The 72,089-nt window shown below is 36.4% G+C and overlaps 5 protein-coding genes across 6 annotated transcripts; 3 read left to right on the forward strand and 2 right to left on the reverse strand.

The window, feature by feature from the left end:
* The first annotated feature begins 12,546 nt into the window (after positions 1-12,546).
* LOC122297212 lies at positions 12,547-13,682 on the forward strand. Its single transcript, XM_043107193.1, has 2 exons — positions 12,547-12,845; positions 12,983-13,682. Exons 1-2 carry the CDS (start codon positions 12,675-12,677, stop codon positions 13,439-13,441), a joined length of 630 nt encoding a protein of 209 aa, XP_042963127.1. The 5' UTR covers positions 12,547-12,674; the 3' UTR covers positions 13,442-13,682.
* A 622-nt stretch (positions 13,683-14,304) lies between these two features.
* On the reverse strand, positions 14,305-17,298 carry LOC122297211 (succinate dehydrogenase subunit 5, mitochondrial-like). The gene is made up of 4 exons (XM_043107192.1): positions 17,075-17,298; positions 15,696-16,006; positions 15,423-15,608; positions 14,305-14,631 (listed from the first exon to the last, which is right to left on the reverse strand). Exons 1-4 carry the CDS (start codon positions 17,241-17,243, stop codon positions 14,575-14,577), a joined length of 723 nt encoding a protein of 240 aa, XP_042963126.1. The 5' UTR covers positions 17,244-17,298; the 3' UTR covers positions 14,305-14,574.
* An 11,443-nt stretch (positions 17,299-28,741) lies between these two features.
* Positions 28,742-29,896, forward strand: LOC122295648 (probable carboxylesterase 2). Its single transcript, XM_043104738.1, has one exon. The coding sequence runs from the start codon at positions 28,858-28,860 to the stop codon at positions 29,839-29,841; it is 984 nt and encodes a 327-aa protein (XP_042960672.1). The 5' UTR covers positions 28,742-28,857; the 3' UTR covers positions 29,842-29,896.
* A 1,925-nt stretch (positions 29,897-31,821) lies between these two features.
* LOC122297789 (co-chaperone protein p23-2) lies at positions 31,822-39,006 on the reverse strand. 2 transcript variants are annotated; one of them, XM_043107982.1, is made up of 7 exons: positions 38,868-39,006; positions 35,860-35,979; positions 35,014-35,197; positions 33,216-33,375; positions 32,817-32,848; positions 32,674-32,719; positions 31,822-32,210 (listed from the first exon to the last, which is right to left on the reverse strand). In XM_043107982.1, the coding sequence occupies exons 2-7, from the start codon at positions 35,898-35,900 to the stop codon at positions 32,158-32,160; spliced, it is 516 nt and encodes a 171-aa protein (XP_042963916.1). In that variant the 5' UTR covers positions 35,901-35,979; positions 38,868-39,006; the 3' UTR covers positions 31,822-32,157. The 2 variants fall into 2 exon arrangements, with proteins under 2 accessions (XP_042963916.1, XP_042963915.1); XM_043107981.1 differs by having other exon boundaries at positions 32,674-32,722.
* A 6,188-nt stretch (positions 39,007-45,194) lies between these two features.
* On the forward strand, positions 45,195-46,653 carry LOC122295416 (probable carboxylesterase 2). The gene has a single exon (XM_043104425.1). It carries the CDS (start codon positions 45,458-45,460, stop codon positions 46,436-46,438), a length of 981 nt encoding a protein of 326 aa, XP_042960359.1. The 5' UTR covers positions 45,195-45,457; the 3' UTR covers positions 46,439-46,653.
* The last annotated feature ends 25,436 nt before the right edge of the window (positions 46,654-72,089 follow it).

The following is a 72,089-nucleotide window of genomic DNA, read 5'->3' on the forward strand; positions in this document are numbered from 1 at the left end:
TAAAAAACACTAAATACAACATTTGCTAATTCTCCAATACCAAATAAGAGACAAGCTGCTCGAATACCAGTTCAATCCCACAAAATAAATACACCTAAACAACAAAATAATACCACAAAATAATACACATGTACAACTCCAATACCTAAACATAGAACTAGTAAGATGAAAGCTAAATTACTTATATAACACTAGGTAACATGCATGTACAATGGCAAAACAACAATAAATCCGAAGTAGGGAAGCTAAACGCCTTATTTTAGCTTCTTCTGCTGCATGCACCAACTCCTTTTGCATAACCTCCTCGCTTTTATTGGATAGTACCATCTCCACCCTCTCGAGGCGATCCACTATCTTACGCAGCTCCATCTCTCTCTTTTCGAGAAGCTCAAGTATTTTCTCAACCTCTTTCTCTTTCTTTAACAACTCGTTGGCCCTTTCTCAAACTTGTAGCTCAGTCACTTCATTACCATCCAACCACTTGAAAAACTTATAATATGGTAAGCCCTAATAAGTCAAAAAAAATATGAGCAATTTATGAACAGTTCATCATAAAGGAAATTATATATTAATAAATTATGTTAGGCATCTGATTAGTGTAGTTACCTGGATATTATATTTTGAACACCCTAAGAAAGGTCGTCTGGGATTTTTTGCAGTGGTTGACCATTTCAAAGTGGCTTCAAGCTCGTAAAAGCACAATGTTTGACCCAAAGTACGTTTGGGAAAAGATGAAGAAGATATTGATTGTTGAACCCAAGATTTCAAGTTTTGTGTAATTATATATTTACACATGGATTTTGATGATAACAAATGAATTCAAAGAATAAAGAAGTCTCAAGCTCAAGTTGTCTACACAATGGAGTCAAGCACATCAAGGAAACAAGCATGAGCAAGAAGGGAACAAGTTCACATTAAAATTATAGAGTAATGTTGTAAATCTCTTCAAAATTCGAAATTAGGATTAATGCTCAAAATTAATATTTTATCATAAAGCATTAAAATACATTTTCCACATGTGCATGAATATTTTTGAAAATTAACTTTGAAAATATTAAAGATGATTGATTGTCATCTTTTGCATGTGCATGCCTTGATTAAAGGGTTGAACTTTGAAAATATTAAAGATGATTGATTGTCATCTTTCACATGTGCATGTTTTATTTGAATATTTTCAAAAGTGATTGATGCTTTTTTAGACTTATACAAAAAGTAAAAGATTAGGTTTGAATTTTTTGAAAATGAAAGTATGCTCATTTTGTCATATGCCAAAAGTAAAAGATTAGGTTTGATTTTTTTTTAAAAAGTGAATGATGTTGTCTTTGACAATTGAAAAAGAAGAACCTTTTATTTGAATTCTTTGAAAAAGTGAATGATGTTGTCTTTGACATGTGAATCTTTTTAAATTTGAATATGAAGTCTCATATGCCTATAAATAGATCATTTGAGAGCTTCACATTCACAACACCAAGAGCATACAACATTCATTCAAAGCTTTCATTCTCTCTTCTCTAAACATTGAGCCTTAATCCTTGTTCATTTTGAGAGATATAGTTTGCGCTGTATTGTTCTTATTTCACTCGTTGAGGAGTGTTTTCTGATAACCTACCCACTATCAGCTTTTGTATCAGAAAAAGGGTGTGTATAACCCTTGTGTGTGTAGAAAGTATTCTACACGGGGAATAGTTGAATCACCACGTGTAAGGTGATTGCAAGTGTAGAGGGTGTTCTACACGGATCCTTTGTAGCGGTGTTGTTCAAAGGTGTAATAGGTTTCTATCTCCACCTGAAGGAGGTTGAATAGTAAATTTGGGAATCCTCAAGGGGTAGCTTGAGGCGAGGACGTAGGCAGTGGGGCCGAACCTCGTTAACATACTGAGTTTGCTTCTCTCTTACCCTTACTCTTTATATTTATTGTTATTTCATATTTTGTTTATATTTTATATTATATATTTGATTTATAATTGTTATTTTTTTTTAATACAACTCAATTCACCTCCCTTCTTGTGTTAATCATCTGGGCAACAATTGGTATCAGAGCTAAGAGCTCTATTATAAGATTAACTATCTTTTGAGTTAAGATCTTATGGCTAACATTGCAGCTTCATTTGGTGAAGGTCAATCTAGTAGTCGGCCTCCACTCTTTTGTGGAGATAATTACTCATTCTGGAAAGTTAAAATGAGAATATTTCTTCAAGCTCAAGGTAGAGAAATATGGAAATGTATTGTAAATGGACCTTATATTCCAACAAAAGTGGTTGGTGGAGTAAAGGTCAAAAAGGAAGAAGAAGAGTTTGATCGTGAAGACGATAGACTTTATACTTTAAATTTAACTGCTATGAATTTATTATATAATGCTCTTAATGGAAATGAGTTTAATAGAATAATGAATTGCGCTACGGCAAAGGAAATTTGGGATAACTTGGAAGTAACTTATGAAGGAACTTCGCAAGTCAAGGAATCAAAAATTTATATTCTTACTCATGAATATGAAATGTTTAAGATGAATGATGATGAATCTATTTCTAGTATGCACACTTGTTTTACTAACATCATAAATAGCTTGACAGCTCTTGGCAAAGTTTATTCCAAGGTGGAGATAGTAAGAAAAATTCTCAACTCTTTACCAAAACGTTGGGAATCAAAAGTTACAGCGATTCTTGAAGCTAGAGACCTCAAGAAGCTCGAAGTCAATGAACTCATCGGGTCACTTATCACCCATAAGTACACATTGAAAAGAGGAGAATAAAAAGGAAAGCCAAAGAAGAGCTTAGCACTTAAAGCTGTTCCTCATGAAAGTGAAAGTGATGAAGATGAGAAAAATGACGATAAAGATGAAGAAGTTGCGATGATAACAAGAAGAATTCAGAGGTTCTTGAAGAAAAATAGAACTTCTCCGAGGAAATCTTTCAAAAAGTTTTCCAAGAAAGATTCAGGTAAAAACGACACTTTAATTTGTTATAAATGCAATAAACCTGGTCATATCAAGCCAGATTGTCCTCTGCTAAAGAAAGATCGAAATAAGGGCAAGAAAGCAATGAAAGCTACATGGGATGATGATTCAAGTAGCTCAAATAGTGAAGCAAGCAATGAAGAATCAGCGAATCTTTGTCTTATGGCTAAAGATGACATTGAGGTAACAAATCTTGATAATATTGAAAATCCTTCATATGAAGAATTGCAAAATGTTTTAGAAGAGATTTATGAGGAATTTGAAAAATTGGGTATCAAGTATACTGCTTTGAAAAAGAAAAATTCTTCTTTAACAAACGAAATTGAAATTTTAAGAAAAGAAAGTATCATTTTGAAAGATGAAAATCTTGAATTGAATAAGAAGAAAACCGATTTAGAAAATATTGTTGAAAACTTTACGAATGGAAAAAGAAATTTTGAAAAACTTCTTGGTAGTCAAAGATGTGTTTTTGACAAGGCAGGTTTGGGATATATGCCAAAACAAAAATACAAACCTTATAAAAATTTCTTTGATAATCATTCTACCTCAAAGACTAATCTTCAAAATTCTTTTCATAAAAATAATTTTGTCAAAAAAGGATATTATTATAATCATTCAAGTTTTTCATATATGTCACATGCTATTTGTAATTTTTGTAATAGAAATGGTCATAATTATCATACTTGTCCTATTAGAAGAAATCATACAATGACTATTAGGGTCATATGGGTACCTAAAAATCTTGTTTCTTCTAATACTAATAAATAAAGGACCCAAAGAACTTGGGTACCAAGAAAAATCATTTTAATTGTTTTTATAGGTATGCATGAAGTCATCCACAAGCAAAAATAAGTGGTTTTTAGATAGTGGATGTTCAAGACACATGACGGGAGACAAGACTAAGTTCTTTGATCTTAGATCTAAAGAAGAAGGACACGTGACATTTGGAGACAACTCGAAAGGGAAGATCGTGGGAATAGGTAAAATTGGTAATGAATCTTCTCTCATAATTGAAGATGTTCTACTTGTTGAAGGTTTAAAACATAATCTTTTGAGCATAAGTCAATTATGTGGTAAAGGATTTACAGTTACTTTTAAAATGGATAAATGCATTATTTTGAATGATCATGATTGTAATATTTGTTTTATTGCTTTTAGAAACAATAATGTTTATACAATTGATTTTGAAGAAATTACCTCACAAGATGCTATTTGCTTGTTAGCTCAAAATGAAACTAGTTGGTTATGGCATAGAAGATTAGGTCATGCCAACATGGAACTTATTTCCAAACTTTCAAAAAATGATCTTGTGAGAGGTTTACCAAAAACATATTTTCTTAAAGACAAAATTTGCGATGCATGTCAATTTGGTAAACAAACAAAAACTTCTTTTAAAACTAAGAAACATATTTCCACTACTAGACCATTGCAACTGATACACATGGATCTTTTTGGACCAAATAGAGTTGCAAGTCTAGGAGGAAAATATTATGCATTTGTTATTGTTGATGATTTCTCTAGATATACTTGGGTCATCTTTCTTGCTCATAAAGATGAGGCACATAATGCCTTTACCAAGTTATGCAAGAGAATTCAAAATGAAAAGGGCTATACTATTTCAAGTATCCGAAGTGATAGGGGAAAAGAGTTTGTTAATAAAAATATTGAAACATTTTGTGATGAAAACGGTTTTATTCATAATTTTTCTACTCCTCGAACTCCTCAACAAAATGGGGTAGTAGAGAGGAAAAATAGATCTCTTCAAGAGATGGCAAGAACAATGCTCAATGAGAACAACTTGCCTAGTTATTTTTGGGCCGAAGCGGTAAGTACTGCATGTTATGTTATAAATAGAGTTATGTTAAGGTCTAAATTAGATACAACCCCCTATGAGCTTTGGAATGAGAAAAAGCCCAACATTGGTTACTTTCATGTATTTGGATGCAAATGTTTTATTTTGAATGACAGAGATAATTTAGGCAAGTTTGATGCAAAATCTGATGAAGGTATTTTTCTCGGGTATTCTACTAATAGTAAAGCTTATAGAGTATTCAACAAAAAGACTTTAACTGTACAAGAATCTATGCATGTAGTATTTGATGAATCTAATTCTCCACTCTCCAAGAAATCTATTGATGAAGAAACAGAAGGTATAAATAACACAGAAAGTCTCAATCTCAACAAAGAGAAAGCAATAGAGGAAGTTCAACATGGAGCCATCAGGAAAGATCATCAAAATTTAATACAAGATGCAACCAAACAGTGAAAATTTGTGAAAGATCATCCAGTGGAACAAATTTTGGGAGAACCTTCACAAGGTGTAAGTACTCGATCATCTCTTAGAAATATTTGTAATCATACTGCTTTTCTATCTCAAATTGAACCCAAAAATATTGATGACGCACTTCTTGATGAATCTTGGATTCTAGCTATGTAAGAAGAGTTGAATCAATTTGAAAGAAATGATGTTTGGACACTTGTTCCTAGACCCAAAAATTATACTATTATTGGAACAAAATGGGTTTTTAGAAACAAGAAAGATGAGTCTGGAGTCATTACTAGAAATAAGGCTCGACTTGTAGCCCAAGGTTTTAATCAAGAAGAAGGAATCGATTATGATGAGACATATACACCTGTCGCAAGATTAGAAGCTATTCGAATGCTACTTGCATATGCTTGTTATAAAGATTTCAAACTTTTTCAAATGGATGTTAAAAGTGCTTTCTTAAATGGTTTTATAAATGAAGAGGTATATGTTGAGCAACCTCCAGGTTTTGAAAATCATATTTCCCCAAATCATGTTTTCAAACTCACAAAAGCACTATATGGACTTAAACAAGCTCCTAGAGCTTGGTACGAGAGACTCGGTGGTTTCTTGATTGAAAAAGGTTTTTCAAGAGGAAAAATCGACACAACTCTTTTCATTAAATATGAAAATGATGATATTCTTTTGATTCAGATTTATGTTGATGATATAATATTCGGTACTACTAATGAAAATATGTGTCAAGTTTTTGCTAAGACTATGCAGGAAGAATTTGAGATGAGCATGATGGGTGAACTTACATTCTTCCTCGGATTGCAAATTAAGCAAGCAAAAAGTGGGACATTCATCAATCAATCAAAATATATTAAGGAATTACTGAAGAAGTTTGGGATGGAAAATGCTAAGGAAATTGGAACACCAATGAGCCCATCAACTAAACTTGATAAAGATGAATCCGGTAAGCCAGTTGACTCGAAGATATATCGAGGTATGATTGGTAGCTTATTATATTTAACAGCCAGTAGACCAGATATTATGTTTAGTGTGTGCTTATGTGCACGTTTTCAATCATCTCCAAAAGAATCACATTTAATTGCAGTTAAGCGCATTCTTAGATATCTTAGTGGTACAATTAACTTAGGGTTATGGTACCCTAAGCACACATCTTTCGATCTAATCAGCTACACAGATGCAGATTATGCCGGCTGTAAAATAGATCGAAAAAGCACTAGTGGAGCATGCCATTTCTTAGGTCATGCATTAGTTTCCTGGTTTAGTAAAAAATAAAATTCTGTTGCACTATCTACTGCTGAGGCAGAATATGTTGCTGTGGGTAGTTGTTGTGCTCAAGTTCTTTACATGAAGCAACAACTTGAAGATTTTAAACTCATGTATAATCACATTCCAATCAAATGTGATAATACAAGTGCTATAAATCTTTCAAAGAACCCAATACAACATTCTAGAACTAAGCATATTGAAATAAGGTATCATTTTCTTCGAGATCATGTGCAAAAAGGTGATATAATGTTAGAGTTCACAAACACACACGATCAGTTAGCAGATATTTTCACAAAACCTTTACCAGAAGATAGATTATGTATGATCAGAAGAGAAATAGGTATGATATGAATATCTCTTAAAAGATAGACCAGAGTTAATAAAAATAGAGATAGATTTTTTTTTAATACTTTTACATAAATTTGAGATTCTTAGCCTCATGTTTGAGACGCTCATTCTCTTCATACAATATCATGTCATTCTTATTCATGGGAACCGGCAAGCGGAATGAAGAATCTAATAAAGATTTCAACTGTTTATTCTTCTGCCGAATGATTCCTTCCCTTGTGTGAGACTCTTGAACAATTTATTGAAGTACAACAATTTGTTCTTTGAGCTTTTCAACTTCGTGATTTTTGGCTTGTAGCCGCTGAGAAAAAGCCACAATAGAGGAAGAGTAGCGAGTCCCAAGACTCACCAAGTCATAAATAGCATCAGAATCTGACTTATTAGTCAGATTATTATTTTCTTGCTGCAACATGGCACCAATGGTAGCTGCAGAAAGAACAGGAGGTTGAGATGCAGAATGCCTCATGGATGGATCTAGAGAAATGTTAGAAGAATGAACCATTGAGAAAAGAATAGAAGGCTTAAAACGAGAATGCTGAAGGAATGCAGATGAGTTATAGAGATGAGATGAAAACTTGATGCGGATTGGATGAACTTCAGGACTGATTTTATAGAGATAGCATAAAGAATAAGACAAACTATTTTCTCTTCAAATCTTATTTAGTCAAAAGAAATACAAGATATGCTGGACACACATTGTCAAAAGTTTTCTTACTAAGCCAGCGAGATTAACAGTAGATTGTCCCTATTTTTCTAGTAAACGATGAACCTCTGCTGTTATCTGCCGATGTTGACCTTGTATCTGAACCATTTCTCGTTCCAGCTCCTCTATTCGTGGTTGCAGATCATGAGCATACCAATCTGCAAATTTTTTCAACTCTTGGTTTTCTTGCTTTAGCCTTTTATTCTCACTATCCTTATTAGCAAGCTTCTGTCGTAACTCAGATATTTGCATGTTAAGATGATCAATCTCACTCACCCTCGCCATTAACCTTCGAGACATGATCGTAACAGAGGCAGCATATTGATTACTGAGCATTCTTGATTCTGCAATAATCTCAGAATCAGCCTTACTAGAAAAACGGTTCACTGCTCCTATCATGGTATTGACGGCCTCAGGAGAGAAGATTGATGATTGATGCGTCAAGGGTTCCTGATTCAAGTCTGGAACATTAGTGGAAGAGAATTGCTCAGCCATTCTATTGTTGTGGAAAAACAGAACTCAGGTCAAGAAGTGATTTTTTTTTGGCATCCGATAGATGAAAATGATCATTTTTTTATAGAAACTCGGAGCCTTCGATCCCGTTTGTCAACAACATCAGGCGATTGTTTAAATCTTCAGCCGTATTAAATTCATAGAGTTAGGCCTCGAGGCTTTGCAGCACTTGTCGGGTCAACTATCTACAGTGACTATTAAACGCATCGTTTTCTTCAGGTCCATTTACTTGTTGCGGATCCTTTTTAATGATGCCAAAAGGGGGAGAAGTGTTAGACTAGAACATTAACATCGTTTGAATTGCTAAACTTATTATATATATTTGGAATTATATTTATACTTTTGCTTGAAAAACTAACGCACATTCTCAGGGGGAGCTTAAGTATTAATTCAGGTTTCAGGTTCTATCAAGTATTTGTCATCATCAAAAAGGGGGAGATTGTTGAACCCAAGATTTCAAGTTTTGTGTAATTATATATTTACACATGGATTTTGATGATAACAAATGAATTCAAAGAATAAAGAAGTCTCAAGCTCAAGTTGTCTACACAATGAAGTCAAGCACATCAAGGAAACAAGTATGAGCAAGAAGGGAACAAGTTCACATTAAAATTATAGAGTAATGTTGTAAATCTCTTCAAAATTCGAAATTAGGATTAATGCTCAAAATTAATATTTTATCATAAAGCATTAAAATACATTTTCCACATGTGCATGAATATTTTTGAAAATTAACTTTGAAAATATTAAAGATGATTGATTGTCATCTTTTGCATGTGCATGCCTTGATTAAAGGGTTGAACTTTGAAAATATTAAAGATGATTGATTGTCATCTTTCACATGTGCATGTTTTATTTGAATATTTTCAAAAGTGATTGATGCTTTTTTAGACTTATACAAAAAGTAAAAGATTAGGTTTGAATTTTTTGAAAATGAAAGTATGCTCATTTTGTCATATGCCAAAAGTAAAAGATTAGGTTTGATTTTTTTTTAAAAAGTGAATGATGTTGTCTTTGACAATTGAAAAAGAAGAACCTTTTATTTGAATTCTTTGAAAAAGTGAATGATGTTGTCTTTGACATGTGAATCTTTTTAAATTTGAATATGAAGTCTCATATGCCTATAAATAGATCATTTGAGAGCTTCACATTCACAACACCAAGAGCATACAACATTCATTCAAAGCTTTCATTCTCTCTTCTCTAAACATTGAGCCTTAATCCTTGTTCATTTTGAGAGATATAGTTTGCGCTGTATTGTTCTTATTTCACTCGTTGAGGAGTGTTTTCTGATAACCTACCCACTATCAGCTTTTGTATCAGAAAAAGGGTGTGTATAACCCTTGTGTGTGTAGAAAGTATTCTACATGGGGAATAGTTGAATCACCACGTGTAAGGTGATTGCAAGTGTAGAGGGTGTTCTACACGGATCCTTTGTAGTGGTGTTGTTCAAAGGTGTAATAGGTTTCTATCTCCACCTGAAGGAGGTTGAATAGTGAATTTGGGAATCCTCAAGGGGTAGCTTGAGGCGAGGACGTAGGCAGTGGGGCCGAACCTCGTTAACATACTGAGTTTGCTTCTCTCTTACCCTTACTCTTTATATTTATTGTTATTTCATATTTTGTTTATATTTTATATTATATATTTGATTTATAATTGTTATTTTTTTTAATACAACTCAATTCACCCCCCCTCTTGTGTTAGTCATCTGGGCAACATTGATGAAGATGATGATGACATTCTAAGATGAACCCCCATAAAATAATTGAATAACAGTTGAATAATGATGGGATAAAATTAAATAGCAGAAGGTTTGAATTAATTACTTTAATTGCCCTGCCCTAGGAGATAAAATAGAATGCAACATGCAATGTCATTCAGTTAACCCCCCTAAGTTACAATCCCTAAGTTCTGACATTGTATTTTTTCTCATTTTCCCTATAATATCTGCATCTAATAGAAATCTAACGCAGTTGGTCAAGCCCAAAACCAGATTGTAAGGTACTTTGATGAATCCACAACCAAAAGATTCATCAAACAAAATAAATGAATAAACCGAATCAAAATTCCACAAAATCTCCAAATCAAGTAATCAACACTTCAAATATCTCCATTTATTTAGAAAAGAAACCAAAAGTCAGTAAACTGGCATGCTAGCAGAACAATTTATGCAAATAATGTAGATAATAATAATTCATACAATGTATGCAAATACTATATATAAAAAAATTTGGCGTATACATGAGTACTAAGGTATTTCAAATGTCGTGGCTTGCCCTGCCCTGCCCTGACATAAGAGATATATGCTTGTTACAACTTGCGAGTTACAACATGGCAGGCCCATTTGAAATTGCAAATTATTGAAATAAACCAAAACATAAACATTCAAAATCTAATCTAAAAAAACCCAGATCAATTCAACATAGCAATATGATCCAAGCAACTAAAAACAATATCAAAGTAAACACAGTTCATTAAGCCAATGCCTCACCACCCTCAAACAAAACCCAGAAAGGATAATAACAACCCCCCAACCAATCATACACGCACAAGCATTCATCAGTAAGCCAACCAATCCAGTTCTATTAAAAACAACCCCCTAACAGAAACCCACACACCCACAAACACATCCTCAACCAGAATCTTGACAAGGCTAAATTGAAACCCACGCACCCACAAACAATAACCCAACCAGAATCTTTACAACACTAAATCGAAACCCACGCACCCACAAGCAATATTCCAACAGAAACCCACGCACCCACAAACAATAACCGAATAGCAACCCACGCACCCACAAATAATAACCGAACAGCAACCCACGCACCCACAAATAATCATGACAACACTAACTCGAAGAAAACCTACTTACAAGAACCTCACAGGATTAACGGATTAACAGAGGGAGAGAAGAGAGAGATGTAGCACTACCTTGTTAGCCCCGGGCCACGAAAATGGAAACCGCGACAGAAAAGAGAGAAGACAGAGAGGGATGTGGATTTTGCCGATTAGGGTTACGACGAGGAGAAGAGAGGGATGAGAACGCGACAGAGAAGAGAGAAGACAGACATAGGGAAGAGGAAATATGGGATTTGGGCGGTTAGGGTTACGACGTGGAGAAGAGAGGGATGAGATGAGACCGCGATGACGAAGATACCGATTATATGAGACCGCGACGGAGAAAATAGAAGACAGAGGGAAGAGGAAAGCTGGGATCTGTGCGGTTAGAGTTACAACCTAGAGAAGATATGGATGAGATGAGACCGCGACAGAGAAAATAGAAGAGAGGGGTGATATGAGACCGCGACAGAGAAAATCGGAGACAGAGGGGAAAGCTGGGATCTGTGCGATTAGGGTTACAACTTGGCGAAGAGAGGGATGAGAGAAGAGAGACAAGACCAGAAGATAGAGGGATGCGGGGATCTGGGCGATTAGGGTTGCGAGTTGGAGAAGAGAGGGATGAGGAAGAGAGAGAAGACAGAAGACAGAGGGAAAATTGAATGCGAGAGAAAGAGGGATGGGAATAAAATTGAATGCTAAGGAAACGGTGTCGTTTTTATTTTAATGCCACGTAGGAGTCGAGGCCACAACGGGGATACCCCCAGTTGCACATAGACTTTTCCAATAAGAAATGTGTTGTTTCAGTTTTTAGAATCATGTGGATCTAATGACAACCATGCCTCTATCTAACTGGAGATTTATATAACCAATCTTTTAGTTCTTGGCTTGCCATCCTGCTAGAAAACTTTAGTACCTTTTTGTCTGTTTCTTCTAGTTTTAAGGTTTGCAATGGAGAAAGAAGCAAACTCACGAATGGGCCACTAGAAATCAGATTTATGTTGTAACAGTATTGAAATAAAATCTTCTGTTTCTGTGGCTTCTTGTTTGAGCCTTACATTATTGAAACCGTGCAGTAGTTCTGTCTTTTCTTAATGTCATATTGTCACGACAGTTGAAGACCCACCAAACTTCATTAATGGAGGAAAGTGTGCCACTATGAGAGGAAAACGAATTAGTTTCCATATACGGTACCGGGTGAAATGATCTCAATAAATGGGTTCCGTTTTTTCTTTTTCAATTTCTAAAAATTCCTCTTGAACTTTTTTCATTTATTCATCGTAGGAAATTTGATGCAGAACTGGGGCCCAATGCCACATAGTCGTTATTTGCTTCTTTGTTGTTTTCCCCTTGAAATAACTTAAAACGGGAGGACTGTCATTTTTCGCAAATTTGTCAAACAATCGTTGGGTTTAGGTAACATGTCCTAGATCACCATGTCTTAAGGCTAAAGTGACCCCTCAAAAACAAAAGTATAGGCATCATCTGCAGTAAAAGTGGTGCTAATTAAATTTAATAGCAATCTAAATCAGCACTGGAATCTCAATGGGGGATTGTAGTGTGATTTGTTGGAATGTCTTGTGCCCTTTTTACCTTTGCCTTTACACCAACGGATGCAAAGCACTATTATCAGTAAGCTGCAAGGCCACTATCAAAATGGGCAGGTCAATTTGGACATCAACATGTTTGTGAATTGTATAAGGTTTTTGCTCTGTATATATGCTTTCATCTGACAGATAAACCCACAAACTCTACCCTACTTGTCTACCACCATGAGCGTCTTTTATCACGAGGATCCACCACCAAATTCTTCCAAGATAGGCAAATTTCTCTCTGCAGCTTTGAAGGATGCTTTCTGCAACTGCCATAGTTTTGGTGGACGGCTTTCGACTCCAGTCCGGGAAGAGGAGTATCCGACAAGTGACTTCGATGATGAAGAAGAGGTACTTATTATTCTCCTATGCATATATTGTTACATCAACATCTTTTAGCGGGTTATTGATCGTCCCAAAAGATTAAACTGGTTGTGAGAAACAAATTAAACCATTTCGTTTATATTCTGACTGATATTTTTCCTCAGGTAGTTGTTTCAGCCATTAGAAGCGGAGCAATGGAGAAGCTGCGACACAAGCCTAGCTTCTTGACCGATAGCTTTTCCTGGGTGTACTATCCGACGACCGGGGAATTGTACATGACTCCCAAGGCAGCCAAAGGAAAAGAGAATTATGGTGATGAAGATGAGGATGATGATGATGAAAGAGAAGAATTTGTGTCTGCTGCAAGTTATTTCTCCTGCTGTTCCAGTGCTGTGAGTAGGGAAGCTTTCTATTCAGTGAAGACCAACTTTTCACGTAGTTCAAGCTTGAATGGGATTGATCTTCCAGAGTTTTGGAGGCGCTCGATAATACAGGAGCTGTGCCATTGTGATGGCTGGCCATTTGGTCTCTGCAGGAAGGCTGTGCTGCTTCCACCCCTACCTAAATCTCCCTCTGAATCCTGGTCATGGCGTAAAGGCACTAGAATTCTTAAGATGCCTTGATTTTCTAAGTTAATCTCTATTACTCTCTCCTACCAGTACCACTTCTTTCTTTTCATTTCTTTTCTTTGGGCAAAGGGTTCAAAAGAGTGACAGAATAAAGGGAGAGGGTTTACAGTTCAATTTTCTTAATTCTTTTTTAACATTTCTCAATCTTTTTGGAATGATCTCAAGCGTTCATTTTGTAACGAGATACATGTAGTGAAAATATCATTGCGTGCAAGTGAAATTCATGAATTCCTCAGAATATGTTCTAAGCGTAATATTGTCTGCGATTGGATTCCCATGAAAATAGCATTTCTTGAACCAAACAGCCAATAGTAATTGAAGACTAGATCCTTTTGAAAGAACTGAGGAAGGAAAGGATTTGTTTCCATCCACATGTTAAGGAGCACATTGTTTTCCTACCTTGTTTAGGGATCGTGACATTTCTGGTTGCCAGCAGGCAGCAACCAGAAGAAATAAAATACATTCTTATAACATTTAGAAGAGATGCTTGTGCCACATGTATTTAGGGAGGGTAACTCGGTAGCAGACAGTCTTGCACAATATGCTTGGAATGTTGAGAATATTGAGATGTGAGAAGATTGTATTCTAGACTTTCTTTTTCAAGCTCTTTGGCTTACTAAATGTTTGTAATCTTTGTTATCTTTAATGAAGTTGGCTTTTCTATCAAAAGAAGAAGAAGAAGAAGAGATGCTTGTGCGACAAACAGAAACTTTTGGTATCGTACAAAAGCCTAGGTTCACAATGAACCATAAACCTGTTGTGTTGCAGCAAGCAATTAGAACACAAACCTTTTACTTTCTCCCCAAAGTCATGAGCAAAATGCAGGGCAAGTGCCAAGTTTAACGAGTTCATCAGAATAAGCATAATGGGACAGATCAAACTGACATTTTTTTAGAAAGAAACAGAACTGACACCATCATGAAATCAGCTCAGAAGAAAATATTAGAAACACGATGCAGCATTGTTCCTCAGTTTTAATTGACATCGATTACTCTTATTTAACTGCCCTAGAACCTCGACCATAAGGCTTTTAAGAGGGGCTACACCAGCCAGTCTCCAGATATTGCAAAACATTATTATAAACACAATGCTCCCAATTACATCGAACTTGTCAAAAAACTATGGTTCTAAGCTCTTTGCTCAACATATGACCCAGAGAGTCCAGAAGTTCCAAGAACTGAAACCTGCAATCAAGGGGGAAAAAGTTATACTAGGGATTAATATACATGACCAAGAGTATCACTAGATTTTTTATAAAATGAATGATCTAAAATTTGTCAACAAACATCTACACTCATTGCGCTATATATTATAATGCCAATGCCACATCCGAAAGATGTAGAGATAGAAAACTCAAGGCTGATGCTTTTAAAAGTACACAAGACTTGGCTACATGTTTGCTTTTACATCTGTTTCTCAAAAGACACGAGGATGCAAGATTCGTCTATGTCAAAACTTTACAAACTAGCTCAGGTCCTGGAGAAATGAAGCTTCTTATGGATACCAAACCATTGAATAAATTCCATGGAGTACACAAGTCAATAGAACCTATGGACATATGGTGAACATTCTGAATAAGTGGTTGAACTGTTAGCCAGCTGGAGAGGGATCACTGGGACACCTCAGATTGCAGACGTGTGGAAAATGGCTCCTTTATGTATTTTTTGGTGTATATGGTGTGAAAGAAATGAGAGACTTTTTGAGGATAATGAGCGTTCCTTGAATGAGTTTAGGAGTTTCTTCTGGAAGACTTTGTTTTTGTGAGCCCTTTCTTTAGATTTGAATGGTCTTAGCTTCCATGATTTCCGTGTAACTGTTTATAGTTCTTAAATAGGTGTAGTCACATGTATACTTCCAGTGTACCTGGGCTCTGCCTATCTTTATATCAATGAGATAACTTAAAAAAAAAAAAAAGCATTCTGACTAAAACAGTTCGGTAAACTCTTAAAAGGGCAAGGGTGAAAGTCATCATTACCTTTCCCCACTCAGAATCCAGGCCACTGCATCTCATCTTTAAGTGTATCATCTTTGTTCCCAACTCTGTCTCTACTTTCTTCCGCAAATAGGTCTCATCAGGCCCAAATGCATCCAAATAAGTAGTGTAGCGCTTGTGAACTGTATGAAGTGCATTCTTAAGCTCATCTGACAAGGGCTTTACATCCTACAGAAAATCCGAGATAATCATACTACAAGAAATGGACAGCCAGATGAATAGCAACTCCTCAACAGCTCAAACAGATTACAATACCTCACCACTGTATCCAATGGAGTCATCAATTTCCATCTTCAAACTCACAAGAATATCGCCAAATTCCTCAACTGCTTCAGCTGCACGGAAAACATTTTCCACGACCTCTTTGCCAGTTGTGTCATCGGTGCTTTTAGACAAAGCTGCCTTCACATCATGGATGACATGGTTGGGAAGCTCATCCCAACTATTAGCCATTAAATCCTTGAAAGCATTGTAAAGCTCGGGATCTTTTACAGCTGGCATGTGACTTACATCGTCACTATAAAACCGCTTGCTTCCTAAGCCCATTGAAAGAGAAGACAGGCAACCTGCAGATTTGCACCATGAGAAACAAGTTCAGAACACAAAAGCCATCTCAATGTTATAGCAATCAAATAGTGAGCTAACACACTACACCAACTGTATGCAAATACAGCTGCAAATGTATGCAAATACAGCTGCAAATGTCCATATGCTGAGTAGGGCACACAAGTACCGCCATGAATAATTTATTCATGGCTCGTAACACACCACAAAAACTTTGTCCAAACAATGCAAATATAATTTTATTTTGTTAAGTAACCGAACCAAATATATTAAAATCTATAACTTAGGAGGGCATGTCCCAGCCCTTGTTTATAAAGCTCATACATTCACATGCGCTGGAGATCACTTTTATGCTATACTCCGACACATAAATCTTTCCTATACTGTAGAAAAACACAAGCTTGCTTGTCCGACAGCTTCAAACACACAAACACAACTATATATATAAATACCATAACGGGACAAAAACAGCAAAGGCTGCCTCCACAACACCTACCCTAACACGTCACTCTTATTGAAAGGCGTCTGCATCCCTGGCAGTTTCTGATCTAGCATTGCGCATACAAAGAGGGATCATCAAGAACTCAACAATCAAGCGTTAAGTTAAAAGTTGAAGTACATATTTTCAAGGGATAAACTTGAAAATATACCTTAACTTGAAAATGAACTCGGGGTCTGGAATTAAACATATACCTTAACCTTAAATGAATAAAGTAGCACCATTGCAGGATGGAAAAAATATCTAGGAATCAAAATGGGTTTAGGTGTCGAAAGCAGAGACCCGCTATACGATGTCATGCAAAGGAGCTCCTATACATTCAGGTTTTTTGTTTATCTAAACAGCCCAGAAATCATACGTGCGTTGAGTGTGAACACGTATTCATCTACCAAATACAAAGACTCCAAGAAAACTATGCCAAATTTTTTTTAACTTTTTCAGTATTTGTACTGACGTGCGATCATAGGGAAAAACTTGGAATTCAAAGATCCGATTTCAGCAAACAAAATTTTCGAAAAAGACGGACATGGCTCATCGGAATAATCGGATCAATGAAGAAGTCGAGAAGTACCAGAGAGGGGGCGGTTCGGAGCGCCTGAGAGAGATGGAGATGAGAGATTGAAGAGGCTTCGAGAAGTCTGGTGCTGGTGGGGGAGAAATTTGTGGCTGACAGCGGCCACATAGTAAGATCTGGAGCAAAGCGAGCGGTATAGCGATCTCAGAACCAACGTCTTACCCATTGAGCTCTCTCTCTCTCTTCCTGTGTCTGTGAAGAAGAAAAAGGAGGAGGAAGAAAATGAATGCGGGAGGCGAGTACCGAGCAGTCTTATTGGGCTTCAGTTGGGATCCGAAAGACTTGGGCTAGGAAGAGGCCCATTCAAATTGAGCGACTTTAGATATTAGGCCCATTTCCTCAACTCTTTACGGTTCGAAAGAGGCGTATACATACTCTTCCGACAAAAGTCTTAAGAGCGGAGCCGCCGTTGGCGGATCGAGAGATTTCCCGTGCGCACTGGGGGAAGAAATCCCCTTCAGCACATGGCCATCCTACGAACTATGGTACAAGGAACTTTAAGAGGGCAAACTTATATTGTAATAATAATTATTTTATTTATATATATTATATGTAATAATACATCGAGGATCACTATAAAGCACCATTCAAGATATATTAAAATATAAATATATTCATCATCTTAAAGATTTTTAACGTGCATTAGGGGTGCTATATGTCCTATACGAGTGGGCAACCACCCGTCCCGCACTCTACTCAGCTTGGGTAGGGACTTAGTCTTTTCCCCTGCACCTTGTCCTTGCCCTTGTATACTCCCTAGCCTCTTCTATTCAATGGGCAAATTGGTGGCTTAGTTTACCATTCGTATCCCTGCCCCTAGTGCCATTTTTACACAGTATCACAACCAAAAATCATATTACAGCCACCTTATCACAATAAACAAAGTAAAAATTATACGGAGGGAAACCACCAGAACCATGTTTAGAGAGTCACCGTTGTTGCTTTCCATGCACGAAAACCACTAGATCTGTGCTTGGAGAGCCAAGGCCGTGGCTCTTCATGTGTGAAACCACTAGATCCGAGCATGGAGAGCTACGACTGTGGCTCTCCATATTAGAAACCACCAAATCCACCTAAAGGCAAATACTAGCTTGAAGTTTGGTAAGGTAAAGATAGCCAAGATCAAGAATCGAGTGACCTATTACCATAGTCACTAAGGGGAGGAGAAGAGCAGTAGAAAAAGACAAGAAAGAAAAGAAGAGGAGCATGGGAAGAAGACATCAAGATGAGAAGAAGAAGAAGATTGGTTGGGAGAAGAAAAAAAAAATGGGAGAGTAGAAAATGAGGGGAGGCCCTCTGGGAGAAGAGAAGAGAGGGAGAGAATATGTTGAATGAGGATTATAGTTTTTTCCCCTTATATACTAGGCATGTAGGTGGGCAGGGTAAAATTCGGGCCAATGGGATACCCACTCAGCACTTGCTTGCTTGTTACAAACTTTTTATTATATCTGCCAACCATTTCATTTAATTTAGGGGGATGGTCCCCATACAGTGCGAGTGTTGGTGGATTTGTTGGGTGAGCCAGATGCGGGGGCCTGCCTCGCAGGTCTAATGTGCATCATTATTGTAACATGTCATGAATTACAAATTATAGTTTTGTTTTTTTAATGAGAAATGCAATATTTTCATTCTAGATATAGTCATGAAGACGAGCAAGAGAGATCATATTGAAATGAATAAGAGATAACTAAGAAAAATTACATATTTTTGGTATTAGAAAAATACATCTTTTGACTTTTAGAAACCGTTTGATCAAACTTTTTAAGTTAAAAATATTTAGATTTTAATAAGCACTCATGCTAATGTTTTTATTTTTGTTAAAATATATATCTTTATGCATATTTAGATTACATTTTCTCAAAGGGAACTATGAGTTTTTCAAATATGTTTAAGTTAGAGGGTTATTTTGAGATTTTGTAGACTAGAGAACATCTTAACACTTTTTTGTGAGGATCGTGGAGAACTTTTTGGCTTTTTGTTAGGTTTTGGAGGGTTAGGACTTATTTTAAACTCTTGGAAATAATTCTTGTGAAATTTTAAGGATGGTAGAGATATTTTTTGGAATTTAAAGACAAAAGTGATATTTTAAAGCCTTTTAGGGAGGATTTGTTTTTGCTTTATAGTTTTATAAAAAATAAAAAAAAATGCCCTCATTTTAAAGTTGCAAATGCCCTCCATTTTAACAAAAGAGTTTTGCTACTTATCATCTCTACACATCACACTTATTTTTATTATTTTTTTTATTTTATTCTTCTTAAACTAATTAATTTCTTTTACTAATCATTTATACACCACATATTTGACAAAATAAAAAAATAAAAAAATAAAAAATTATGTATCGTTTGTGATGTGAGGATAATGGATAGTATTTTTCTTAAAAAAAAGTTGTAAAATGGTTATAAAAATAATTGGCTTGCCAATTTCCCTGTGCAAAGTACATATATCGTATTCTTTAAGCTCATAAATAGAACATAAGCCTTGCATTCTATAGGAGAGTTTATCATTGGTCGCAGTCTCACTCTTTTGAAGAGAGTAATTTTGATAGGAAATAAAGAGACAATTTTGTATGCATTCAATATTTGTTATTCGTTATTATTTATTAAGAAAATCATATTCTAATTTTATTAAAGTCTTCACGGCCTATAGAAGATGGATATCCTAATTACAAAGACATTTTGAAATTACAATATTAAAACAAATTTAGTCGTTACTTTTTTATTCAAAAATACTAAATATGTTACAAATTTTGTTACTTTTTTTTTTTTTTTCTGTTACAAATTTTTTTGTTTCTTTCATTCTATTTGAACATACACATATTGATGTGTAAATATGTGTATTTAAATAGAAGGAAAAAATTGACAAATGACATATTGGTGTATGGTATAGAAATAATAAGCATTATTTCTCATGTCTTATGTACTTAATGGTACTAATAAGCCACTTTTTATACCTCTAATGTAATTATTATAGTCTTTTTATATTTCTTGATAAATAAAAAGTAGTGTAATGATAGCCATACAACACATTTTTACAATACATTTCACAATTATATTGTAAAAAAAGTTATTATTATTATTTTTTAATTTATAAAATAATGTTACTTTTATAAGATATTTTACAAAAATGACGTTCATTTAAAACATAATTGTGTAAAATGTTGTATAAATCATTTTTCTTAAAATTATAACAGGATTGAGCATCGTATGTAACATCCATATTTGAGCGTAACTATAATATATAGCACCCTACTCATGACACTTAGGAGACGCTTGAGGAGTGAGATGAGATGAGAATATTATAAATAGTGGTAAGATAATTTGTGAATAGTATTAAGATAATTTGAATTAATGTTTTATGAGATTTTGAGAAAGGAGAGAAAATATTGAATAAAAAATATTATAAAATTAAAATATTATTAAAATATAATTTTCTAATATAATTTTTCTTTTAGGATTTCAAAAAGTTGAATTATTTTTTGTTTGAAAGTTTAAGAAAATATTTTTGTTTGAGTGATATTTGAAAAATAGATGAGATGGGATGCAAACTACTTCCAAACATCCCCTTAATTTTAGTAGTTAATTACACTAGTTTGAGCCAAATTATTAAAACATCATGTGCGACTCCAAATTAATATGATAATATGGTATAATTTCCAAACATTTCCTTTGTATATGGGTTCCAATTAATGTATATTACTTGATAAAAATCAATTTAGTAAAGTTGTGGCTCTAGGATTTTGGGACACATAACTTGCATTATTCTCTCTCTCTATCGCTTCCAAATTTCTTTTTGTATTCTCTTTGTTTTTTCGTATTTAATTTCTTTCTCAAAGCTATTCAGTTGGAACTTCTCATCATTGCTTAATTACATGAGAAGACAGTTAATTAATTGGTAGTTGGTAATCAACGGCTAATAAACCAATAGGTAGACATCAAGATTTAAGCCAAGGGTCCACTACTTATACATACATACATACATATATAAATATATATGTATGTATATATATGTATATAATATACTCATCTAATGGTACACATGCTTTTATTCTAATGTTCAATTTTTTCACCTCTTTTATTTTTTTAAAAGTCTCTTATTTATAGTGGACAAATGAATGTGTGATGCTACACCCACATAGGAGTCTAATTCTTAGGTAACGGCAATTATTTTTTAATTTTTTTTTTCAAACATTTTTTAAATACTAAACATTAAAATGAATATAAAAAAATACAAATTCATTAAAAAACACTTTCTTAGCCATAAATAATTAAAAAAACCTAATTGATAGGTTTTATCGGTGAATTTTATAAGTGAAAATGTGAAAATAGTATTTTCCTATGAACAAAATGGTCATACAAAATTAAAGGGAAATGATCATAACCACCTAAAAATAAATGAAATGAAAATAATTTATGATGGTTTGAATGTTGATAGATGTCCATCATATTGTCATGACAGTTCATAATTAAAATGCAATGTCTTTTGGGTTTCTTTTGTATTTTTTCGTTATTAGTCTTTTCGGGATGAAAAAATTTAGGTGAAAGTTCATATCTCTACCTAAATTACATGATGAGATGACAGACAACATTAAATCAAAGAACAAAAAATGACAAGTACATGCACTAATCCAGAGCATATCTCTGTCATGATGATCCTTAAAGATTATTGGGTCTATGGTTTGACTACTAAAATTAATGATCATGCAACAAAATTGCCTAACAAGAAGAAAAAAAAAACTTATTTTATCTTTGTTGAAATTTAATTAACATGGCTATTGTTATTGATTAAGATTTATTTTTTTAATTTTTTAATTTAAATATTTTCATAATTTGAAAAGGTGATAGACACAACATCTAACATGCATTGCAATAAATATTATTTGTAGGCAATGTACGTGGATCCCAATTAAATATAATGAGACTGCGTGTTGTATCTATCTTATCTCTCAAAACTGTAGAAAATTTTTGAGTAAAAAATTATAATAATAGATATAACATATAGACGATAATGCATTAAGTGTTGTCTATGGACAATGTGGACTACATGAAGAATAGCTTTTTGTGGCGCCTAAAATCGTCATGAAAAGCATTCTAAGCATCGCAATTGTGTTTTAGAGTCATTTGCAAATCCACACAAGATGTTTTGTAATACTAAGTCTCAAAAAGTTTGTCACGTCAAAATAAAATATCAATGCAAAAAATCAATTCTATTGTAACTATATTTGTCAATGCTAAAGAATGATAACTTCATTGCAAAAGACACTCTTAATGGTAGGAAAACACCCTATTAGCAATTAGGGTCTAGTATCACCCAAAAAAAATATATATATATATTAGCACCATAAATAACCTTATTTTCATCACATATATTCTGTTGCAAAAGTATTTGCTTGTCGTAAATGGACCATTTTTTTGGTTGATCTTATTGTCCCAAAAACTAAATACCACAAATGATTTTTCATTTCCGTCCATATATCCTGTTGCAAAAGAATTGGCTTGTCGTAAATAGACTATTTTTCGCATTGCTCTATATGTTTCAAAAACTAAATATCGTCGCAAATGCCTTCTCATTTCTGTCACATAGATCCCATCGCAAAAGCATTGACTGTTCTCTACATCGTTCTATATTGTTGCAAATAGATGTTAATAAGCAACAACAAAATAAGTTTATTTTACTGATAGTTTTAAGGTCACAAATACTTCAGACTATTGATGCATTTGTTTCATTTTCGGCAATGATTGAAATGTCACAAATATAAAAGATTCGCCGCAGTGGAACAATTTTAGGATCTCATCACCGCAATTTGTTAGCCACAAATAATTTTAATGAGCAATATTGCATTTATGCTTGGGAGATATATTATAAATTAGTTGCATTTTAGGAAGATATCACATTCCAAAAAATAGTTTAAATAAACATTAGTGTTTCAATTTAATTTTTACACATCATCAAATTGATCATCATAAAAAAATTCATGAACATCAAATCTATCGCTTGATCATCAAAAACTCGAATCAAACATTTGTGCTCAACATGAATTTTTGATAATCAAATGAGCAAAATTCCACAGAGAAGCTCATAACTAAAAATCTAGTTGATTTATTTTACAATAAGTAATCAGTGGCAATGGAATACTTAATGTAAACACAATTGCTATGTATCAATCATTATGCATATAGGCTTAGTAGAAAAAATTTAAGATTATACACAAATCCATATCAACTAAATAAAATATTGAAGTTTCATTTAGATAGAGAAAGCTACACATGCATAGAAAGATGTTCATAAGTGTTTTTTTTTTTTTTTCACATGTATTTGAGTCAATTAAAGTACCAACATATATACATAGAATGTACTTGACACATTCCAAATCAAGCAAATTCTTAGTGTTCTTATGCACATACTTCCTACTACATATCATACAGACAACTTCAGTATCTGCTATTCACACTACATATGTGGCAAACTAAAATATTTGAGTCGTTTCTTCATTGATACATAGTTAGAATTTGTCCAAATAAATTTTATGCCTTGCATCTCATCTTAGAAGGATCACCCATGAGGTTGTTGATTGCTTTCGTACATTTTTTTTTTGCATTCATTTCTTCTTACAATTAAATAAACCGAGTATAATTAAACTTGGATTGAAAGACTTGTAATCCAACATGTATTAAGGTTTTTAACTAATGTCCTATATACATGTATTATCTTTCCTCAGATTGTTAAATAAACACTTAATTGCAAATAATATCCATATATAGGAAAATCTAAAAAAACTACAAGGATAAAAGTGTAAACTTTTATGAAGTGAACCAAAAAACCCTCTACCCCAACTACCACATTGCTCTCTTTCAACCTTCTCATTCTATTGATTGCATATCAGTGGAATTGTGGAAACCCTTTGGTTAGAATATCATCACAAGAGCAAATTACTAAACTACTTGAGTTGGAATATCATTAACACTATTCACCAGCATTCAGTAACGACTAATGACTATAGTACTAATAACACACCAACTTTCTCTTAGTGAATCTATATATCATTGTAATCTACAATAATCTTTTATAATATCTTTAACAATGTTGTATTAAAAGTTGATTGCGTTTTGTTAACCCCCAAGGAAACATATCTCAACCGACCATATTAGCAACAATAAACAGCCCTAAATAATTATTAACCAACATATAATTAAAAAGTCTTAAATAATTATTAACCAACAAATAGTAGATAATGATTATATATCCAACAATAAGGGATGAGCAGAACATTAATTTATGGAGTACTTATAATTAGCCTGTCCTAAATACTAGTCATCATTGCAAGCTATTATGCATACAAATGAAAACAGAAGATGAAAAGTACTTGTTTATAGTGTTTGGCTCCATAATAAGATATATGAATGGAGCTGCCGAAGCACATCATCTACACTTTCCCTCTTTAGTGGTCCATGCCATCCAGTGCTGATAACAAGAGCCTACTTCAGCCCCATCCCATCCAGAGTTAAATAAAAAATTAGTTTGATAAATCACCAACTAGAAAAACAACATTGCTCCATGTTATGAATTCCCACATCTTATCATTGCACCCTCGCCACACAACAAAAAATTCTTTTAAGCAGTCATCATCTTTCACTCTTTTAAGTGCACCCAACCATACCTCCATAAATCCACTCAAACACAAAATCTTTGCAACTACCAAAATGGAGTATCTTGTTGCATTTCAAAATTAAAGAAAAAAAAATCTCAAAAAAGAGAAATATACCACAGTTACTCAGCTCCCTGAGTGTGATACCCTGTATTTTCTTGTGTTTTAATTAAATAATTATTTTAATTGTTATTAATATTGGTTCTCTTGTTTTACATTTATTTATTTTTAATGTGATTTTTGTTGTATTATTTTATAATTGCTAAGTTATGAAATTTATTTTAATGTACTTTTTTCTTATTATTTATTATTGTTTATTATTAATTGACTCTTTATTTCAAATTATTTTTTATCATTGGGTTTCACTATTTTATTTTTCTAAGTTGATGTGATTTTAAAGTTAAACTAGTGTTTTAAATTCCATCTGTTAGATCAGTTTGAAGACCCCAAGATGAAAAGCCTGATTTAATTTTCCTTCATTTTTCTCTTTCCTTTTTTCTTTTCTTTTTCTTCCATTTTTCTTCTCTTTCTTTTTCCCCTCTCCTGCAATCAAAATAAGACCTCTCTCATTTCTCTCTCTCCTCCAGCCTAGCCATCGCCCACCTCACCACCTCCTCCACATGCCAGTAACCTCCCCCAACCTAGCCCCCAACCCTCTCTCTCTCTCTCTCTCTCTCTCTCTCTGCAGCATGTGTGAGACCCATTTTAGTTCTCTTTTTTCTTCTATCGCCAGCCTAGCTGTTGGCCACTACACTACCACCATCACGTTCCTCTCTCATCAACGACACCCGCCTAGCCTTCCCACTACCAATCATGTCTCCACCCTCCCTCACCTTCCTCACTCTCTCATGGTCTCTCTATACTTCTTTGGCCCGATCCACCACCCACACCGTCATCAGCCACCAACATCCACTCTACTGACCATCATAAGCCCCTTCATGCCCAGCCACGACCTCCCATTGGCTTCCCCTCTCAATTTCTAGTTTTGAAACCCACAACCACCCCTTAGAAACACTGCTCCGCCACCTTTTGCGTCATCATTGATATTTTAGAATTGTTTTTTCTATTGTTGTAATTAATTTTTTAAAGAATTTATTGAGATTTATATGTATTTTTACACTAACTTATTTTCTGTAGTCTGGTTAGTTGTGGTGGGCCTTGAGTCGGAGAAAGTGTGGATTTATAGATTGTGGTTGTTGTCGGATATGCGCCTTGGGCTAGATTAGGGGATGGATTTAATTGTGGAGTTGGATTGTGAGTAGTGTATTTATCTGATATATGCCATGACATCAAATATATTGTTTATATGCATTTTCATGTGTTATGTTTGAAAATTGGGTTTTTTTGTTAAGAAATTATTTTTGGATTGAAAAGAATGAAAGAAAAGAAAAGAAATTATAGAGATGGTGGTAAGCAGTGACGATAGTAGACTCCTGCATGTGATTCCCATGCAAGCTGTAGGGATGATGGTAAGTCCTGCCTATGATTCCCGCCTATAGTAACTAATAAATGGATATGATGGGTCATTTTTCGGGAAAATAGTGGTTTATGATTATATGGATGTAAGGACCATTTTATGACAAAAATTGTGAATTTCTGTGTGGGCCATTTTTTGAAAAAATGGCAGATGATATTTAATAGCGTGTTTTAGGCCAAATGGAATTTTTGGCATGTGTTGGAAAAATGTTCATTTACACAAAAAAAGATAGTTTTCGTCTCATTCATGTTTCATCATGTGCATGCATACATGTTGGTTGTTTTAATACTATGTTTTTATTTTGTGGATTGTTTGGTTGGTTACTTATTTAAACTCATAATCTCACGTGATATTCCTACCCTACAGTTCCATTTTATTTAATCGTAGATTTTGATGTAGAGGATGACGTTGAGCTTGGGGTATTGACTCTATTGGAGGAGTGACTTGTGGTTGCTTTTTGATCATGGGATTTGTTTCCCTTTTTGACTATGTATATTGGCTTTTACTTTATTTTGATGGATAATTGTGTAACCTTTTTGAAAGACTTTTATTTTAGTGGTTTTGTATTTAAAATTCTGGTACTTAGTTGACTATCTTTTATTTATCCACTACGATTTTTTGTTGTACACTTTTTACATGTACATACACTTAGCACTTGTCATTTAGGGTGCATGACCTATGTTGTCATCATCCCGGTGTTATGATTCCCGCCTTTTTGTATGTGGGAGTTAGAGATGCCACACTGAGTCTCCCTTAAAGACTCTCTAGGGAATTGTTGCTAGAACATCGAGTAAGTCATAAATTTATCAAACTCAACTTGCTTTTGTAGAATTTGGCAAACATTTGCATTTAGTTCCTCAAGTTGGGTTTTACCGTATTGTGCATCCCATGACAATGCAAAGGAATTTTCACCACTTTGTATTGTATATGCTAATTGTTCATTCTCGATCTTCCCCAAAACCCTTCCATATCCTAGTAATTTGGATCTATGACAATAAGAAATAAATGTCATTCCACCTTACTTATAGATAGAAATAAATTGTTACAACATCGACGATATGGACACTTCACATAGTAATTGGTTTCGGTTGTATGAGCTCAAGCCATTATGAAGAAACTGCCTACCCTAATGCAACATTGGAATTAATTTTAGTGTGTATGATAACAATTCTTTTATAGGCAGTTGGCAAATTGCAGTCCCCATGCAGTCTAGCGTAGCCCTGGTCACATCATTTTTAATTATAAAAAAAAAAAATTGAAAAAAATATCACCTTTAATAAATAAAAAATTAAAGTGTTCCCAACTCCTCTCTCTCTCTCTCTCTCCCTGCCTTGCTTGGTGAATTTGGCATCATCTCGGCCAATCGCTCTGCCTTATTTGATGAATCCAGCTTCAACTCAGCTTGTTGGTCCCAACTCCCCACACCTAAATTCCCCAGATGTTATAATACTCTTTCTTTTTTCATAACTTCAGCCATTTATGAGTTGTGTATGTTTTATTTCATCTGTATATTTGTACGCACGCACAAACATGAATTTCATTTGCCTATCTACATGTTGGCAAGTTTAGGAGAAGACTCTAGTTGTTGGGGAAAGATTGACAAGGTTGCATTTTGGGTCTTACCTTTGTTTGGTCGTTAAGAAAAGAAAAGAAGAGAATTTTGTTTCATTTGTCTGCATTTAGTTTCATTTTAAGGAATTAGTGAAATGTTTTGCTCAAGTGTAGTTGAATAATTCTACTAGAACTTTAAGCTCAGTTTATTAGAGGTTTTATTTGGCATTTTGGATCTTTAGGATTTTCCTTTTAAAGGGATGGTTTTCCCATTTGGTGATTTAGGTTTTTTACTTGAAGGGAGAAGAAGGGAAGGAGAGAGAGGCTAGAGGGAGAAAGATGGGAGAAGGGAGGCTGTATAGAAAAAAAAGATAGCGTAAAATGGTGTGAAATATGCCGTAGAAGAATTCATTTGCAGAAACAATTATATACTCGCCGTTTCATTAATACTATCTGTCAGACCATGTCCCATAGTTGCACGACGACTGCACAAACCGATTGCATTTATCATTTTACATATGATAATATTTACATTGGAAAGGTCCAAGCTAAAGTACGAATATAATTTGCAACATATTTAATTCCTTTATATATAGATAACAATTTATGTATTTTATTTGATAAATCAACTTTTTTGGAATTTTAATGATACTCTGATAGTAGATCCCTAAGATCCGACCATCTTGAATCATATATTGTCTCTCTTTCCCAATTTCTCTCAATATTCTCTTTTCTTCTTATATTTAATTATTTCCAAAAAACCATTTTCACAATTCATATATTTTTTAAAATGCTCTCATCTACAAATTCACATGCTTAATTCATTCCATTATTCGATTTTTTTATCTCATTATTTTTATTTTAGAACAACAACTCTTACTTGTGGAGAAGAAATTTAGGCATGATCACATTAGCATACATCATCAATAACGAATGAATCAAAGTTAGGCATGATCAAGATTTTAGGGTCCACTTCCACTTGGTATCATATATTGGGAGCAAGGGCCAAGTTCAAGCACTCATGCACTTATCTACAAGTGCGAAGGAGTGGAGGAGAAACATCTCAGAGCATCTTCTGTTTCACATCTCCGTTCAAAGCCTCCAAGCTACATGGAGCCGAGCAAGCCAGAAATAGCCTATGAGTTTCCTGGAATGCTACGAATCTATAAAGACGGCCGTGTAGAGAGACTTATGGGCACGGACTTTGTTCCGGCATCGACGGATCTCAAAACAGGCGTCATGTCCAAAGACATAAAAATCCTGTCGGAATTCGACCTCTCTGCACGCCTTTTCCTCCCAAAGCTTACCAAACCAAACCAAAAGCTCCCTCTTGTTATCTACTTCCATGGCGGTGGTTTTTGCGTTGGGTCGCCGTTCACTTCCAGATACAACAGTTACCTCAACGCTATCGTGGCCGAAGCTAATATTGTTGCAGTCTCTGTGAGCTACAGGTTAGCTCCTGAGAACCCTCTTCCTGCTGCTTATGAGGACGCTAGGGCTGCGCTACAATGGATTGGCTCACATTGTGGTAATGTTTCTGGGCCTGAGGCATGGTTGAATGAGCATGTGGATTTTGAGAGGGTGTTCTTGGCCGGTTTGAGTGCAGGGGCCAATATTGTTCATAATCTGGCCATAGCTGCTGGAGAGGTAAACTTTGGGTTGAAAGTAGGCATTCTTGGAGTTGTCTTGGAACACCCATACTTCTGGGGATCAAATCCTATTGGATCAGAGGCTCATCTAGATCTAAATATGAAGGCACTTGTAGATCGGCTCTGGCCGTTGGTCTGCCCGTACTCACCAGACAACGATGATCCACAGGTTAACCCGGTGGCCAAGGGGGCCCCTAGCTTAGTGGGGCTAGGGTGCAAGAGGGTTTTGGTGTGTGTGGCTGAGAAGGATATGTTGAGGGATAGAGGGTGGCTTTATTATGAGGCACTGGGTAGGAGCGGGTGGAAAGGTTCGTTGGAGATCAAAGAGACAGAAGGAGAAGACCATGCGTTTTATTTGAATGATTTGGAGAGTGAGAAAGCCAAGGATTTGATCAAACACTTGGCTGCTTTCTACAATAATAAGGACATGCCTACATTAATTTGATTGTTCATGATTATAGTTCTTGCTGTTGCTACTGTATATATTATGCTTTTCTTCACTTGAGAAATCTTGTTATGGTACAAATATGCACGAAACAGAAACAATCTCAAAGGCCAAGACGTTTGGTACCATATCAGGCAATAATATATACTAAAGCTCATACTAGTCAAGCTCAATGCAGTGATCAATGCTTTTCATGTTTGTATGCAGAAGAGAAACAAAAAATAAAAATTTTTGACACTTATGAAATGAATAAAAATCACAATGTTTAAAAACTTTTGGCATCAGGCCATTTAGACCTGTATAAAACCCCAAGTCATAGCCATAATTCCTGAATCTTTCCTACTTATTTTTAAGAGTAGTAGGAACATAAAAACCAGCTCCATGTTGCTTGTTTGCTAGTTTCGTCTTTCCTTTCCCAAGTCAGGAGGATCTGTCATGAGTGCATTACCCTTCCATATCAGAGCGGAGGGTGAAAAGATAACGTGTTAATTGTTATACACACATGAAGCAAGATTAGTATTGACCAACACATTGAATATCAACACGATAATTTTTGTTTGTCTCTAATGATTAGAAATTGGACCAGGGTGCACAACTTCTTAATACTTTGAACTGGGTGTGTAGTATCTCCAAGTTGATAGTTTCATACGCAAAATATAAAAATTTTCGGTCCCTCCTCTCTGGATTTCAGCGGATAGGGTGCTACTAGAGTCACGCCTAGATAAAGAAGTCATTTGATTACCCATTCTTACCCTTTTCTCTTTCAAAAAAAAAAAAATGAAAAGGAAAAAATAGTTAAAGGTCACATAATGTATACTTTTGAGGCCAACATACACTAACAAAGTAAAAAAGTGGGAATCTATTTTCCAGATTTTGTCTATGGTTAGTAAGCACAGAGGATAAAGTGTTTGGGTTTTTTGCTTGAAATAAGGATACCACACTCTTCATGTACAATTATTAACATATGTTCTTCTTTTACAATTTTTATCAGACTATTTCAAATGTGAAATAGATTAACCATGGTGAGCATGTGTGCACTCACGAATTTTTCTGTGTTAAGAGCAAATAAGAGTTTAGGAGATTGTGCCTTAGGGTTAAGGCATGGGAATGAAAGGTGGACGGATCCTTTCTGTTGTAAAAATCATGGAGTGAATAAGCTTGTTGAGGCAATAAGAGTGATTCGGTCCAGTGAGAGGAAAAGAGTCGGTCTCAAAAGATCGTGAGACACGGGGCAGAAACATTTTCAAAAGTTCCAATTCTTGTTTGCAAGTATGGAGCCTACTTCTACAATAAGGGAGGGTGTTCTCTGATCTTGATGTCCTTGTGGATCTTTGTTGCCATTTTAACAAGTAGTGTCTTTTTCTATAGTGACATTGGCTGGGAAGGTCAAGTTTAGAGTGCACCTAGCTTTGCCGGTGATAGGGTCTGTGATGGGGCAATGCTTTGTCAAAGTATGCATAATGGCCCAACAATTGATAAATTTTATCTGACAACCACATGAGAGTAGGGTTGGACCATTTGTTTTATATCCGGTCCGGTCTAGAATCCGTAAAATTAGGTTCATCCGGACGAATATCCGAATTTTGTACTTGCTCCTCTCTGGATGTGGGCACGGGTTACACATTTAAAAATATTCCTTATATATGAAATGAAATCATTTGATCCCGTCATTTTGTGTATATAGTAGTCTTCTTCTTTAAAATAATTTTTTGACGAATCCGAATATCCTGTTAGACCTCAAATACTTGGATTTTTATAACCGACTATCTACCTGATTATAACCGGAATAACCTGGGCGGAACCTAGATCGCATTATAATTCGAGATGTGGGTCCAGGTATAGCCGGGTACTTGAACCCGCATCCGGATTTACACTCCTAATGATATGGTGGTCTAAGGGTTCGCTGGGTGGTTTACCTTCTTCACTTGAAGAGATCAACATTTCTAGAATTCTCCAATTTAAATAGTTTCTACACTTTGCTAGAGATAAGATACTGCATGTAGAGTACTCTATTGTATTTAATGTTGAGATTCGGTGCTGTCTTGGGTGGCCCTCTGCACCCAAAAAGGGTGGAGGTTCGGAAAGGCCCACACCCCCTTCCGCAGTTGTACATATTATCAGATTATAAACCCAATCAGGCATCCAAGCATGCAAGCCAATTAAAAGTAAATATGAAAATCAAAAGGTGCTGCTGTTTTTGGGGCATCAGGATAATCAGATCTGTATACAAACCCCAAGTCATAGCCATAATTCTTCAACCGTTCCTACCTATATTTATCAGTAGTCGGAACATAAAAACCAGCTCCATGTTACTTGTCAGAAGTCACTTATTGCTAGTTTCCTCTTCGCCTTTTCCAAGTCAGGAAGATCTGTCAATGCATGCATTACCCTTCCATGTCAGAGCGGAGGATGAAAAGAAAAAGAAAAAAATATTCAAAAAATCAAAGAAAAAAGAGAAAAGATAAAGCGCTATACACACACATGAAGCAAAATTAGTAATGACCAATACATATAACATCAATATACAATAATTGGTTCAAACTATGCATTCAATTAGCAATGCGTGAATAGAAAATGGAATGGGTGAAATTTCAAATGCAAACAACTGAGACAAAGCGCCTGTATGTTTAACAAAAAGAAACACACATTTCTCTTGCAACGATATAGACAACAAATTGACATCTCTAAAAAAGCATCCATTTCATAGTTTACATACACGGAATTTTCATCATGCATATAACAAAAATTAATTTGAGAACACACTTAATGCTGTATTGAATTTGCATTAAGACAACACAAAATTTCCATAAAAGAGAGAAGTTTTAGACTCACAGAGCATTCCTTCATCATCACTGCTTCCATCATCTTGGCCAACATCCTGCTGCATAAGAACAAAATTCTTGGCACGTGATTAAGTCAAAGTGAAAAATTAACTACATTACTCACTCTTCAGTAAATAGAGGGAATCAAACTACCTCAGCAGTGTCATCATCAGAGGCCAAATCCGCTACAAAAAACCAAAAAACAAAAAGAAAAAAAATAAGAACTCAGCCTCAGATCAAGTAAGCTACTGTCTACAAGAACTGAAATCTCATTTGACCCTGATGCTATACCATTAGTTTGAAGAAAATTATAGAATGCCATCCACTAGAAGTTTTCAGGCACTTGATACACCACCCAAGATAAACCGCAAATAAAATGCTAGCCAGAATCCCCAAATATAATAAGATGGAAGAAAACCATAACACAAGTAGGCACAAATCACATACATAATATAATATCTCAAATCCAAGCCTGGGGCATAAACATTGTCAGGGACATGAAACTGCTCACATCATGAAACCGAACACCTAGAAACTGTTATATGAACTTACAAGCTGACTCTTCCTCATCCTCATCGCACCATTTATTCCAATCAACCTTAATGTAAGGAGCAGGTTTTTCTTCTGACTTTAATAGCCTTTTCCACCAACCTTTCTGCTCTTTCTGGATTGAGCATAGAATGTTCCTCAACCCAACTTTAGTTTTGCAACCCTGCACATTAAGGTACAAAATTCAATGCACCTATAAGTTTCCAATCATTTCAGAAGGTTAAATTGAAATGAAATTAGAATACCAGAGCAAAAACTTAGCAAGAAATTCTTAAACTCTTAACTTCTCACACTCAAAGGTGAGAATATACATAGCTTATGTAATGCAATATAAATCACCAACTTAACACCAACTAAATGTCTTTATTTTGGCTAAAACTCCAAGCATTGCACATCCTAATGTTTGAACAATACCATTAGCGCTGCTGCGTTGCTTTACATACTTAAATGCTGCACTTAGACAACCGTGAAAAATCAAAAGCCGGTCCAACTGTGTTGTTTTTTGCCCTACAGGTAATAAATTTCGTTAAAAAGCACAAGATGTGCAACCCAAGTACACATGACACATACATGACAACATATAGGGCTTTGGTGGGGCTGGGTTCACTGGGTCAGTGAAAAGTCAGGTACTACTGGGCAGAATAATTTTGAAGTATAATGCTCGGAGAATGGTGGTGTCCCAATTAGGGAAATGGAAGTGGAGGAAGCCTGGTATAGTGGGAAGGAGACACAATACAGCATCCTTGAGTTCATACCAGAAGGCAGAATAGGGCAGTCAGAACAAGGCAGAAATTTCAGGTTTGTATTACCTAGAAACTTGATTCTATGCGCAGGTAATGAAGAGGCTTATTGTATGCCAATAGAATTTAGACATCCACTCCCCTTAACCAAGGTTCCCAATTTGGGTATTACAAGAAGTGAAAGAAATTCAACATTGTGTGGGAATATTGTGAAAGAAATTCAACACTGTGTGGGAATATTGTGCAGGGACTTTGAAGAACAGTTTATTGCTTAAAGGTGAATAGATGACTAAAAAGACTCAATTAGTGTCTAAATATGCCGTTGAAAGTTAAAAGTCACTACAATGTGGCTGCTTCATGGTAAACACATAGCCTCATAGGTGGCAAGTGGTAGTGATGAAGTTGCAACAGGATCAGTGGTTGAGGGGCAGCTGTGTGCTTGGCACAACAGCCATGAAGTAACAGGTGGGTACAGCAGAAACAAAAGAGAATAGGGTTGAAGGGATGTATCATGTTACCCATGGATACAAAATAATGTTAAGCTTGTGCTTAGCAATGGGATATGTGAAAAAAATATTTAATGATATTGACCGCAAAGATAAATCAAAGTATAAGTTGGAACTCCCTTCACTATAGGATAGAAATCTGTTTGGACAAGGTAGTTATGTTCTATGACAATATGATCAAGTTAGGTACTTCAATACTCTGCACACTTGAGCTGCTTGAGAAGCCTGATGACATAATTACCAAACATTATTCTCACCCATGTATAACAAACACCAGGGGAAGACCAAAATGAGATAATAAAGTTTGAATCAATTTCATCCAAGGGGTAACATAATCAGCAGGGTACCATGCATTACGAAGCAAAAGTCACTTGTTTATTTGCCCCCTCCCTTCACTTGAAGCCAAACTCAGTCATCCAAGAAAATAACAAAAACTTTTTTGGACAATAAAAAAGATATAAAATAATTTACAAGTAGGTAAGCCATATAAACTAAATAACTGGAAAAAACAATGATATAAGATGAAAATAATCAAGAGACTTTTATTAGTATCACCTCGGGCACAATTGGGCCATAAAGTTCCAAACTGAAGTCAAAGGATTCATCTTGCAGCCCTTGAGCGACAAAACTAAACAGCCCCTGAGGCTCACATTTCACAAATACATCTTTTGCATCAGGTAGAGCAACAGTCAGATAAACCTTATCAGAGCGTTGGGCCCAAAGAACCTCTGGGTTGCGGCTGCATTCAAGATATATATACAGTTTAATATTTCAAAACAGCCAATAAAGTCCCAAAAACCACAACTAAAAGATAAGTTGTAGTTGATAAAAACCTCTGGTTGAAGACAACCACTTATGGTCTCTGTTGAAGGGGAAATGTAAAAAGAGCTGGTGAAAAAGTGGCTAATATTTTAATTATAAAAACAAGACCTATAATCTTAGTAAAAAACCACAACTATTTTTTAACTTATTGCAGAGGCTACTAACCACCACTTTAAGAAAGTAATTACAACAGTAAAAAACTGTCAATTAAAACAACTCAGTGGTGATCATCTTACAGCTGGAAAGATTATCATGGCTTTGTCTGCTTTTGCCAAAAGCTATGAAACCCCCACCGTAAATACAAATCGCCACCAATACCTTAGTGGCAGTGCCAAGGAATGTGACATTCACTAACTAACGCCCTCAGAAAGGGGCTTTCATAATACCCAAGTAATAAAAAAATATTGCCAATGTTGCAGGATCCTCCAAAACTGAAGGAGAAAGGGGTGCACAAGGAACTCACTGAAGGACCACCAAATGACTAATAATTACAATCAAGGAGAAGAGCACCTGAACATCTCATCCAAAAATTTAAAGGAAACAATTACCCAAACTACCAAAGAAACAGGTGAATCTTACTTGTTCAATAGTAAGTTCTGTTTAGAATCGGTGCTTTTCATTATAATTTTCCTTGATAGCCTTCTTTAGAAACACCTTCAGTTAGTTGAAGAGAATCCTTCTCAATACACCAAACTGTGCCTGTAAATTGAAGTCATCAGTACAGTACATAAATCCAACAGAATTAGATAGTTAGGAGAGGGATGCAAGTGAAATGAAAAAGAGTCATCATGAGAATAAGAATGTCACAACCTTACAGCAAACTGCTCATTTAAGGCTCCATGAAATTGCCTCTAATATTACACAGGTGAGAAAAATAAAGGCAAACAGTTGCATAGGAAGCTTTCCTATCTTTCCAATTCTTACAATTTGGGGCAAAACTACAAGTAGGTTAATGGTCCAATGGTTAGACCTAGCAAGACATAATGACTTCATCTTTGGTTAATAATTAATTTGATGCACGACCTAGATAGGTCTTATCTCTTGTATACCATCTTGTGTACTGGGGCTATGCCTATTATTATTAATACTACCGTTTACTTACCAAAAAAAAATATAATTTGATGCAAATTCAAGGAATGAGATTTTATATATTTATCCCAGATATACTAATCAACCAAAAGAGGCTTCATAATATAACATTGTCACATTCCAGAACCCAGGCTAGAATACCCCCATCACTGCTAAAAGACAGTCCCTCATTTAAAATGATTTTAACATCCAAACCAACTTCAATGGTTGATATCCAGCTGGAAAATGCAATTGACACCGAGAAAATTTTGCAACATATGGAATTTGAACACCGAGAAAAGAACATCAGAAAGAAAGAAGAAGCCAACTACATCAAGGCAAATACAGAAAGCCCATCAATCCTAACTTCTCACCAACACCAGCAATAACATTTGATAATGTAAAAAGAAATTATAACAACTAAAGGAAAGATCAAGCCACATATGAAGCTGAAAGTAGACAATCCCACAACAAACTCCTCAAGAAAAGGATTTGCTGCATCTATTATCTAACAGGAATAGTCAATGATACAAATGAAGTGCCTTGAAATCATTATAAACTAAAATAATTTCTCATTCCCAGGCACTAAGGGATCACATTCGCCACCATCTCTTACTAATTCCTGGGTATTACAACTTCTTCCCTTTAAGTCCCTAACGCCCTCATCAGGTCAATATGTTGTAGGTGGCATGCCTCAAGTCCTATATTTCTAGTTGATATTGGCTTGGATACTATTTGTAATGACCCAAGGAGAACTCAAGCCATGTTTGTGCTTATACTCTGGAATGACGAATTAATATTACGATTGGAGGCCCCAGGAATCATTACAGAATTCAAGAAATTCTCCTTCCTATGCAATGGGGCCTCATTCGTCAAAATCTCACACTAAATCGGGCATTAAAAAAATAACATAAATTAGAGATTCCCACAAATGTTTGGAAAAAAGCTATCATCTTGTGTAGTTAAACTCTGAAGGACTTCCATCCATGTCAAGGTTTATCTTCCAGAATGGTGATGCAGTCATTTTTAATGCACTTTACCATTGGATGATAGCCAATTTGCATCTTTCTAGTTTTGGTTTTTAGAGTTTTTTTGCTCTCTCTCTCTCTCTCTCTCTCTCTCTCTCTCTCTCTCTCTCTCTCTCTCTCCCACCAACCCCTGAACGTCCAAAAATATGTACCTCTTATTATTTTTTATAAGAATAAGGTTTTATTAATAGAAAGTAATAGGCAACCCAAGTACATAGGAAGCATACACAGAATCAACAAAATGTACCTCTTTTTGTTGATCATTAATAATTTTTTTTTTGTTGATCATTAATAAAATTCTTTTTGTTGATCATTAATAAAACTTATCTTACTTTTCTAATAAATAAAAAAAATCTCTAAACCTGCTGCAGAATAACAATTTGATAGAACTACCAAATTGCAGAAGTGCCAAAAAAACATTGGCATCAATTTGCTACTGACAATAACAGATTTATGCAGAGATAACAAAAGGAAAATCCCACGCTAATTTCCATCGACCAGTTGATTAGCCACCATAATGAAAGGAATGAGAATAAGCTATCAAAATCCCCTACCTGTTATTTCCAACAAAAATCCATTCATTTTATTAGGTTTAAAATAATAGATTCCAGAAATAAGCTACCAAAGGAATCAATCACAGCACAATCATTTCCAAAATTAAATAGTAAAACTGCAACTGGTTATTTGAAAGGAAGACAATATTTCAAAATTCACGTGCCACGCATCATCTTCCAGGCAAACAAAAATGCTACTAAAAATAGTACGTATTCATCCATGCACTACAAAGCTTTCTAACGATGATACTCTTATATTCTTAACATTAAAACAGTATTTATTCATCCAGCAAGACCTCTACTTTCAGTTAATAAAGTTTTTCAGTAGGTGTGAATAAATTAATCAAATCTAATGGCTTCACCTAGCAATAAAAAACAAACAAACGAATAAATGACATTTTCTAAGCAATAAACAACAAAACAAAGCTCCAAATGTACAAACAAACGAATAAATAACATTTTCGAATAGAAGCAAATAATGAAGAACCGGACGATGGAACCGAGTGCACGAAAAGGAATCCAGTTTAGAGAGAGCTTAAATGGTGAAAATAACATGCAATGGAACGACACCGTATGGATGGAGGCATTGAATGTTTGAAGTTACGAGCATAAGCAGATCGCAGAGAGCATTTGGTAAATAATTAGATGTTGTGGTCCCATATGTAGGGAGACGGAGGCTCGCTCTCTGGTATCTAGCATCTGCTGCTAAACCCAGGCCTCTTGGAGAACAGATTTCGCTCAAAATTTTTTATCAGTAAACATTGATAGCAACCATTCAACAAACTCGGGTTTTTCTGGAAGTCCTATCGGAGCAAGGGGTTTTTCCTACCAATCTTGTTCTTTTCAGTTTCAAACCCAAACAAAAGAAAAAAGAAGAAAGATATAAAGAAAAAATAGCTTGATCTCCCCAACTTTTTCCTTCTATACTAAAGCTTACCTTTGAGAAAAATTTCTGAGTACCTCCCCGTTCTGTATCAATAAAGATTAGATCATCATCACTCAAACAACGTAGTTGTAGCCGGGTGAAAGATAGAAAGCGTCTTCTGTAGGAAAAGAACCGAGGACGAGGAGCCATGTTTGGTTGCAGGGCTAAGTCTCGATATCATCCAGGTTTGAGGGAATCCCCAACCTCGCTTGTGTTGTTTTGTTTGTTCTGTCCTGGTTTGGATTGAGAGATAATCTCACCTCATCTCATCTCATAATTATAAATTTTTTAAATTTTTACACAAAATATAAATAACAATTTAATTTTTTCAAATCTCAATTCAAATTTTTCAAATCTCAAAACAATAATAATAATATTTTATTTAACTTTTATCTTTTATCTAAAATCATCTCATCTCATCTCAAATCAGAGATGAGATGAGATGAGATAAAATGAATTTAGATTAAAATTAAAAATTAGATAAAATATTATTAAAATATATTATTTTAATATTGAGATTTGAAAATATCGAATTATTTATTTTATTTTATAAGAAAATTTTAAACAGTTGTAATGATTAAGTAAAATGAGATGAGTCTTACTTGTTTGGATTCAGAGATAAGATGAAATGATTTTATATAAAAGATGAAATTTAAATAAAATCTTATTAAAATATTATTTTTTAATATTATTATGGTTTCAATATTTTAAAAAGTTGAATTGGGTTTGAAAATTTGAATTATTTATTAGATTTTATGTAAAAATTTAAAAAAATTGTAATGATAAGATGAAATGTTTTCCAAATCAAAATGGGACATTTGGATATTCAAAGTTAGAGAAATTGTATTTTCGACTTGATGCATATAATATACTTAATAAAATATTTCTATGATATAATTTAATTTAGAATATAAAGAATCTTACAAATCAAATATTATTTTTTAAGTAATATAAATGACGTGCTCTAAGTTCAATAAAAACTCAGAAAATCTACTTGCAAGTAGGGAAACTAGATTAATATATAAAATCTTGAAAAAATTCTTACTTTATGTAGGCGACATGATCATGAAAAAGAAAAAATCTAATTACAAGTATAATTATGTACTAATATAAATAACAATTTAATGTGATTAATTAAAAAATAAATTTTATTAAAAATAATATTAATTTAAATTTTTAATATAAAAAAATTAGAATTGATATACAGATTAATACGTGACTTTATTTATACGTAGTAAAACTCGTTGACGCTCCTCCTCTCCACCACTCATTTTAGCTCCACTTCTATTGTTGTATTATAAATATTGCTCGTCGATCTTCTATTTTATTTTCTTTACTGTTTTTCTTTCTAGATTGAAAATATCATATCTACCACTTTTCAAGCACCCATGATATGTGCGCGCCCCGCCAGTAGATTCAAAGGTCACTGATCTACAACCTTCCCAAGTGGCATTCCAAATGGAGTTGCAGATGGTCCCAAAGTTGCAGATAGTCCTTAACCACTGCCTCGCATCCGTGCGTATAAACAGTAGAAAAGATTTATCATGATCCATAAAAAACAAACATTTTATCATGAGTCCCACGCACTGAAACAGTGCGGTGCGTCATCGGTGAGCCACCAACAACCTTGTGATTTCGAGTTTAGATATCTGACCATGTTCCCACGTTCCTGAATGAGAACATGTAGGTAGTGGATGGGAGAATATCCAACAAACTCGTCATAATGGTTGCTTGCGGTGCTCCACTTGTTGGACAACGCCAAACCACTTTACTGTTGCCAGTATTGTAATTGGGCATTTATTTGGGGCATCCCGCCCTCTCCTGTTTTTAATTTAATGCAATTTTCTTATGGAAAGCAAAATAGGAACTTTTGGTATAAAATAATGGATATAAGGGCAAGAGAACAAGATTTAAGCCTTCTTTTCCTCTTTTATTTCTTCATTATTCTTACTAATGCTAGATTTTGGGGAGAGTACTGATGATAGAGGAGACAAGCAATTGCAAACATGATTAAATAAAGAAAATGCTTGGTAAAAAGGAGACATGAGTTTCTACTTGAATTTGCATTGGTGTCTATTTCCATAGGATTTATTGGAGAAATCTCATTACAAAGATGCTCAAAGTTCAGGTTTTTGGTTTTTGTTTAAGATTGTGTAAATTAAAAGAAGAGAAGTGTTGTAGTCACAAAATTTTTTTCATAAAGATAAACTCATTAACTGACGTGAGTTCATATAATATATTAAATTTATTTTATAATAAAAGTAATTTTATTGTATAACGTACTACATCAAGTCACGTCAATTTTTTTATTTAATTTTATAAAATCCTTTTGTGACCAAAATATTTCTCAAGAAGGAACCCCTTTGTAGATGTCACAGCCCTCTTTTGTAATTCCCTTTGTTCATCTTGATGGCATTTACTTAATTGATAGGAGTTATGCTACGGAGCACACTGTATTTTAACACACTGGCCAGTGTGTACGGTGACCTGGCTTTAAGTGTAATAAAAAAAAAAAATTACCCACAAATTAGGAGCAAAAAACACACGAAAACTTTGATTTTTCCTTCTATTTTGTTTCAAAAGAGTGAAAAGTTATCCTAAGAAGCAGGTTGCAGGCAGAACTCACCAACGAAAGTTTCATTCCTTCCTTGTATATGGAAACCGAAGCTATGCATTTCATTCCCCACCAATGTGAAGCAAAGTTAAACCTCAAGGTTTAACCAAAGCTAAGCATTTCGTCTACCATATTTACTCTGTATTTTGAAATTTTTGCAAATTTTTGTATCTAATTGTGTTTTTAATTTGCTTGAGTATGTAATGGAATTTTTATGCATTTATCTGTTTGTACATTTACCTATTTGTTAGATAAATTTTTGTGCATCTATCTGTTTGTGTATTTAACTTGTTAGATCAAAATTTTTGTGCAATTATCTATTTGTGTTTTTATTTTTTTATTTTTTATTTATTTTTTTATTTTTTTTATTTTTTGTGTTTATTGAAGGCATATATCTATGTTGTATGTGGTCATATTTGTTTTCTTCTTTTCTACGAAATGAGACTTTTAATATAGTTTTATTCTCCCGTGAGGACATCAAAAACTTTAGGTTCCCTAGTTTTGAGTTTTTTGCATTGCATGTGTGCTTACTTTAATTTAATTTGTTAAGCATAATGAACATCTCAGTATCTAAACAAATCACTTGTTGCAAGTCACTTGTTGCAACTCATTTCAAAATACTACCCCAAATTCCTATGCTTCTACTCAAACCCCTATGTGCCTGCACCAAAGCATAATGCTTCTGCAACTACTTACCTCTACATATGGTGAAGTTAGGTAAATCAATTACATGAGTTATAAATGATTATAAAATATAATTATTATTTACATTGCATCTTTTAACATTGTGTAGCCCCTTATAACCAACCATTTGGGACTCAAATAAATTACCCGAGTTTATCTAGCACGTGAACTTTAAGCAAGGTTGAGCACTTTGCAAAAAGTGGGAAGGCGAAGACTTCAAAAACAATAAATGAGAGTAGAACTAAGGAGCTCTCTAGAACTAAAAAAGATACCCCTATAGTCTCAAGCGAATATTGTATTGAGCAACAAACATAATGATGTAAATGGTTACATGTTTTGCTCTCATTTATTTAGTAGATGTTGATTGTTTCATATTTGTCGATTAGATACTTGATTTCATTATTGTGGCATGAACTAGCAGATGATCTTGATGTGAGGGTTAAAGAGGGGTATTGATGATGAAAACAATGAGGAAAAATATGAAGTTAAGGTGGTCGACGCCCCGAAGACTGAAATGATTCTTTAAGGATGAACATCCTATTATTGGGTACTTTTAGTGCTATGCAAAGCAAGCAACCTTTGGTGTATTGACCCAGAAACCAACTTATACACAACTCAAATTACATGTACAAAACTCAATGAGAGAGAGAGAGAGAGAGAGAGAGAGAGAGAGAGAGAGAGAGAGAGAGAGAGAGAGAGAGAGAGAGAGAGAGAGAGAGAGAGAGAGATTCAAGTATATTCTGGGAAGGGGAAAACACTTGGTGCCAACTAGGAGTCCACAAGAAGTGTTGAAACATTGGGTGTCGGAGGCGACCAGTGAGCAACAGTGGAATTTAATGAAATTAGGTCATGGGGAGGGGAAGCATGTCATGAGAAGGAGTAGCCTTTCATAGAAAACACTACTCACCTAAGATCACATTTCTATTATAGAGAATAACCATTTGACTAAAGTATGCACCATGGTCTTCCTTGTGGACCATCTCCACATTTTGACTCCATTTGTCACACCACAAGTAACAATCGAGCATATAACTTTGTAATAAGTAATACCCAGCTTTGCACCTGGCTCATACATGACTAGATATCCTTTAACTTTCGCTAACAGAGAGGCAACATAGTTGGCCCATGAGTTACCGTCTTGCTTGAGCATGTTGTCAAACGATTTTACACGCTGGTCACAACAAACACAACCCTCAGCTGTGATTGGTGAGGTCAAACGGTGTGCAGGCCACGATGGGTGGCGGGCGTGGGAGGTGAAACGAACAGTGGTTACATGGCTGATTAGAGAGGCCATCCTCCGTGAGTTTCACGCTTGGCCTTGACTTGGGGTCACAGATGGTGGTCAAGTAGTAGCAAAGGAGATGCGGACAACAGTCGACATATGGAGGCGAGGTGGTGGAGCAAAGCTCACGTGTGCAAAGGAGAAAAATAGAAGAGAGGGTGGCTGGGGTGGTGCAGTGCAGGAGGAAAGAGAGAGGAAGGAGATGAAAGGAAGAAGAGAGAAAAGAAAGCCTACAGTTTCTCTCCCTTAGTACAAAATGGCATCGTTTAACGGATCACTCATTTTCATGTTTGGTATGAACTTATATGCGGGCCAAGGCTTCAACTCTCTCTCTCTCTCACCCAATACAATATCAACAAAAGGGACTGAGCTTCACATACTAGGTTATTTACTCGACCTCATCTGATATATCTTGAAATAAAATCAGAAAATTCTATTCCCGACTTGTTTCATCTCAAGTAATTTATTTCGAATTGGGTCTGTCAAGCAATTTTCTTGTACACTCCTAACCTAATTCATTCGTTTATAACTACTATGATTTTGTACTCTTTGGTGGTTGGGTTGTTGGGTGCTTACAAGGGCTAAAAATATTACAATTTGGAATGTGCGATCCTAACTATATATCATCTTCTTTTTTTGTCCTGTTTGGTAGTTGGAATTCCCCTTTTATTCTATTGATTGCTAGAATTCCCTGTTACCTAACATGAAAGTGCCATGCATGAAAGCAATTTCAATTCCAAATTAAGCCACTTATTTTGACTATTAAATAAAGAAACTCAATTTAATAAAGCCGGTGGGTAAGTACTTAGTAAAGTTGAAGCATGGTTCTACCCAAGATCCCTCCCTAGTAATAGACAAGACCGAGCGTTCCTTCGTCAACTTCCACTTAGAGCTTTGACTCGGTCAAATTCGTTTTTAAAATTTCATTAATATCACACTTTTTAAATTTATTTATCTATTTTATCTAAATTCAATTCCCACATTAAATTAACTATTTATTTTCTATATAATAATAAAATCTTATTAAATTAATATTTTTTAGAAAAATTTATAATTCTACCAATTTAATAATAATATTTATATTATAATCAAATTAATATTAAAAAAATCATATTTTTAAATGTCATTTAATTCTCAAAATCATATAAAAATCATATCTTATATTATAATTAATTAATACATTATATTATAATAATTAGAAAATAATATTTTAATTTTTAGTAAATGAATGTAGTCTTCTGTATTTAACTAACTACTATAACAAAAATGTAAACGGTTTGAAATTTGCCCAATTCAATATACATCTTTTTTATACAAATAATTTAAATTTTGACCAATATTCTCGTTAAAATAGTACTTCAAACCTTTTATCTAGATTTGATGCTTTCGACCAGAAAGATAGATACATCAAATAAATTTTACTGTAATTACTAATTTTTATATGAATTTTTTTTAAATATTAAATATTCAATAAATATTATAAATTTTATTTAATTTTTAAAATAATGTTACATACTGCAATAAAATATATAAAAATAATATAGTCATTTTAAAAAAAAGTAAAATTTATTATTAAAAAAGTAATTAATTTTTTTTATAAATTTTATATATATTTATTTTTTAAAATAATTATATAACGATTATAAATTCAAAAGTGCAAGTATCATTTTTCTCATTTTTCTCGACGGGATTAATATGTCAACATGCTACGGATCCGGTCAAAGCACCAATACTTTTTATTTTTATTTTTAGTAGATGTAAAATGCCGTGTTGAGTTCAGATGTGCACGACGTTGGTAATCTATTTTCTATGGTCGGTTGGCACGCCGCACATACCGATACGAGATCTGTGGAGGAAAGTCATCTATTGTCGGTGACGAACAGATTTCTCAGTTGTTGATGCTTCCGGGCGACCGTAATTTCCTTGCCCTCTCCCAGTCTCTCTTTGTCTTTATATATCTCTCTTTCTGACTCTGATCTCTAGAAAACTCCTGCACACGAAACACACGGACAGTACGTACAAATGGATCCAAACCAGCTAAAGCCAGACACAGAGATAGCTCTTGAGGTTTTTCCCTACCTTAGAGTATTCAAAGATGGAACGGTGGAAAGGATCGCCGGGACCCAAGTCGTTCCCGCTGGCGTCGATCCTCAAACGGGGGTTGAATCCAAAGACATAGTCATCGCACCAGAAACCGGCATCTCGGCCAGACTCTACCGTCCAAATCTCCCGCAAGAGAACCACAAAAGGGTTCCTCTAGTTGTCTACTTTCATGGCGGAGCATTCTGCATATCTTCGGTCGCTGATCCTCTCTACCACCATAGTCTCAACATGCTGGTTGCTGATGCTAACGCCATCGCCATCTCCGTGGAGTACAGTAGGGTCCCGGAGCATTCCCTTACTGAAGCATACGAGGACTGCTGGGCTGCGCTTCGGTGGGTGGCCGCCCAAGCTGTGGGAGATCATCACGAGCGGGAGCCATGGCTCAAGGATTACGTTGACTTTGGGAGAGTATTCTTGGCGGGAGACAGTGCCGGTGCTAATATTTCGCACCACTTAGCCCTACGAGCCATGAACTCCAAACTCCCCGGAGACCTAAAGATCCTCGGCATCGGCTTAATCCATCCCTACTTCTGGGGAGAAACCCCCATCGGTTCGGAGGTCACAGAATCGGAGAGAAAAGCAATGGTGGACAGCTGGTGGCGCTACGTCTGTCCATCTGAGGACAAAAGCTGCGATGATCCCCTCATCAACCCTTTTACCGACCGATCTCCGAGTCTCGCCGGCTTGGCCTGCGACAAGATACTCGTCATCGTCGCCGAGAAAGACATCCTGAGGGATAGGGGAAAGCTTTACTATGAAAACTTGGTGAAAAGCGGATGGAGAGGATCGAAAGATATCATGGAAACCCAAGGAGAAGATCATGTCTTCCATATCTTTGATCCCAACAGCGAAAAGGCGAAGAACTTGATTAAACGCTTGGCTTCGTTCATCAATGAATGATATATTTTATTATTATCTTTCCAGTCGTGTGAATGCGTAGATTTTCTAGGCTGGAAAATTGCTGATATTACTGTTAATTGGCTTTGTTTATGGTAGTAAAATAAGCAGACGTAAAGGGACCTTTGCGGCAGGTCATATCATCATAATCTCTTGCTTCACATGTATAATATTTGTCTTACTTTAATTTGAATTTTGGGATTACTAATATTAATCCATATTTTGCGATTCTTTTACGTAAATTTTAGATTTTCGCTTCAATTTATAACTATGAAAGTCTAACAGACTAGGTGGAATAGAGATAAGGGGATGCAGCTATACAATTTGGTTGATGCTGCCCACTGCACAATTGAATACGTATATCGATTATAGTCTCGATGGTTTTTCCTTAGGCACCAACTTTAGAAGGAATTAAGGAGAAATTTGGCGTCTCTTGCTATCGTTTAGATGGACCAGTCCATAGCTTTTTAGGATCGCAATTTGGGAATCACCAGCAATGGCAATATGCTTGATAGACCTGGCAATTGCCTCTTTGATGCCTTCATACAGTGTTGTGACGTCACCTTGGTTCAGATTAGTACTTTTGAAAGAACCTGTCAAAACAAAAATTATGTCCCCTGCTGCTTGAGCAAACTTGGTACAGATTATATCCCCTGCTGCTTGAGCAAACTTGGTAGGGCCCGGTGAAGAGAAGGGTAAACTTAGTCCACACATGGGCTCATGTATGCCATGATTCAATTTGGCGCATGTCAATTATGTTATTATTTATTATTTATTTTAATTTAATCATTTATTTTTCAAGGGACTTATTGGAAGTTTTCAAGTTATAATCCTTATAAATAGAACTCTTAGTCTTTACATTTATATCTTTTGACAAATTCCTTAGAAGAGTAGAGGAGGATTATTTTGTTTAGGAGATCAACAATCGATGCTAGGCACTTGGGCTTTTTGGGTGCAATTTGTGAATCCCAAAGAGAGGATCACATCTTGCAATTCGTGAATAGGTGTGATTCATTTATCTTATTCTTGCAACTTGGTGCAATTCGTGAATCCAAGTTGTTGTTATCCTTATTTTTATCAAGTTACCAATTCATGAGATTTATTTCAACTATTGTGCAATCCGTGAATCATTAATTGATTTGTTACCTTTTGTTCATTCAAGTTCTTAAGCATTTTACTTTATTTTTGAGTGTTCATTATTTTGTTCTTGGTGTTCATTCTTCATTTGCCTCATTTGATCTATCCAAGCACTTAGTGCCGCCCACTATAGTGTTTGCCCTAGTCCACCCCCAATGCTCCATAAGGAAACTCATTCCTTATAGGAGCCTTGACTTTCTCCAATTCCAATTCCTTAATTTAAGGAATTGATACTCCATCATCCCTTAATTTAAGGTATTGTCAATCATCTTTAATTTTTTAAATCTCTCATCCCTTAAATCTCTCAAGCAATGTTTTGAATACCATACCGGATGCCGTACCGATCGAGACACTGGAACGAAATATTTCGGTACCGGTATCGTTTCGGGATAGTCGATATATAAATAAATTATATATAAATATATATATTAATTATATTCCAAAATAATATTTTATATATAAATAAAGTATACATAAATACATATATATATATATATATTATAAATAGTTTGGTCTAAATTGGAGGTCAAAAAATGAGTTTATAGTTTGAAAAAATGGAAAAAAAAATTGAGACCGAAATACCGGCGGTGCATAGGCTGGTACAGGCCGAAATATCGGCCGGTATTTGAACCGGTATGAAATATGTAGAATTTCTGTACCGGTCCAGTGGTCGGTACGGAATATATCGACCGTACTGGCCGGTAAGGTACGATTTTAAAAACCATGCTCTCAAGTCCACTTTGACTTACCAAACTAGTCCCACCAAATCCTCAAGGATTCCTATCACTTAGGAATCCTCCCAAAACCCTATCCTCCATCCACTCAAATCACTCAATCCCTCAAACCACCCGATCCCTAAAATCACTCTATTCCTAAAATTCCTCAAGTCAAGCAAAACCTTCTCCACTTGCCAAAACCGAAACCCTTTCTTTCCTTGATAGATTTCTACAGCTTAGGAATTCTCCCTCAATCATCTCCATCTTTTCAAATCCTACCAAAAATCCTCATCCTTTTACCTAAATCCTACATTTCTTATCTTACCTTAGTCAATCCCTAAAGTCAAGGTGCAATCTATCTTACACTCCAACTATAATCCATCATTGCCCAATTTCGTAATTCTCCTTAGCCACCACCCAAAATCCTAGCTACACTTTACCATACCCACCCTAAGCATCATCCAAGTGGCCCCAATATCAAGGGCAACCATCAAGTCATTCCACCTTGCATTAAATACACCAAATCAACACTTAGCCTATCCAATTTCACCATATCCGCTCTCATTCCTCCACCCAAACACTACCCTTTATTGAAGATCAAGCAAGTTGGCAAGATCACTCGGTCACCAACATCACCAAGGCGAGCTCGTGGTCCTTAGTATTAGGGACAAGACTGGGGTCCCTAACAAAACTGCTGCAGTAGTATTGCAGCTTTTTCTGACCACCACATCAAAGGTCATAACAGAGTGGCCCTTGGGAAAAATCTTCCAATTCAAAGGTGTAATTAACTGTTTATTGCCCCATGCTTCGTTATGATCATTGAAAATTTTATGAACACTAGCAATAAACTCGTTAACTTTCGAGACAATGGAATCATGCACAATTTTGTTTCTCAAAAACCAAATACAGTCCATAGCTGTGACTACAAGGAGTTTGAAATTATGAGTTTCACATGAAGAAATATTAAGATTGCTAGAGGGGGAGAGGACACATTCTATCCATTTATTGGACCTTCCATGTTGGATCCCAAATCACAAGTGACATGGCAAGACTCACACGCACAGCCACAACTCTAGAATCTTTTGGAATTAAATAGATAGATTAGTGTGTGTCCTCTTGACATTGCTATAATTGTATTGGTTGAGGAATTCAACAAACTCTACATAGTGTTGTGTATTTTGGCAGAGCAAGTTCTCTATTTGTTACATTGTCTAGGCCAAATATTCCTTTTGTATTGATATAAAAGATACTATGTATACCTTATTTTGTAATCAATGAGAATTCAGAATATTCATCTTCTTTGAAAGTTTATCATGGTATCAGAGCCACCAAGTGACTAACATTGTTCTCCTTCCTTTTTTTCTTCTCTCTTTTCTTTTCCCACCATGACTACCACTGGTTCTTCGGACAAAGATGGTTCTTCCCAACCCAATTTCCAACTTCCAAATAAATTCTCCCACATTGTCTCCATCAAACTCAGCTCAGACAACTACCTCATTTGGCGTGCTCAAATCATCCCACACCTTCACGGTCAAGAACTTTATCACTTTATTGATGGTTCCTTTCTACCTCCCCTCCCCCCCCCCCCCCAAAAAAAAAAATTATTCCATCTACTTCATCTTCTCCCTCCATTTCTTCTGTTCCTAAGCCCACCAATTCTGCCTATCCTCAATGGCTTCAAACAGACCAACTACTCCTTAGTGCACTCACTGCTTTCCTCTCTTATCGAACCTATCCTTGCCCAAGTAATATCATCTCATACCTCTCGTGAACTATGGGTTTCACTTGAAACCAGGTTCACTTCTCAATCTTAAGCCAAGATCTTTCAAATTTGCCACCAACTCACAAATCTCAAAAAAGGATCCTTCTCTGTGAACGACTACTACAAGAAAGTTTGTCTTCTCTCCGATAATATGAACACTGCCGAAGTACCACTTCATGACTTTGAGGTTGTCTCTTATCTCTTAAATGATCTCAACTCTGAGTTCGAATCCTTTGTTACCTTAGTAACCACTCGAGCTACCCCAATTAGCTCAGCCGAATTGTTTAATCATCTCCTAACCTTTGAAAGCCTTGTTTCTCTTAACACAGCTCAACAAGGTCTTCTACCAACCCCATCTGCCAACATCACCACCCCTTCTTTCTCTCGTGGTGTCAGAACTGAGTTTTGTGGTGGTTGAAATCTTTCTTGTGGTGGCAGAAATCGTAGTGGTCGAACACTCCCTCCTTTTTCTTCATCTTCTCAACCCTTCACCAAACCAACCTGTCAAGTATGCAATCTAACTGGCCATGTTGCCCTCCAATGCTACTACCGCTTTGACCAAGCCTACCAATATAATCCTCCAAAACCCTTTCGGCTCACTATACTGCCTCTCAGGCCTCCTCTAATTCTCAATGGTACCCTAACTCAATTGAGACAAATCACATAACCTCTGGTCACAACCTTAACATATTTTCTGAACCATATCATGGCCTTGAGCAGATAACAGTTGGTGATGGTAACAATCTTCCGATAAGTCACATTGATGATTCTCGAATATCCTTCTCCTCTCTCAAACTAGATTCTCACTAACCCTCGTCCCCCAAATCCCCCCATTCCTCCACATCCACCCCCATGCTCACAGATCATTACAAGATCTAAAACCAACAACTCTTGTCCCAAATTGTTCACCATTGGCCAAATCCCTTATCTCACCCCTCGGCACTGCGTCCCCCTCACCATCGATGTCTCTGAAGAACCATCATCCTACACCACGACATCTTGCTTTCTTGAGTGGCATGATGCCATGAGCAGAGAGTTTCAATCTCTCCTCCAGAGCAACACTTGGTCTCTTGTTCACCCTCCCCCTTATTCTAATATTGTTGGTTGTAGGTAGGTGTTCCGCACCAAGCACAATCCCAATGGTTCCATTGAAAGACGCAAGGCGAGACTCTTTGCTAAGGATTTCCACCAGCAAGAAGGTGTTGACTATGCTAAGACCTTTAGCCTAGTTGTCAAACCAACCACGATCTACGTAGTTCCTCTCTCTTGCTGTGTCTCACAAATGGCCACTTCGCCAACTCAACATCCAAAACGCCTTCCTCTATGGCGATCTCACAAAAACTGTACGTCTACATGTCCGAGACGATTGGGTTTGTTCACCCTGAACATCCTGAATACATGTGTCTCTTGCACAAGGCTATTTACGACCTTAAAGAATCACCTCATGCTTGGTTTGCTCAACTCTCCTCCTCCTTATGTGAGTATGGCTTTCTTCCTCCTCAAGCTGACTCGTCCCTTTTCATTTACTCATCTCAATCCATTCTTATCTATGTTTTAGTGTATGTCAATGATATCATTGTGCTTGTCTCATCCTTCTCAAATTGATCATCTTCTTTCCTTTCTAGCATCTGTCTTTCTTGTTAAGTATTTAGGTCAATTATCTTTTTTTCTTGGTATCAAAATTTGTCATTTGGACAATGGGATTTTACTTTCTCAAAGAAAATTTATCTGTGATTTGCTTTCTCGGGTCAATATGTTTGCTGCCAATGGATTCAATTCTCCAATGACTGCATCTAGTTGACTCTCAGTTTATGATACCCCCACATTTTCTGATCCTACAATGTATCGTAGCATTGTTGGGAGCCTACAATATCTTTCCCTTTCTTGACCAGACATTGCCTTCACAGTTAATAAAATATGTTAGTTCATGCATAATCCAAAACACCCACATTGGCCGGCTGTTAAACATTTGCTTAGATATATAAAACAAACACTCAACTTCAGCCTCTTCATTCATAAGTCATCCTCTCTTCAACTTCAAGCTTTTTTTTATGCGGATTAAGCTGGTCGCCTTAATGATCACTACTTGACGAGTGGCTTTTGTAATTTTTTGGGTAGAAATCTGATTTCATGGTTCTCTCGCAAGCAACACACTGTTTCTCACTCAAGCATCGAGGCCATATATAAGGCCCTTGCCAATACAACATCCTAGTTACTCTGGATTCAAAATATTTTAAAGGAACTTCACATATTTATCTCTAAAATTCCTCTTCTTTGGTGTGACAATCTCGGTGTAACTTATCTTTCAGTCAATCCCGTCCTTCATTCTCGTACCATACATATGGAAATTGATTTCCATTTTGTATATGATATAGTTGCTGCCAAAACTCTTCAAGTTGCCTTTTTACCTTCAAAAGACCAACTAGTTGATATTCTTACAAAGCCTCTTGCAGCTAGTCAGTTTCATCTTCTTAGGATGAGCCTTACTATTGTGGACACCCCGTTAGGCTCAAGGGGATGTATTGAGCCTTCCATGTTGGATCCCAAATCACAAGTGACATGGCAAGACTCACACACATGAGTCGCAGCTCCAGAATCTTTTGGAATTACATAAATAGGTTGGTGCGTGTCCTCTAGACACTACTGTAATTGTATTGGCAGATTCAACAAACTCTGCATAGTGCCGTGTGTTTTGGCCGAGCACGTCCTTAGTTTGTTACATTGTCCAGGCCAAGGATTCCTTTTGTATTGCTATAAAAGACACATTGTATAACTTATCTTGTAATCAATGAGAATTCAAAATATTCATCTTCTCTCAAAGTCTATCACCATTTAACAATACCTTGATCCACAAATCTAGAAATATTTGAAGGCCAATGAGACTGTCTCCATAGGACTCTTGAGAATGAGCAGTTAAGAAAAACATGGGCAAGGGTTTCCTCTTCAATATTGTAGATTAGACAAGATATTTGGCTAGAATTTAAGGCAAAGCAATTTTTCAAAAGAGGCTTGGTTGGGATGATATTGGTTAAAACTTTCCAAGTGGAAATTTTTAACATGTCTTGAATTTTCAACTTCAAGACTTTTTTTCCAAAACTTTGTGGATAGAGAAGAGTGATAGTTATCCAAGTTGGAGATGATTTCAGCATAAGCTTCTTTGACAGAGAATTTTCCAAAAGCCCCATTCTTCCATACTAACCTATCTTCTCTCAGATGAAAGTTAGTCTGGGCTAGAGGAATCTTTTGAAGAGAGTTTGGAGAAGAAGTAGGTTCCATCTTCTAGGTTCTTCTAGTGTTAACTAAGAAACCTTAAAGCTTGGATCTTTTGGGATGGAGTCAGATTGCTTAGTTGGGATGAAATTGAGTTGGGTAGGGTCAATCCAAACGCGAGTTTTTGTGCCATTGTTGATCTAAAAGCAGGAGTTGTTTTTAACAATGTCCCTCTGATTTAAAATCCCTTTCCAGATCCAAGAATTAGAGCTCTTGGGTTTGACCTCCAGGAATGAAGAAATTTTCAAATATTTAGAAGCCAAGATTGATTTCCATATGGAGTTACTCCCATTCATCATATGCTAACTTAATTTTCAAAGGAGAGATTTGTTAAAGTTGGAGGTCAACCTTAGATCCAGGCTTCCTACTGCTTTAAGCTGGCAAATACGTTTCCAGGCTTTTGGAGTAAAGTTGTGAGTTTTAGTTGGGTTAAAACCCACCAGAATTTCATATAAGATTGGTCAATACTTTTGGAGACTAGTTTTGGGATCCAAAGGATAGACATGACATAAGAGGGGATGACATTGGTAACAAATCTGATAAGGGTAGTTCTTCCTTCTTGAGAAAACAGTTTTAACTACCAGGTTGAGAGTTTTTGTGAGATTTTGCCTTGGATTTCCTCAAAGAGGACATTTTTTGAGTTCCTAGATCTCCATTCATGCCAAGTATAATATATTAATTGGCATGACTAGATATAATAAAAAAAAAAAAAATTAGTCTCCATACATCCAACCTTTTAAGAAAAGAAAAACTCTATTTTCAAATGGATAATGTGTAGAGCACAGCTAATAAAAAACTTACATAACATAATTTGATTTAAAAAATAAATTTTAAAACTTGAATGTTACAAACCAAATCTTATCATTTAAGTAATGAAAATGATGTGCTCTATATATTGGCCTGGAAATAGAATAGAAAAACTCTTACAAAAAAGAGTAGTGTTATTTGAAGGTCTTCACACTACACTCCATCCACATGACATGATTTGATTTGGAAGATTTAAGTTTTAAAATCTATATTCCTAATCAAATTATGTTAAGTGGATGGCAATGTATAGTGTGAAGATATTCAAATAAAATTATTCTTATTATATTCTAAACTATTGTAATTAAGCAAGTTTGAACATATGTCAATTGTTCTTTTGATTATTATAAGACAAAAGTACAATTAAAACATTAATTTATAAATAATATTTATAGTTATGAAGTGCATGTAATCTTTTTAAAAAAGAGTAAGTAAATATGGCATCTATATAGAAAATTTAAAAAAAAAAAATAATAAAAACGAACGACTATACCTAATATTACTCAATCTTAAAATATTTACCATTTTCCAAAACTTTTCATAAGTAATTCCCGGCCAAGCTCTCTCCTGTTTCTGTCTCCACCGGCCATCATAAGAACACTCTTCATTTGTTTCTTAACGTATCCCAATTTTTTAAGGTCTATATTTTTAGCCCTTGAACAATATAGATATGCAGTTTACAACTCAATATGGGCTTGGGTTTTGTAGTCTGGTCTTGGGCTCAAAACTTAATTTTCTGATACAAGTTCCCTTTTTGGGATTGTAACCTTTAATTGAGTTTGGACTTAATTGAACTCTAAGGTCCTATTTGATTGTTGAACTGTATTGAAATCAACTCATTTTAATTTAATTTTAAACTAAGTCTAATATTTAAACACACAATTTTTAAATTACTAAACTCATTTCAATTTAAAACATCTTTACACGTGAGACCCATAACCTTTTTCAACTTCTCATAAATAATACTAAATTTATTTTAACATCTAAATATATATAAACTCATCTTAAATGGAACACCACAAAACTTACTCAACTATCTCAACTCACTATTGTTCATAAAAAACTCAACTCACTTACTCAACCATCTTAGTTTGGGCTTGATATAAGTGCCGAATATTAAGCTTTGCAAATCACTCAAATTTGGAATTTATTAAAGCTTCAAGTTGTATTCTACAGACCTGTCTTAGCTCCCTTTAGGTTTTAGATTTTCAATGCTTAAGGAACAATGTGATTTACTGAAGAAATAGGTTATACATTGGAAAACTTAACTTTTATTTATACCCTCCAATCAAAAGCTACCTGACACATGAACGATCCTGCATGAGGTGGTTTCCTCATGCTGGGGTGGCAAGAACCATCTCAAATATGACTTTCATTTGAGATAAGTTGTCATGAGTTTGGGTTTGAATTTAAGGGAAGATGTTAAGAGTACAAATTAGGAATTTGAGTTTTATTTGAAGATCAATTGTTAATGTTTTTATTTATTTATTTATTTATTTATTATATATATATATATATATATATATATATATATATATATATATACAGGGAGATTCGATCTTTAGTTCTCTTAACAAGAAATTAAGGTGTTGCCAATTGATCCAAAGGATCTTGACATCAATTGTTACTGTTTTACTTGACCACTAGCTGTGACTCTCGAGTTTGGGCAAAGACTTGAAAGAATCTTTTATTTTTTACTAAAAATTGAGTCTTACCATAGTTATTTTATTTAAATTTGAATGAGGCGATCGATAGTTAAATACTATATATGCAGAAACGAAAAAGTGATCCCAAATTCCAAACTTGGACTCATCTACGTTCTTTCCTTGTGTTCAAATATCACATGATCTTTCATGCATTGAACTGATCACTTATTAAGAGGTACTTGACTCATCACATGTCATGAGATTATTGAAGTATTAATTTATAAATGGCCGAAGTTAATTAGCTCTAACCTTGCATTGGGTTTAAGTTTTAGGAGAACTGATAACTCAAAAAATTCTAATCTCTCTCTCTCCCTACCTATATATATGTGTGTGTGTGTGGATATATATATATATATATATATATCTATATGTATGTATAGGTATATGTGTACTTAACAATGTGCTTTACCGTTAGTTGATATATTTATGTCCGTACTAGCTTACATTTTAAAGATTGTGAATTCGCAAATGAATTAGAAATACCGACAAAACATGATAAATTATTTTCGCTGGGGTTTATGTGATTTGTAGACTACTTTGGTTGCCATCAAAGAAGTAATTAACATACGCAAGAAATCCAAGATCAGAAACATTCTTAATCCTTGTTAACAACGTACGCATTTGGGCAGGGTTCCAGCACTTTGGGTCTTCAGTCTTCCACCTGTACACTTGGAGAAAACACAAAGAATTTGGAGCCTTGGTGGAGACCGTGAGTCTCCGATGCTAAAATTAGTATCTCCTTAATAGTTTGTGCAAAGTGTAGAGGAATTAGAAAGTGTTCTTTGTAAATGGAGATCGACTTTTATACTAAGTTTCTAAGGGGGGACAACCCATACATTGTCTCAGGGGGTATATGTCCTTCAACTGTTCACTTAGTCAGAATTCTTTAATGAGGCATGGTTTTTGGGGTGACACAATTAATGCGGCGTGGAGTCCGGGGATTGGCGCCATTAATGCGGCATGGCTTCCTAACCTTTTTATCCTATGGCTACACATCATCGAGCTCCTCCATGCTCGCTGTTAGGAAATCAAGAGCTCTCCATACTTCCCGCCCACCTGCCTGTGCAGGCTCACCAGTGCTAGGTGTCAGAGGGTGGGTACTGGGATGACAAGTCTTTTCCATCTTTACCCTTGGGTTTTTCTACCTAATTGTTTTCATGGGTCAACATCAACTTTTGTGCCAAGCGGCCTTAGCATGTGGAGGGGCCATCCAACCAAGTTGGGCTTCCTTTATATGGGCTTGCCTTTTGGTCTTTTAGTAGGGGAAAACTCCCTTACAGTTACCTTACTAATTCCCATCGGACTTGTCTGATGGGAATTCCTTTTTGCATTTGACTTCGTGTTATCATTTTCCCATAGTTGCAACCGTTGGGCTCTTCTTCCCTAGAAATGGGCGGCCATTTACTCTCCTAGCTCTTCCATGTGTGAGGTTTTATTTCCTTTTCCTAGTCTTTTCATCATTTAATGCTATTATATAGTGGTTCCTCTCCTGAATTTATTAGCACATTTTCTAAGGGTTGAATTTTCACTTAATTGCATCCATTCTATCCCTTTAGCATTGTCAAGTGGCTTCCCCCATGTCACATCATACATTATGCACTGTGTGATTCGTGCTGGGCTTGCTGGCTTCATGGGCTACGTGTGTTCCCAATACTCCGGGATGCTAACTGTCACCTAGGGTCTATTTAAACCCCCATCCTTTGTTGTTGGAGCCCACTTTATCTTTTCTTCCTTTCTCAGAGTGTTTTGGGTTTCCTTCTTTGCTCTTCAAACCTTTCCCCGCATGTATTCTGTCTTCATTTCTTCCATCTTTACATCCTTGTGGCTCCAAAGAAGTCTTCACGTTCTTCCCTTCCCTAAGTCAATCAAGCCTTCTGGTGCCTTACGAACCCCCGGGGACTTGGACCCACTCGAGGTCCATACTGAAGTTTAGAGGTTTGACAGCTTCTCGTAGCAATTGGTAATGACTCCTAGCAAGTTAGAGTCACTGAGGATGAAGTTCAAGGTGCCTGGTATTGTTGAGTTGGAGGCGCTGTCCCCCGATGTGGGAGTCGTGGATTTCAAAGGGTACGCGTCAAAGGTGGCTCTGTACCCCAACATGTTCTCCTACGGCCTTAGGCTACCTTTTTGCCATCTAGTCTACGATGTGCTGGACTTCCTGAGTTTAGCACTTGCGCAACTCCATCCAAATGCATGAAGGATCCTGGTATCATGTTGTGTTATGTGGTGGCCGGCCTTGAAGGAGGTTGGTTCCAAGCACCCTAATCTTACTACTTGCGAGTTCTTCCTAACCCACAACTTTCTAAACCAAAGTGGGAACACCTGTAGGTTCCACTCCATCTACATGCTGGCTTGTTTAAAATCATAGTACAATAGGGTGAAAGGATCGAGCTGGCGCTTCTTTTTCATGTCCGACAGAGGATGGGAGTTCCTAGTCGGGTAAGTCAATCGAAGCGACTACCCAGTTCAAGCCGTCTGGAGGGGTCATGAGGGACGACAAAAGCGTTAGGCCTATGGAAACTCTAGAGGAAGTCAGTCACATTGAGCTTGTCTGGGCCTGGGTGAAGGCCCATTTGGACGATGTTCTCTCTGACGCCTTGCTAGATGACGATAGCCTTCAATGGTATCAACCTCCCTCGACCAATTTGCATTTCACTAACCGGGCTATCCCGATGTAGATGATTGTCCCTCAGGTCTTTAGGCATTCCCCTAGTCCACCAATAGAAAGGAAGGGGAAGAAGCCCAAGACGGAGTCTCCTGCCAAAGCCTACTCTAGCGAAATGCTCATCCACCCTCCGGAGCAAACTTCCATAGGGGTGCTAGTTCAACAACCAAAGTCGTCGTCGCCGAGTAAAGTGATGGTGTCCGTACTGCCTCATGGGGCTGCACCTTCTTCCTTTTCTCCACTTCAAGAGAGGGGTGTTGACCCTCTTCAGTAGGTTAGGGCTAATCCTCCCATGACCGGTCTTGCACAACTCAAGGGGACTCTCCCCGTTACTTTGAAAGTTTCTTCCCCAACCCCGCCGGGCGTCGTGGGGATTGTGGACCTCTTGCCAGGAAAAGAGCTACTTTCCTTACTTTTTTATGGGGTTCTTTTGGATCGCCCACTCCGAGAGTCATAGATAGTGCCCTTGTGCCTCGACATTAACCTCGAAAGGGTCCCCTTACCTTTATCAGAGAAGCGTCCTACTGGGGCAAGGATTTTCATGACTGGGTATTTAACCTAGATTCTCCAATCCTTTATTCTCCTGAAGTCGAGGTTGTTTCAACCGAGCCCAGTTTGAAGGGCGAGGGAGGTCGATACCGTTAAAGGCTGAGGGGGTCTTGACGAATGCACATGAGACTAGGGTTGCATCGATGTTTGTGGAGGTCAATGAAGCTTCAGTTGTCGTGGCCAATGTTGGGTCTCCAATGGCCTCCACTTACACCATCTTGACCTTGGCTTCCGCAGAGGCTAGAGCTAGAGTTGAAGTTGGTGAGGGCGGTGATGCCCCAATCACTTTGTTGAGTGTTGGTGCTTACTTGGTCTCCACTGACACCATCCCAACTTTGGCGTCTACTGGGGCTGGTGTCAAAGCAGGGGCAAGAACGGCGAGAGGAGCCAAGATTGGTCTTGGTATGGATGCACCGACGGTTGGCATCATGACAGCAGTTTCCACGAGCCCCCGAGTTGGAGAGATTCTGTCATGGTAGGCGAGGGCAAAGGCCATGGAGGTCATTCCTCGTTGGAGTTCATGATGGGTTCTAAGGCTCTGGAGGGTGATGGCATTGTGCTTGAGAACGCTCCCCACCCCCCGAGGCCTCCCTGAGGAGAGAAGTGATACTGCCCCACGGCCAACCGTGGGCGAGGCCTGCCCTGACCCTATCCAGGAAATGGCTTAGAAGCTCAGGGAGTTCTTCTCGAGGGTTAGTTATCAATTTGGTTACATTTCTTTTTTAAGTCTTCTTTGCATGTTTTCCTTGCATGCCAACTTGAACTTTCATCATAGAGCATAGAGCCTTTGGCGGCATTCATTGTGGACTACCGGGAGGGGCTAGAAGGCGAGAACCAAGCACTCCAATCTTTGGCACAGTTGACCCTTCACTATGCCCAACCTGCCAAAGAAGAGAGGGAGAGAAATGAGGAGTTGGAGGAAACCCTCATCAGGGTGCAGTTCAATCGACGATAGAGGTAGAAGAGGATACTCCACCTTCGTTGACACAAGACTCAACTCAAGTCTGACTAGGTGAGGTCCTAGGAGGAGGCCAGTTCACATCGCCTGAAGGGGCATTTTCAACGAAGGCGAGGGACGACCTTTAGGAGGCATTTGACCGCCATCAAGGGGAGCTAGAAAAGCTTCAAGCCAAGAACTGGCAGCTGAATAGGCAACATGACTCCGATGCTCAATCATCCATGAAGTGACCATCCGGGACTTGTGCTCTCGCCTCGACAGTGCCAAAATTGCCTTGCCCTAGCTGCGCTAGGAGTTGTCTCACGTCCGTTTGGTTGGTGACAATGCCTGGAATTACAGCTACCTTGAGGGTTTGGATAGAATGAGGGACCATGTGGTCCTAAACCCCTAGAGTAATCTGAGGGCACTGAAAATACTAGATCTCCGTCTTGATATGGTAGCCTTGAAGCAAGGTGCTTTGATAGGGAAAGAGCTTATCTCCAATGCACTCTCTAAAAACCTTGCTAGTGTCAACCTCGTCGGCTGAATATTTTCCTACTCATTTCAAGTTCATTTTCTTTTTACTCTCTAGCTCCCCCTTTTTTCTTCTATGTCTTTTCTTTCTTTTTCCTTTTTTGCATGGTTTGGGGAGTGTATCAAGTGAGGGGCGATTTCATTTGCAATATGAACGATCTGTGAGCTGAATTGACCCTTCAACGTAGTCCTATAATCCTAATCCGATAGAGCTATTAGGGAGTTAAGCCATGTGTATAGAGAGTGGGTCCATATTCCCCGGGGAAAGAGGTTGGGATGCCTTAGGCTAATCCCTCCTTTTTGGCCTCCCAAGGGGGGAAACGAGTTGTCATGCAGTTGAGAAATTTAACACATCCCTGGAAAAAAAACAATAAGTTAATAAACCTAATCTTCAATCCACGAGTGCAAATTTGCAAACCTGAGCTGTTTTGCTTGAGATATAAGGCTTAGTTGTTTAGTGTTCTGTTTTTGGCGATGGCGTTCCATTGTTGGAGATGGCATTCTATTGTTGGAGATAGTGTTCCGATGTTGGAGATGGCATTCTAGTAGTTGTGTCGGAGTCGAAAGACTAATCCTGCACTCCAGTAGGGGAGTGGTAGGGGTGTATTAGGCTAAGCTTACATCTTTGGTCCCTGCAATGAGGTGATTTGTCAGACGATTGAGGAGCCGATCTGCACTTCAATTGACAGGGGCATGGTAAGTTATCGAGTAGCCAAGAGGCTGGACCCGCTCTCCCACGTGAGGAAGGTTGGGCCACCTACCCATCTATTAACTCTCACTGGAGGGTAAGTGTCAGGCAGTTTGAGTCTGGACCTACTCTCACTCGTTGACATCACAGGGAAAGTAAGTTCGGGTCAAGTTGGTACTGATCCCACTCTTTGTCATGGAGGAGGTTGAGGTAAGTTGTTGATCAAGGGATGGAGAAGGTGGCCTTAGGGAACATCTTACCCTTAGAGACCTGCAGGGAGATTAGTTACCGAGCAGTTTGGGATCGGATCCACTCCTACCTATTGACACTCACGAGAAAGGTAAATATTGGGTAGTCGAGGGCTAGCCTGAATTCTGCCATGGGAGGGATGAAGCAGCACTTAAAAGTAACTCATTTCTTTGGTGCCCTGCGGGGAGGTAAGTGTTGGACAGCTGAGTAGCTAGTTCGTACTTCAACATGATGGGGGTGGGGTACGTGGTTGAGAAGCCAAGAGGCTAGATCCACTCTCCCACGCAAAGAAGTTGAGCCGCCTGCCCACCTATTAACCCTTATGGGGAGGTAAGTGTCGGGCAGTTACATTGTGGGAGGGATAAAGTAGCACTTAGGCGTAACTTATCCCTTTGGTACCTCATGGGGAGGTAAGTAGTTATTTGATGGAGATTACCTTGGTGAAGATTATGTTGGTGGAGATGAGGGATCCAGATATGGCCAAGCAAGACATGTTTTACTCCTGAAAAAGTCAAACTTTTATTAATGGAGTTTACACTATTGACATATAAATATAAATTAAAAGTCAAAGTATTCAGCAATAAAACTTTCGTAAGTGCTTGGCATTCCAGGGGTGTGGTAGCTCATTTTTTTAGGAGTCTTGAATCCAGTATGAGCTTGAGTGGTTGTAGGCGGTGACCACATAGGGGCCTTACCATTGAGGGCCTAGCTTCCTTTCATCTCGGGTAGTTGCTCCCGTCTCCTTCAGCATGCGATCCTCGACCTTGAATGCCCTTGGGCATACTTGCTTGTTGAAACATCATTCTGCCCTCCTCTTGTTGACGGTTGTCCTCACTTCTACTTTAAGCCTGAGCTCATCTAGTTGCTCGTTGTTGGAGTCTTGCTTGAAATATTACACCCTGTAGGTGGGGATCTCAACCTCAACTGGCAACATCGTCTCATGGCTATAAGTGAGGATGAAGGGGGTTTCTCTTGTTGGGGTCCTCACTATGATCCGATACACCTATAGAACTCTAGGGAGTTCCTCCACCCGACTGCCCTTTCTATTACTAAACTTCTTCTTGAGTATTCCCATCAACATCTTGGTGGTCGTCTCCACCTACCCATTGGATTGGAAATGTCCTGGGGATGAGTAGTGGAATTTGATCCGTAGTTCCCGATACCAATTTTGGTAGTGGTTTGAGTCAAACTGCCTCCCATCATCTAATATGATGATACAGGAAATGTCGAATCTACAAATGACTGTCTTCCACAAAAAGCATGTGATGTTGCTCGTTGTGATTGTTGCTAATGCCTAGGCCTCTACCCACTTGGTGAAATAGTCTACTGCCATTACTACAAATCTTACTCTTCCTTTACCCAGGGGAGGGGGCTTACCAAGTCAATTTCCCATTGGGCGAAGAGCCATGGTGAAGTAATCGATGTCAGTTCTTCTAGTGGGCGATGAGACACTGTGGAGTACTCTTGGCATTTCTAGCACTTTCGCATGTACTCCTAGATGTCCTGAAGGATGCATTGCCAGTAGTACCCTGCCCTCATCACTTGCCTACCAGCACCTTCTCTCCAAAGTGGTAGTCATAAATTCTCTCGTGTACTTCCACAAGCACGTATTGGCTTCTTCAAATGCTTTGCACCACAGGAGAGGTGTGGAGTATCCCCTTCAATACAGGACTCCCTAGACTATAGTGTAATGCACTACCCTATTCCTAATCTTTTTGGCTTTCCACCTACCATCGGGTACTTTGCTGGTGTCTATGTACTTGATCATATCTAATGCCCACTCTGAAGCTCTCGACTTAACTTCTACCATCTTAATCCCCATGGTGAGTATCTCGATAGTTCTGATCACCGTTCGTTCTGGCAGTGGAGAATTTTCTTGCTCGAACGCCGCTAGTGCTAACTTATTCGCCTTTTGATTCTCAACCCTTGGAACTTGTTGGATCTAGAAGTATCTACAGTGGGTGTGCTCTATCTCTATCAGTATTAGATACATCTTTAATTTTTTGCTCTTCGCTGCAAATTTCCCCATACTTGGTTAACCACTACATGGGAGTTGACTCGAACCACTACTTACTCGGCGTCCAAAGACTTGGCAATCGTTAGGTCAAATAACAGTGCCTTGTACTCTGCCTTGTTATTCGTAATTTTGAATGCCAACTTAATAGCATAATTATACTTTTCACCCATGTCCGTAACAATATGTAACCCCATTCCCCCTCCAACCCAATAGGACGAACAGTCAATGAAAACATGCCAGAGCTTCATAGGAGTTGTATATTCGGCCTCCTTTGGGAACCTAGCGTATTCTGCAACAAAATCTGCCAGCACTTGCCCTTTAACAGAATTCCATGGTATGTACCCAATGTCGAACTCACTCAACTCCATGGCCCTATTTGTGAGGTGGCCTGAGGCGTCTGATCTTTGCAGGATCTTCTTCAAGGGGATCTCGTTGAGAACCGTTACTAGGTGAGCTTGAAAACACAAGCAGAGTTTTAGGGTGGCCACCACTAAGGTGAAGGCGAGTTGCTCTACGCATAGGTATCTAGCCTTTGCTCCCTGATAAGCTCGGCTGGCGTAATATACGGGCCTTTGGACCCCATCTTTGTCTTGTACCAAGGCCAAGGAAGCCACCTGTGTGGAGACTGACAAGTAAAAGACCAACATTTCTCCACATTTGGGTTGGTTGAGCAACAAAAGGCTGGTAAGATACTTCTTGAGGGCCTCAAAAGCTTGGTCGCACTCGTCATTCCATGTTTAGGCCTTCCACAGCACCTTAAAGAAAGGGAGACACTTGTTGGTGAACTTGGACACGAACCTGTTAAGGGTTGCTACCTGGCTAGCCAATTTCTGTGCTTCATTTATGCTTCGAGGGGCAGCTGTGCAAAGTATGGCTTGTACCTTTTCTGGGTTGGCTTCTATCCCTCGTTCCGATACCATGAAACTCAAGAACTTCCCAGAGCCTACAATGAAAGCACATTTTGCAGGATTCAACTTCATCTAGTACTGCTTCAACACTGTACAGGTGTCGTGAAGGTAGTCTAGGTGTAGCTCAGGAGTTCTACTCTTAACTAGCAGATCATCCACGTAGACTTCCATGTTTCTTCCAATCTAATTCATGTTTCTCCTGATCTGAATCTTGAACATGCGGTTGACCAACCATTGGTAGGTGGCTCCTACGTTTTTCATCCCAAATGGTATGGCTGAGTAGCAATATAGTTCTCGGTCGATGATGAACGTATTCTCCTCGTCATCCGGGTTCATACAGATTTGGTTGTACCTGGAGTAGGTGTCCATAAAGCTAAGTATGTGATGGCCTGCCGTGGAGTCAACGATCAAGTTGTTGCAGGGAAGCTGGAAGCTATCCTTCGAGCAAGCCTTATTCAAGTCAGTGAAGGCAAAACACATCCTCTACTTGTCATTTTGCTTATTCACCAACACTACATTGAACAACTAGTCTAGGTAATGGGCCTCTTGTATGAAACCCACTACAAGTAATCGATCGACTTTTGCGGCAATGTCGACACTCTTTTCTACGCTAAAGCATCGGAGTTTCTACCCTACCCCCCTTAGCCTTTGGGTCTACGCTCAGGTGATGCTGCATGATCTCTGGGTCAATTCCAGGCATGTTCTCGTAACTCCAAGCGAATACATCCTGATGTTCTGTGAGGAGTTGTTATATGGCACCCCTTATTTCCAAAGTTAACCTGGTGCCAATCCTAGTAGTGGCCTCTGGGCTACTTGGGTCCAAAGGGATCAACTTTAATGGCTCATTTGGCTTCACTTTCCTAAGTGCCTGCAAATTTGGGATCTTGCCATCTGTTCGAGTGCATTCAGGTGAGGGCGGGAGGGCATGATCATTCACTGGGAGGTGGACCACATGCACCCTGCCACTCTTGGGCTTTAACTCCTACATGTAACATTCCCATGCCAGAACTTATTCTCCTTAGATTTCTCCCACCCCTCGTGTGGTCAGGAACTTCACTTCAAGTGGTAGTTGGACGTCACTACCTTTAGATTGTTAATGGTAGGCTGGCCGATTATGACATTATAAGACAAATGGGCCTTTATCACTAAGAAGTTGACCATGATAGAAGTCATGCAGGGGGAGCTACCCGCCAAGATGGATAGCGTGATGGTCCTGACTAGCTGGAACATTTCCCTTGAGAAACCATTCAGTGGCATGGGAGCCAATTGGGGTCAGGCGGAGTCTATTCCCATTCGGATGAAGGCTTCCCATAAGAGGATGTTTTCCAAGTTGCCATTATCGACTAGGATTCTCTTGGTGGTGTAGTTAGTGACTAGCATAGTCACCACTAGGGCGTCGTCATATGGGAAGAGGACCCCCTCCTCGTCATTTTCTCCAAAGGAGATTACGGGGGCTGGTTCGCTTCTTCTATGCTTGGTAGGTGATACTCCGTCGAGTACACTTATTGGTATCTTGTTTGCTTGGTGTGTGTCTTCCAACTGGATGAAGTTATGCCTCCACTGACAAATCCCCCTGTGATGGTCTTAATCTCCCCTAGTCGCAATCCCTCTTGACGCGGCTGTTGCGCCTAAACTTTGACTCAAATTAATGAACTAAAAATTTAGTGCAGTTTTACCTGCAAGTATACAGGTGTTGTAGTATCTTACAGGATTGAATCCACAGGGATTGACTTTTGTGATAAAGAAAATAAATTCAGATAATGAAACGAAATTACTAAAAGAAACGTGCAATCAAATGAAGATTGATAAAATAACTGAATCAAACTAAAATGATAAAATGAATTGATATGGAGAAAGACTAAGGTTTCGAGGATCCGTCTAATAATTTATGATATTGTTTTCGATCGATTTACTTCAATTAAATTAGAATAATGATTCCGTTTAATTGGAAGATTTATCATTTAAGATCAAGAAAAATAGTCGCTTATGATTGAGCGTGAACGATTGATGATTAAAATATTTACAAATCTATTTGAATACCACAGGGATTCCTCAAGCATTCACTGTATTCGAAAATCACAATGAATCAAGATGAATATATAGATAATCAAAATATCCAATAATAAGATCCTTCAATCGATCAAGCTCGCATAATAAATTTTACGTGGATTCAAAAATAATATTTAAATCATTAAACTTCACCTCTAACCTTAGTATGAAAATTTAGCCAAACATATTTATTACAAGTACTATAAAAATACATAAATATTGTTCATTAGAAAACTAAAATAAAATACAAGAAATACTAGGCAATAATTTAGAAACAATAAAATTTAGAATCCAATCGATGTCGAGAGAATAAAATCCACGCTTAGAAATGAAGCCAGTAGATTGGACGAAATCTCCCTCCACGTCCCTCACTCCCGTCAGACGAAAAATCAATCCCAGCCACTTAATGATCTGGAACTCCCTCAACTACTCACCCTCTCTTATCAAAATAGCCAATTAAATTACTCCAGTTCCCTTCAACCGACTCACTCCTTTCACTCCTTCAATCATCTCTCGCTTGCACCATTCTCTTCTCAGAAACTTAATCCTATCCCAACTCTAGTGCTTTTAACTCCCCACGTACCCCTGCACTTTCAGCCACTTAAACTAATTCCAGCCGACTCCCTTCAATCTAATTAATCCCAACTCACCGACTTTCTTTCTTTCTTTTCACAACACAACTCCTTTTTCAGTTCCAGCACATCATGCACCGACTCCACACGTCTCTTCTCTACAAGTCAAGCACGGCTCCTTCTCTACTCACCCACTCTCTCGTACCTACTGCACCATCCGGCAACATATATATATATATATATAGCTGCCTCAAGTCGGTACCAATTCCTCCAATCCCAATTCCAGCCGACTTCTCATAAACAATCACCACCAACTTTCTAAAGTGTCCCTCTCCACAAGTCAAGCACGACAATCTTCACTCCAATTCCGTCCACTTTAACTGCACCAACCGACACGAGAGCTTCCAAATATTTGATTGATCTGCTTACCACGTTTACAGCACCGAAATGTAGCTTTCAATCTTCACCTCTTATCAACGTAAAAGTCAAGCTAAATAACAAGAAGTTGCCGCCTCAAGCCTTATGTTCACACTCCACCAAAAATCTTCGTCTTTTCTTTTTTAGCTGCTGAAGTACACCGCTTCCTTCATGTGAATTTTATTTGAACTGAAAATAAGAGATAAAAATAGCACTCAAATACAAATAAAAAAAAATAGATTATAAAAAAAAATAGATTATATATGTGAGGAAATATTGTCCAATTAAATCATAGTTATAAAATTAAGCATAAACATGATATCAATCAATTAAAAATCACAACTCGTATTTATGCTTATTAACCATTTTTTCATCTAAAACCAATAATAGTGTCACGAAGAATTTAAAATACATTGATTTTAAATAGCTAAACTATGCAATATTTCAGCTCAATCAGCGGCCACTGGGGGCAACCATGCGAGGGTCTTCGCTCATCTTCTCTTCCTTCATCGGCCTATTGGCCTTTTCAGTGCTCCTTTCCCATGATCTTCTCCTCCATTCTTGCTCTTGCTTTTGGGGGGGAGGGCACTGCAGTCTAGGCTGCTCAGCCTGCTTCCTTTCCCCTTTCAAAGAAAGATAATCTTTGGTTTTATAAGTGGTGGATTGGTGGTAGGTGCAATAGCGGCGACTAGTGCTCTTGATGCCATCTTATTGGGTGGGCCGACGATCATCTATTGAATAGCGAGCATCAGCCAGTCAAATCGGAACCATGGTCCTTTTCTCTGGCTTCTCACGAGCCTTGCCTTTGGTTGGTGTCTTCCATTTCTTGTTCGCCCATTCTAATTCTTTTTTCCTTGGCTCGGTCAAGGCCAGAAGTGTATCATCGGCATTGATAAAACTATTAGCTTGATCCATGAACTTCCATAATGTGGCTGGAGTTCTCCTTGCCAACTCTGCCATGACTTGGGATTGGGACCATACTCCTCAGAAGGAGTGCTGCTGGAGTTATTTTTTTGTCTTGGTCATCTATCATCATGAGCTCTTTATTTAACTTGGATAAGTACGTTTGCAAACTTTCGTCCTTTCACTACTTAATTTTCTCTTACTAATATTTATTAATTATTTGCAAGAGCAAAGTTATATAAATAAAGCGAATAGATCAAATTTGAAATTTCATCATCATGCAGGTTCAAGGTTTTTTTATCGTCTCTCTAAGAAACCGATAATGCTATTTTATATAAGAAAAATTCTACTCATCATCCCCTACACCACACACCAACATGTGATTAGTCATTTATGTCATTCTATTTAAAGACACACATATTAATGTGTAAATATGTGTATTTAAATAGAAGAATAAAAATGACAAATCACATATTAGTGTGTTATATAAAGATGATAAGTAGTATTTCTCTTTATATAATGAATTGCTCAAGTTTGGTGTTTGTCGTATTCTAATATGCTTATATCTAGAAAATATGTATTTTGCAGCAATTATATGATGCATCATATACTAATCGTAATGGAGGGTAGACTCATCCCAACGCATGTGCAAATTATGTAAGCATACATTATACATATATATATATATATATATATATGTGTGTGTGTGTATGTATCTAAATACAAATATCTGTTTTAATTAGAAAATGGTTGCTTTGCGTGTTGAATTTGTATCTTATCAAAGTTCCTTAACATGTGATGTTTAGATTTTTACAAAAGTTATGGTCCAAGTTCATGATATTTGAGGAGTTTAGGTCATTGCGTCAAACCTCTAGCTCATCCTCATTATCCAATAATGCCTCCAACACTTCTAAAGCTTTAGAGAAAGCAAGGTTTGAGATCGACCAATTGAGGATAAAGCAACATGAGTTAAAGGGGCAATTGGCACAACAAGTATATATAGAGATGTGATTGAAACAACAAGAGGAGTTAAGGAGAAAGATGCAACTCTAAATACAGATGATGATGAAACAATTCAGGCCTACTAACAACTGATTTAATAATTTACCTACTGTTTGTGTATGAATAGTGTTTTCTTTATTTAGTTTGTGCTTATGAGACTACTTCTTCTCTTTTTTTTTTTTTTTCTTTTTTTTCTTTTTTTTTTTTTTTATAATTATATATGTTTATTGAACAATTTTTTTATGATATTATGAATGAGATTTAAGGTTATTTAATGATAAAAAAATCCATACTTTTTGAACACCTAAAAACCCTTCAAACATAGAGACAGTCTAAGCATTCGAGTCACTATACAAACCATTTGAATTTAATCTATAATTTTCACTCGAACATAGATACAATTTGCTCTCGAACATAATAAGCAACGTCTAACATTAAATACACGTTCGAAGATTATATTGAACGTTTGAATGTTTAATCCCCACAATACCTTCGAACATATAAGAGTTTGATCGACCACTTCGCACAATGAGTTCAAACATGGATATCTGATCGAATACTAAATTTAACGGTTGAACAGATTTAGATTCGATCGACCAATCAACCAATGCGTTCAAACATAGATCTACGGTTGAACGCAACAAATTAAACATTTAAACTTTTATTTGGGACTAAATTTACTCATCCCAGAAAAATCATTACGTTCAAACTTCATCGAATTCTTTTGTTTGCTTTTGTCCCAAAAGAATATTTTTTGAGGTGAGATTTAAATTTTTGTCTTAAAAAATATTTTGAGACAATGATACTGAAACGATATTGTGGTCAAACGTTACCTAATTAACCAGAAAAATGTGTACTTTTCCTTGCATGAAATGTTTTTCTGTCACTACCACCTACGTGAAGAGAGATCGAGAACATCCAAATAGAAAGAACCTTAAAATTCAATGTTTCCCATTTATTTAAAAAGAAAATGATAATATGACTATCAAAATTTATTATGAAGAAAATAATGCATCTTTATATATTTTTATTATTTTAATTTTTTTAATAATTAAGAAAATGCTTATTAGTAAATTTATACGATTTTTTTAATAGTTAAAGGTTTTTAAAAACTAATTAAAAAATTATTTATACTAATATACGCATTGTAGACATTTAAGACTACTAGTTGAAAAGTCGATTTCAGTAGCTGGCTGGTCACTATCTTAGCTGCAGGTGCGCTCACGGGGTTACATGTAAAGCCACGCACGTAGAATAATTGGTGGCAATCGTAATCTGAGTTGACGAGTAGTTTTGAGTCGTTTTCGAGCCAAGCCTTCAGTGTATATAGGTAGTCGACTTTTTACAGAAAATTAATATTCGAGGTGTCTCGTTGTCCCATTCCAAATGCATCACGTTTCCTCCCCAGTTTCTTCTTTTCCTTCTTCTTTGGATTTTCTAATGAGAGTTTTTTTTTTTTTTTTTTATGAGACATCTAATGGTGGCTAATAGCCTAATTGAATTAAAAATAATATTTATAATTGTAATTGTGCAAGCATTATATAGTTTCTTAAAAAAAAATATTAATACAAAATTCACATAAAAAAAATTAACTTTTTAATCGTAAATCTCATTTTTTTTTCAAAACGATTGTCCGGTATTTGCATATTCCACAATTATATATAACATTACTGGTGTGAGTTTTTATTTTTCTATTTATTTTTGAAAAATAGAGGAGATATATAAAGTTTTTTTTTTTTCTTTTTAAGTTCTCTACACTCAATTATTTTTATGTATTATTTATACATTTTATTGACGTGATTGATCAGAACAATTATTTTATATTAAAAAAAATTAACGCAACGAATTATATAAATAGAATGCATAATAAAAATAAAAAAGTAACTACATATAAAATTTTTATTTTATTTTTTTATTTAATATGTAAAGTCAGAAAATTCCAAACAATCGGTGATGATTGATCTCATGGTATAAAAAATGTTATAATTCATTCGATCTGTTAATATATAAAATTAAGAATTTTGATAAAATAAGGTTCAGTGTTAAATTAGACGTACAAAATAATAGAATATCAATATTCATTCATGTTGATAAAGAAAGCAGTTGAATATTAAAATATTTTATTATTTATTAAATACAACAAAATCTTTATAACCAAGTGGTCTTAATTAATAAGATAATGCACGTCCACCCATTCTTGGTTTTATTTATTCAAGTGTATATATATATATATATATATTAATTGAGAAAGTAAATTTTAACATCAACTGCAGGTTAATATATCTATAAATAGTTTGTAATAAAGTTTTTTTTTAACAAATTCTTTTAAAAAATAATTTATACAGTCTTAAATTGTGAAAATTCTACGCATTCCATTCAAAAATATTATTAAATCCATGTCGACTTATGTGAAAAAATCTATTTATAACGTACTAATGGGCTCATTTATTTTTAAATAAATAAATGAGATTTATATATTCAAGGATTGTATATTACATTATTAATATATATATATATATATATATATATATTATATTAATCAATTTTGAAAGACCCAATTTTAAATAAAGAAATCCATTAGATGCGAAAACTTTTTAGAATTAGAGAACATATAACAACAAAAGTGAATTAATTTTTGATGCGTTTATGTACTGCTCGTTTGGATAACAAATATATATATATATATATATATATATATATATATATATATATATATATATATCTTTTCTTTATATATATAAAGTAGTTATTTAATAAAATTTTGTTAGT

The sequence above is a fragment of the Carya illinoinensis genome, chromosome 15 (genome assembly GCF_018687715.1).
Source record: "Carya illinoinensis cultivar Pawnee chromosome 15, C.illinoinensisPawnee_v1, whole genome shotgun sequence".
In the NCBI taxonomy this organism is placed as follows: domain Eukaryota; kingdom Viridiplantae; phylum Streptophyta; class Magnoliopsida; order Fagales; family Juglandaceae; genus Carya; species Carya illinoinensis.

Bases quoted from the DNA above. Each gene is read 5' to 3' on its own strand.
- LOC122297789 (XM_043107981.1), bottom strand. From the start codon at position 35,900: ATGAAAAGCACCGATTCTAAACAGAACTTACTATTGAACAA. The intron at 33,376-35,013 runs GTGATACTAATA...CTTAATGTGCAG, and splicing joins ATGGCCCAATTGTGCCCGAG to GGTTGCAAAACTAAAGTTGG. The intron at 32,723-32,816 runs GTAGTTTGATTC...GTTCTTATGCAG, and splicing joins CTGATGATGACACTGCTGAG to CAGGATGTTGGCCAAGATGA.
- LOC122295416 (XM_043104425.1), top strand. From the start codon at position 45,458: ATGGATCCAAACCAGCTAAAGCCAGACACAGAGATAGCTCTTGAGGTT.
- LOC122295648 (XM_043104738.1), top strand. From the start codon at position 28,858: ATGGAGCCGAGCAAGCCAGAAATAGCCTATGAGTTTCCTGGAATGCTA.
- LOC122297211 (XM_043107192.1), bottom strand. From the start codon at position 17,243: ATGGGTAAGACGTTGGTTCTGAGATCGCTATACCGCTCGCTTTGCTCC. The intron at 16,007-17,074 runs GTACTTCTCGAC...GCAAATCTGCAG, and splicing joins TCCGAACCGCCCCCTCTCTG to GTTGCCTGTCTTCTCTTTCA. The intron at 15,609-15,695 runs GTATTGTAATCT...GATTTTCTGTAG, and splicing joins CCATTGGATACAGTGGTGAG to GATGTAAAGCCCTTGTCAGA.
- LOC122297212 (XM_043107193.1), top strand. From the start codon at position 12,675: ATGAGCGTCTTTTATCACGAGGATCCACCACCAAATTCTTCCAAGATA. The intron at 12,846-12,982 runs GTACTTATTATT...ATTTTTCCTCAG, and splicing joins ACTTCGATGATGAAGAAGAG to GTAGTTGTTTCAGCCATTAG.